Source organism: Strongylocentrotus purpuratus, unplaced genomic scaffold, assembly GCF_000002235.5.
Source record: "Strongylocentrotus purpuratus isolate Spur 01 unplaced genomic scaffold, Spur_5.0 spur5_scaffold_9, whole genome shotgun sequence".
Lineage (NCBI taxonomy): Eukaryota > Metazoa > Echinodermata > Echinoidea > Camarodonta > Strongylocentrotidae > Strongylocentrotus > Strongylocentrotus purpuratus.
Genome location: NW_022145615.1, coordinates 26725749 through 26777887, shown reverse-complemented (window position 1 = coordinate 26777887; position 52139 = coordinate 26725749). Strand labels below are relative to the sequence as shown.

Sequence of the window (52139 nt, the reverse complement as noted above, 5' to 3'; positions counted from 1 at the left end):
TCTGGGCAACTTGTTTTACAGAATGTCTGCTGATGGCCAGGCATTGACTCTGTGTTAAAGGATATGAGTTAATGTCCTTCTGGCTGTCAGGGTTAAGCAAGATGCACTTACTACAGGTGGTCGATTAGTGTTAATGTGTTTATATTATATGCAGTCCATTATTTGAGTTGGATTTTATGACTCATTGAATGGGTTGTGCCTGGATGTTGGAGATCAAGGTCACTTGTGAGTCAACTCAGACATGTAATACAACAGTATGAGTAATGCCCAACTCTTCCTGGTATTCATTAGTCATTTTCGGTTTGATATTCCTCCTAAATACAAAATTTGAGGGCAATTCTTAGCAATGTGTCCATATGATATGTCCTTTATTCCCATTGTTTTCATTAGGCTTCCATGAAAGAAAATTCAATTATTAATTTGTTGGTGGTACCAAAAAGAACCATTGGTAAAAAGTTGCATCAAGAAATGTTCATTTTTTGAATGAAATACATGACTGTTGTCATTATGTTGCCTGGCACAAATTGCTTGGGATCACCTATTCAATGTTTCATTCAATGTTTCATCTGCAGATATCCAGAAGGGTGTTAACTCAAATGAATTTGATAATTACAATGATAATCGTTGTTTACAGAACTTTCAACTGCTCAAACTTAAAGTGCTTTAATATACAAATCATACACAGCAGTGAGGGCATTAGTAAAAATTACCCACACATGGTACCTTTGGAACAGTCTAACACGCCCAAGGCGGTAGCCAAGGGTGTTTGGACTGTTTTGAAGGTACTGAATGTGGATAATGAATTGTATTATTTGTTTTATAAGATTATTGTTTATCTGTTTTATAAAATGATGTTTTATGACATGATTTTACTAATGACAGGTCATTAGAATTGGATAATGACCGGTCATTATCCAAATTACATGTTAGGCAAAATAAATGCCTGGTCATGTGTACGTTTTCAACCAATCGTTTCATTAGGATCAGCGTCATTATCTTATAAGATATGTTAATAACTCAATTAATTTCCCATTGGCTCAATCTGTACTGATGTAGTACTGGTATCATATGCATATTAGGTACCACTTAACACCCTTCTGGCTCTCAACAGGTGACATTATCTATTGAGAACCAGAAAGATGTTCACTCTGTGTTAAAGTATAGGAGTTATACTGCCCTACCCGCTCTCTGCAGTAGATATGTGTTTGTCAGTCTATCAAAGTTGTCAGAGGCCTGTTTTTATTCAGGAAACAACTTTCAATTCTCAACGCTCATACAGAAAGCAATGGCTGATAATTGAGTTGTCACGATTGATATTGCCTTGATAGAAGAAAGCTTTTCAAAAAGAAACTACTCAGGCATATATATCTTGTATCTCAAGCCATCTAGTTTTCCGTTGTCGTATCCGGGTTGCCTTAATCTTCTTTCCCACTACAAGGGAGTAGTCTTCATATAAAGACTGTCTTTTGATACTAAATTTATACAGACATTTCAAGAACACATGAGTGAAACCTCAACCAGCTTGATATGGGGTCGCTGTCATTAAGTAAAACATCGATGAGAAATTAGCTAGATTAATCTTTAAAACACAACAGGAACATTGAAAAGGTATAGTCTAGATAATGTAGACCCTTCTCATTGATGCTTATGAATTCAGATTTGTTCACGCTAGCTAGTGTTTATTGATCATTGAAGTGTGTGTTATAGGAAGATGAGATTATGATGTGATTCTATGCCAAACTGCCATTGAGAAGTATGTTAAAAAAGAACATACATGTGTGAACTGCGATGTATATGTTATGAGTACAAGTGCATGCACCGATAATAAAGCTTACAAACGAACAACAAACTCCCAAACTGAATTTAAAATTTGAAAAGGAAAGATTTGATTGAATTTAAGAAATGATAGTATACTCTACATGAAATGTGAAAACAAGGAAATCATTCATGACAATACATTACTGAACTGGCATTCAGATATGTGTAAATAAATATTTATTAGTTCACAGATACACGTAAACCAGCCATTGTAGTTTGTGATATATGGACACATCTTTGTGTGTCACCTCATCATTTCAAAAAGCTTCTATAGCTAGAAGGAAACCAAGTCCATGTGGCAAAAATGAAATAAAGGAAGAGCATGAAACTATTTGTGAAATGTGGTTTCTGGTATAACATTGGCTTTTGCGGTCTTATTTTTTTGGTATTGCTTTGATTTGCCATTGATTGATATTTATCCCTTTAATTGCCTTAACTTCTCCCCCTCTCCCCCTCGTGGAAGGGGTCCAGATTATTCTTTTTACAGTGTGTATGCATGAGCCTTATGTAAAAATTTCTTTTTGTAAATTAGGGTTGGGGGGGGGGGGGTCCAGAATTATATTGTTAGGGGCCTATTTATTCTGGGGCACCTGATAGTGTCAGTACTGGGTATAGCCATACTACATTGAAGCCTGGTTTACACATGGTGCTGTAATTGGCACAAAAATGGCTTAGGGACGTGCAAGCATGTGTAATGTGCTATACAAAAGCGTTTTATTAATACCATTATTAGTAGTATTAAAAACAAAACAAGACAAAAATGATAACACTGCGGCTCAATAAAATGATAAAAAGTGTGTTTTTTTCATTCCCACTTGCAATTCTCTTTACTTGAAAGAGGTTTATTTTGCCATATTTTTTTTTTCTTTTATGGATTTAAAAAATTGTTTTTTTTCTGTGCGCTAAAGGAAACATTGTATTAAACGCCTTATAAATATATTGATATTATTATGAATATTTGTTTTTGTTTTGTTTTGTAATGCTTTTTTTTGGGGGGGGGGGGGGGGGGGGTTGTTGAGGCGGTTTACAGTGTTATGTATGGACAATGCTTTAGAGTGTAAAATATAATTATGAACCATTAAAGAAATTCATCATTCTTCTCACAAATTGTTCACCATTCATTAATGACTTTTTTGCCCTTTTTTAGACATGCACCAAATGTTCATTCTAAGTACTATTACAATAAACCACAATTTCCTGTATTGTGGACGGGACAAAGTAAGTAATTGATCATCATTACGTTGTGTTTATCTATTTTTACTTTCACATCTATGTTTTTTGTCGGAATTCATGGAAATGATGCTATTAGTTCCCGTTGAGATGGCTAATTTTAACGCAGAGCCCTTGTAAGAAACCCACCACCTTTGTATTTGAGGAAATTGAATGTATGCAAAGAACAGAAATAGATTTTCCTTTTTTTCTTCATCCTGGTTTTGATAGTGTCCTAGATTGTGTGCTAATTGATTCAAATTGTTGTTTTGCCTATCTCGTCCACTTGAGGTATAACTGACGTGGCAGAACATGACAAAGTCACTGGAAAAGAAGGGGAGGAAATCAATTTTACAGACATAGTACTGGCTTGAATATGTTAACTAATTTATAGTGATGAATTGTCAATTTCTCCATTTTCTACAAATCCTATAACAAAATGGCACCAAAGAAATAGCTTTGAAATGGAAATAAGAAATTGAATTTGCAATAATATGATTCCTTTTTAACTCATTTAGTGACCAAATGGTGGTAATTTGTTCAAGATTAAATGGTTGATGTTTGGCATTCCATTAATCACCCAATCCAGTTCATCAGGGTTCTAAATTACAAATTATTCATTTAAGCCTCTTACGATCAGTCATTTGCCATTCTGTTTCGAGATGAGGTTCCATTATTGGCCTTATATTTACTCATTGCCCAAGTTGTGTTATTTCAGTTTCGGTGCTGTTTATGAACACTTCACAATCTCAAGTTAACCAATTTGTTTGCAGTCTAATAGTATACAGAGATATTAGTATGTGATAACTGACAGCTACTGTATCCGTATATTATCTGCCTTTACTATACATGTGAATTCATATAACAGCCTACATTTCTTGTCATGAAGGAAATATTGTGTGACATTATTTTATTATGGTATATGATTTTACAAATGTGTATTTTGTGTAATAATGATGTAACCATAGATTATTGTAAATATAAATATCACTTTTATGTGTGTAAACCCTACATGATTGGGTGTCTTTTGGTCATGTATCAAATACCGTACATTCTATGAATGAATAAATTGTCAGAAATCGAGTTTGCTTTGATTCCTTGTAATACTAGTGACATAAATCTGTGATGTCTGTAAGAACGGTGTATGCATGAAGAACCATGACTACAAAATCATCGCCTAATAGGGGACAAAAAAAATAGTGTGATACACACTTGTCCCCTATTGGGCGATGGTGTTGTTCGTGTGAAGGCGGGTAGTGTGAAATAATGTAGCTATGTTTTTATAGTGTCTTCATAGTTTTAGGAGGCACGAGTGACGTGATACCTTCACTGCACAACCCACAAAAATATGCCCCTTGCAAAGAATTGATTTTTGTACCTGTCAGAATCCCCCCCCCCAATTGAGTAATGTTACACCCCTTCCACCTTTTGTAAAATCTTTGATCCGCCCTGGTAGGTGCCTATAAAACTCTACTTAACAAGAAGGTGGTAAATATAGTGGGGTAAAGAGCTGTGGAAAAAGAAAGTGAAACGGGTGAAACAAGAAAGTATTAAAGTTGAGTAAGAAGGAAGGATAAGAAGTAAGATTTTAAAAAAGAAAAGAAAGCTGGGAAATGAGACGTGAATAGAACAAAAGAAGAAATGGATGACTGTGGGAGACACAAATGTGAAAGAGACAAATTTGTCATAAAAGTTCGAAATAATCAATAGCAAGGGACAGAGATAACGATTTAGTTTTACAGTAACGTGCAGTTTTACAAATAAAGGGGGAAGGTGTGGGGAGAACTAAAAAAATAAATATATATATTCGGAGAAAGATTCAAGGATGGGATCTTTTTTAAAGAAGAAAATTGAGAATATATTTTAATGATATTGGTTTTATGTTTTGGCAGGTCGCTCCATTTTTGGTATACCATCGGCATTAAAATTGAGGGATTAGTGAGGTGTTAGAAGGGGCGGGGGCGGGTGAGCAAGAACAAGGGTTCATCTTTGCTTCTCTTTCACCCCTCCTCCCCCTTCTCTCTCTCTATCTCTCTCTGTCTCCCTACACCTCCCACCTCTATCTCTTATCCCTTATATTCCATTTCTCTTTATTCCCTGTCATTCTTTCTTTTTCATGCACTTTTTCTTTTCCGAAAATGAACTTTCGGCGTCATTGTTGCCCCGTCATGATGTTCGGGAATCCTGTTATCAAATTACGATTATTTTGGGATCCTGATCATAATGATAATAATCAATGAAACAATGAAATTATTTGTTTTTTTCTCCATACTTAAAGGATGTGGTTAGAATTATTTCCATTGTGGCTTGGGTGATAGATTGATAGAAGTTCCTTTCCGCTGTATAAGGATTAGAGAGTTCGTAACCTTAAGAGAGTTCGTAACCTTAAGCTTCCTTCTTCTTTTTTTTTTTTTTTTTTTTTGGGGGGGGGGATTTTTTAGTGTCTTTGTCTTTGTTTTTTAACAGGTACCTCAACGCATTTCAACATGATTTGTAACTATTACAGCAAAACATGGTAGCAAGGCATGGTAAGAAATTGATGACTATTGCCCCTTTGCTTTAGAGGCAATAATAAATGAAGTAAAGAGCATTTCTATTTGTTATACAAAAATAATTAAATTCGGTACAATACGCGATGCGGCGTATTTCGATTGTTTTTAGTAAGGGAGGGGTTGATCAGAATCTAAACGAAATGGATTAGAAAAGTATAAAGTACATCGAGGGATTCGAGGCTAAAAAATGGCCCTTTTTTAATGGGGTGGGGTTCACACCCAACACTTCATCTCGTTATATAACATCGCCCATGCATGAAGTCTTTCGTCTATGTCTGATCGTCAACGAAACGGAGTTAAGTCAATTCCGTTTGTTGCTACGGCAGGCAGCCAGTGAAAACGAATTCGTTTAATCAAATTATGGAAATGCAAGCATCACTTTAAACAAACGGAACTTTGTTATTCCTGGCTCATTTTTTCTGATTGAGGTGTCATATGAAAGAGCAGAAAATGATCTTTCCGGCTAGAAATGTGAATTTTTCTTCGAAATTCAGATACCGCCCGCCAAATGACCTTTTGGTTTCCTTCTTTCTAATTGCTTTTAATCACTCATGCGTGAAATATGCATCATATGAGTTGCATCAAGAGAAAGAGGAGGATCTAAGCTTTAAAAATATGTGTCATTTATTAATTGTGATTAAGTTATGATGAAACATCGATAATTCTCGGTTTCGTTTTTGCTGGGGCGCACTGTATATATATATAAAAACCGCTTTCCTGAAAATGGATGTCCCTGATCTTCTCCAATAAAAACCACACACTAAACTGTTGTAGATTTACACATTCATTTCAGTATTTCAGAAATGTCGAGTTCAATCCAAAGACGTTTTGTAGGTAATGATGGTATGTAAGAAAACATTAAAATCCGGTATGATCAAGTGGTTTTACCCATTTAGGCCTACTTCCCCTCCAAGGGAATGTGATACAATGCTTGGAAAGAGAGAAATTGTTTGAGGTTTTGGAAACATGAAATAGAAACATTCTATCCCTCTTCATGTTCGGTCCATCATATCTTGATTTTGTAATATGCGGAAACATGTTTTTTCTAGACGATGTTAGGATGATTTTGTGCTTTTGTTGTTGTAATGTTCACTTTTCATTCGATATTTAACCAAAAATGACAAATGAATGCTTTCTCTGCAGTTGCCAGGAAGTGTCCCTGTATTATAGGCTAGCATATAACGTCACCTTTTTGTTGTTGATTTGTTTTTAACATCCCGTTGAGATAAATCACGGAGCAAAAAAAGAAAACCTGTTTTGATATACATGTAGTGTACAGAAGGCAATTATTATGTTTTCTCACAATTGGGGCATTTTCCACACCAGGCGAGGGAGGGGGAATAATTACCAGGTATCGGTGTACACATACACACACCCCAAAACACACGCACCCACCAACTACACACACACACACTACTACAAAAATATACTCACTTTTTAATATTTTTTTGGAATTTTGTTTTATTCCTCCAAGTGTGTAGTACAAACAAGAACATACAATTGAATGAAATAAATAAACGTTATACATAAACATAATAATATTAAACACAAACTTATTTGTAGTATATACAGTGCGTCCGAATATTATCGATGTTTAATCATAAATTAATCACAATTATGATTAATAAATGACTCATATTTGTAAAGCTTAGATCTTCCTCTTTGATCTGATGCAACTATTATGATGCATATTTCACACATGAGTGATTAAAAATCAATTTGAAGAAAGGGTACCAAAAAGTCATTTGGCGGGCGGTATCTGAATTTCAAAGAGAAAAACGCATTTCTAGTAAGTTCAGTTTCTGCCCTTTCATTACACCTCAATCAGGTTAAATGAGCTAGGAATAACAAAGTTCTGTTTGTTTAAAGTAATGCTTGCATTTCCATAATTTGATCAAACGAGTTCGTTTTCACTGGCTACCTGCCGTAGCAACAAACAGAGTTGACAAAAGACTTCCGTTTCGATGAAAATCAGCCATGTATAGCTGATACATTATTATTTTATTAAACAATCGAATATGTCAAATCTCCTATGAGATTCGATAATATGTGTCTTTAATAGTTTATTAGATATTCTATTGTTTTAATATGAACAGCTGTAAGGATCTGATGGTTCATGTGGTTACAAAACTAGACTTTTCAAAGTTGTATTTATCGATCGATAACTTACAACGCAGCTATAGAAAGCGATCGGTTGGAATGACAGTGCATGGGAAATTTGCGGGGAAAACCCATTTCGACTGCATAGTCTTAGTCTTAATCATAGTAGAGCTCGCTCTCTTTAGTCTTCTACTTAAGCCGTTGTTTTGTACGCGTGGTCATTCGATTTACACGATATTAATACGAAAACCACATTTAGTTTCGTGAACTTGAAAACACGAGTGCTTATAATTAGAAATGGAGCATGACTAGGCTACCATTTCAAACCGCAGTTTATTATAAGATCTAGAATGATGTGACGTCATTGTAAAACATGTTTAGATTCGTCCGGGGTTCGTCGACAACCGCAAAAGTGATGATGTCAAAATGGTCTATGATAATTACTTTTCATGATCGTTTGTAATTCGGGGTTTTTCCCTCCATCATTAAGTGAAAGTGACGTGTGTCGTGTGACGACTAGAGAGAACGCCACTCTTTCCATATAGGTATGATATAATCTGCACTGTGAATTGTTGTATCTTTTATTTATATTTTACCTGTTACCATTCTGTGTTTTGCTAGTATTTTCTTCGCACCTTCTCTAAACCCCCCCCCCCCCTCCCCCTTAACATAATTGTTTTCACTGCAATCATATTCATTCAATTATTTCTTTCTATATCATATTCTTTGTCAATTTAGTCTTTCTATTTTCTCCTCGTCCTTTTTCATTGCCTTTTTCTTTCCAAGCCCGTCTCTATTCTCTTCCTATCGTTTTTTCTTTCATTTCCCCACTCTCTCTCTCTCTCTCTCTCTCTCTCTCTCTCTCTCTCTCTACGGAGGCTTTGTGCCACCTAGTACCTTGGGGGTAACCTCGCTAGTCATAATGACCGCTATTCATAACACGAAAAGGGGGTCACTATTCACAAAGGCTTTTTAAGGACCGTTATTCACAATCTGAGGTGAGGGTCGCTATTCGTATAATTCATATTGAGGGTCACTACTCGTAAGGACCGCTATTCATGATACAAGAAGAGGATGAAACGCGACCCTATATAGCTCTTCTCGTATTATGATTATGGACCACTATGAATAACGACCCCGATTTTGTATTATGAATAGCGACCCTCTTCTTCGATTATGAATAGCGACCCTCTTCTTCGATTATGAATAGCGACCCTCTTCTTCGATTATGAATAGCGACCCTCTTCTTCGATTATGAATAGCGCCCGACCCCCCCCCCCCCCCCACTCAGTGTTATTTAGGGTACGCATAATGCTCGTTCCCTCTTTTTGAAAGCACCCCCTATCTGAGGACTGCCAACATTTCCGAACCCCCCTTTCGTGGGCTTTTCCTGCCTTGGAGACCCCCCTAAATCAGGAAAAATGCTCAATATACCCCCCTAAATTCGGAAAAATTTCTCAGGAGTCCAAAGAGATGAGAGAAAAAACGAAAAAACACCCCATTTTTAAAGAAATCTCCGGGTGAAAAGTCAAATACACCCCTCTTTTTACAATTTTCTGGCCGGACTTTGTCGCACGAAAAGTACCCCTTTACCGGACATTTTGGCAACACGCATGCGGTCATTCCGACCCCTGAGTGGGGGGGGGGGGGGGGGAATAGCGGTCCTTACGAGTATATAATGAACCTTATGAATAATGACCCTTTTCTCAAATTATGAAAAGTAGTCCTTATAATATTAATAGCGGTCCTTATGAAAAGCGAGCGTAGACCCCGTATAACTATATATTGACTTTTTTCAAAACGTTCAAGCTTACAGCCCGTAGTATGTGTTTATAAATTGTATGTGAATTGCATAAAATAATAATAATAATAATAATAATAGTGAACATTTATAATGCGCCATGTCTGTCAAAAATGACACTCCTGGCGCAGTTGTGTGGAAGTTGTATAATTGTGAGCAAGAATTCAAGAAAGAAAGTAAAATACACATAAGTTACAGTTTAACATACTTCAGGACATAATTTGCAATAATACAATAATACAATACAAAGCATATTACAGTAAATCAAGTTATATATAGTACAATGTAAGACATAATTAAACAAACTAATATGGTGAGAACATGAACGTTTTTAACAAAGACTTGAACTGTGAGTAGGAGTTCTCATTTCGGAGGTGAGGAGGGAGTGAGTTCCACAGTTCAGGGCCAGAAAAATGAATAGGATTGTATGACAGTTTGGGATATTCTCTCATATCGACTTTTGAATTTAATCCATATATTGACCGATTTATGTGAAAATGCAGTGTTTAAGTCGTACAAGTATTTTCGTTTCTGAATTTCTTTTTCGCCAGACGGAAGACTTTTATTTTTTTGCAACAAGGTGTTTTCATTTTTCAGAAAATGATAATAAATTGAATTGAACATCTCCTAAATAAATTGAATCTGAAAGGTTATTCCTTGGATAATGATTTGACCGTTTGTAGTATTGCGTGTAAAATTAGATGAAAACATAAAAATCATTGAAGACTAGTAACATTAGATTCATCTTCCCATAATTTCAAAAGGTTTGTATCATTGTTCGAAACGGTAGTGATTAAAATATGATTAATTTTGTTGTTGTTCTGTTATACCATAAAATAAGTTAATATTATTAACCTCCCAATTATGTCATAGTCATGCGAGGACCATGATATAAATGATATGCTTTGACATGCTTAATCGTATGCACATTTATCATACAGGTATGGGCCCCTGTCTTATAAAGAGTTGCGATTGGTCCAAATCAATCGCAAGTCCTCTCATCACTCGCAAGTTTGCAGTCTCCTATATCTTTTGTAAATAGTTGCGATTGATATCAATCGCAAATAAGTTGCGAATGATCGCCAATGTTTATGAGACGGGGGCCCATGCAGATGTATATAATTGCAATTAAAATAAGTTTTTGTTTCACACTTGCCCCACACATCGTTATATTTTCAAAACCAAACGGTTTAGATAATCAATTAAGCTGAATTGTCGCTATACGTATAGGGCATTTAGACAATAGTGATGATACGGTAATTGTTATAAATGCGGGTATAAGTGAGGAAGTGGAAAAGAATGGAATAAGAAATTTAGTGGAAGAAGATACATGTATGTAATAATAATAATAATAATGATAATAATAATAATAATAGGCCTGCTACATGTACTACTACTACTAATGATAATAACAATAATAGAATTAAATCTTAGTAATAATGTTAATAATAGAAGTGGAGTCTTGTAATATTGCGCTCATGTCTGGCCACTCCTTTATGATTAGCTTTAGCACGGCTGCTATTACAGCGCCCGAGCATTTAAAAATAAAGGAATTAATTATTCCTTCCAGGTACCTATTTACCTCACCTGCATGGGTGGAGTGTGGCAAATGTAAATAAAAGTCTTGCCAAGGGACATTAGTGCTGTGACAGGGGTTCGATTCCCGTACTTGTGGTTAATAATACGGAAAGTTATCCACTGGACCACAACCCAACACCTCTACATGTCAAATATCATTTGTGGAGGAAGCAGGAAGAAGGAAAAGAGGATGAAGAAAGGGAGAGAATTAAATAGAGAGGGTGAGAGAGGAGAGAGAGTGAGAGAGAGAGAGAGAGAGAGATAGAAGAGAGAGAGAGAGAGAGAGAGAGAGAGAGAGAGGGGGGGGGGGCGGACATAGGATAAAAGGCGACGAAAAAGAAAGGATGATGAGAAAAGTAGAAATATTAGATTGACAAAGAAGCTAAATAAAAGAAATAATAGAATGAATTGGTTGCTAAGAAAAAAGTTAATGGGGGAACTTAAAGGTATTACAAAGTTTTGGGAAATTTTGAAAATTGGCTGGATAGTGAATATTTACAATTTTGATATATTTGGATGCCCCTGTGGGTGTATTATAAGCACAAAAAAATAGCCCCTAAAACACTTCTGCTTTCGAGAAAAATTGATTAGAAAAATTTACCGGTACTCCCGGTAAATTTTGATAAATTTCAAATAGCGCGTACGGCCGTACAATGATAGCTGCGACCATGAAATTCTCAGAATATGTAGTTGTGATATATAATCTCCAAACGGGAATAGCTAATCGGCCGATTTCAGTCAATAAACATTGTTTTATAGCTTAATTAATATCTTGACCTTGAGAGGGAGCTATACAACATAAAGAGTTTATTATTTATAATTTCATAACTTTAGACTCGATTTCAACCGCCACAACGATCACTGAATGTTGTAGGATCGCATATGCTTCCAATATGTTCATTTGAACCGAATTCATGACCCCGGCCCATACCAAAACTTTGTAATACCTATAAGAGAAGGTGCGAAGGAAATATTTATACGAGCTGCAACAGGAATATTTATATTATAAATGGGGCCTACGGCTTATAACATGTAATTTGATTGAGTTAATAAGAATGAGAAAAACGGAGAAGAACTAAATGCACGAGACATATATTCTCTGAAGTTAAATGTCGTCAACAACACATTGCATGTTTGGCCCCGAAACATGTCATGTATATAGACAAATGAATGTAATCATATTGTTGCGATCAGTATCGCTTTCTCTTGTGGGATAATGAAGACGTCTGCACCGGACTTCAGTACAAGTTGTGGTTTCTTTATATTCTATCAAGCTCTAATTACGTCTAAAAATACCACACAGCTTGGCATAATTGTGAAAGTAACATTTTCGCCTTCCTGAGACAAGTTAGGGAATGAATTTAAATGTCAGTGTGTTCGCAGAGGCTTTGCGTGATTGCATAAAGAGTTTTGAAGATTTGTAATTAAATTGTATTAAAGGTCGGGTGACATCCAAATATAAGTTGATTCCTATTGATGTGCAGGGCTGCATACAACTCATATTTTGTTATCTAAACATCTAAATATATTTCATAGATTTTTAAACGTTTATAATAAAAAAATTAGTGAAGCTACCGCATGTCAGACAAATTAAGCAACTCCTATGTTGGTAGTGTATGGTCCATTGTAAACAGGTGGTCTGCTCTGGTGAAGCGTACATACCACTGTCCCTTGTTAGCTCACTAATGATTGACAGATGTCACAAGATGCATTAGATCTGGATCAATTTGTTTTAGGGTTGAGCTAAGCAGGTCTGAGAATATTGTTTTAAAAATATCAAAAATCTATGAAATATATTTAGATGATTGAATAACAAGATATGAGTTGTATGCAGCCCTGCAGATCAACAGGAATCGACTTATATTTGGATGTCACCCGACCTTAAATATGTTTAATATTTCCTGCAACACACATTAAAAACACAAAATGAACGGGGAAACAATACAAAACTACAAATATCTATTTTTCTTGGAAACAACAGCCTTGACATTTCTCCATTTATGTCCAACTCCATTCTTTCTCTCGTCATTTAAAAACATCTCCCGTATCTTGTTGTCTTACTTCTCAAAGTGGCAACCTAACAAACAGCAGCAACACAACCAACTAAAGTCTGTATGATATTCAGAGGTAAGAGATATGTTTAAGTAATTTGGACTCTTTTTTATTTTTGCTTATACATGTACTTTAATACTCTCAAGCACTGCCAAGTCAACATTTTTGGTTGACTCTTATGTCAATTGCTCTACTAAGATCAATGCTCCATTATACAAGCTTTGATAAGAAATTGTTATAGTTTATTATAGTCAAATTAAAGAGGCTTTTCAAACGTGCATCAAGAACTAGGCACAATGATTACAATTTTCAGTCATATCATTGGAGTTCAGTAATGAGTGTCTAAGTGTGTGAAGTATATGAAGTGTTGAGAAAATGAGAAATGATGGTAATGCCTTATAAGGGAGTTTACAGATAGCACATGGTACAAATGACCCAAAATATCCACAGATCTTTTACACATGGAGAAGTTACACTTTGAGCATATTAGAATAATAACTGCCAAAGTCCTAGATGTGCTTCATGAATACCTTTTGTTTGCCCTCTTGAAAAGAATACTTCCACCTGCGTATCATAGAATGTACCGTTGGTGCATAAATGAATAATGTTAGATAACTTTCATGAGCGCATATCCAGTATTCATCTCTGTGGGTTTTACCTTTTTGGTACAAATGACCTTTATCTGCCCATGCGTAGATTGTATCTGTAAACTCCCTTATTGTCAATGAATGAAATCAAATGTGTATTGTCCGAATTTTTTTAAATCAAATCCATTGCTTCATTAGTATTGTCTTACAATATGTAATTTATAACATCACTAATACTAATAACAATAACAAAAAGTCCAATTTAGCATAGCAGGGTACAAATGGCCAATATACGTTGAAACAAGTTACCTCCATTAGCCTATACTATTATATTACATAATACCTGTAGCTATTTCTCACGCACTTAATTAGCAATTTTATTTAGCAATTTTTGCATATTTACTGACCTTTGACCCACATACTCCAAAAATCAAACTTCGGTTGTATTTTGATACCATGTATCTTCATATCAAATTTCAATCAAATCTGTCAAACATTATTGATTGATTGATTGAGAGAGCATAAAGCTCCCATTTATTTCTTCCAATAATTAAAAAACAAACAAGTTAACAGTATGTCATGCATGATTTCATGTTTACATCAAGATAACAGAGTAATACATACATAAGAGCTAGTAATACAAATAAATGAAAGAAAAGGTTGTCCCAAAAAAAGCCTCAAGGGCTTGTAAGGAGGGGATCACCAGAGTAAACAAAAAAACAAACAAAACAAAACAAAAACAAAACAAAAAACAAACAAACAAAAACAAAAAGAAGAAGAAAAAAAGAATAGTTGTATACAAATGAATCATGAATAATGCTAATGACAGCCGGAGGGGTGTGGCCGTTGCGACGCCACACTCCAGCACTCTACAAAGCTGAGTGGCAAGGTAAATTGACATTATTTAATTTGATCATTTAGAGAGAAGGAATCTTTTCATTCGTTTTTTAAAAAGTGCATTGAATTGTGTGTTTTGAATGTCAGAAGGCAAGGAATTCCAGATAATGGGGCCAAGGTAACGAACTGATTTTGAAAGTATATTAGTTTCTGTTTTCTAGAGATGGAATTTGGCTGACTGTCGAGTAGAGTAAGCATGGACATTTTCGTTTAAACAAAACATTTGAATAAGATAAGGAGGGAGGCATTTGGTAAAAAACTTCTGCATCAAAGAAGCAATCGATAATTTGTTAGAGTCATACACATTTAATGTTGAAAAACGGCGGAATAAAGGTTAAGAAGGGGCTAGATAATGAGCATTGGCACAAATTTGAAGTGCTCTTTTTTTAAGACGATGTATTCGTGATAATTTAGATACATGTAATGAAGCCCATACCACATTGCAATACATAACATGAGGTAGAATAAAAGTATTATACATGGTAAATAGCAGTTTAGGTGGTAATATATATTTCACATTATTCATTATCCCACTAATTTTTGATATCTTACTACAAGTTACATTAATGTGAGAGTCCCATGTTAAAAATTCATCTAACTGTATGCCTAAGTATGTAAAAGTAGAACATTGTTTCAACTCAGACCCATTTAGTAAAAGTTTTACGTCAGAGTAGTCAGGTCTTTTATTTTGTTTATTCCTGAAAATTACTAAAGTTATCGAACGAAAACCAGTTTTGTTTTTTTTCGCATATTTAATGAACTATGACCTTTAACTTAGGCTGTGTTTTGATACCATGTACCTTCATATCAAATTTCATTAAAATCCGACGGACGGTTACTATATATACCCTCCGACTTCTTCGGCGAGGGGATTATAAAAATAAGAATAAGAATAATATAATAATAATAATAGTACATTTAAATAGCGCTAAAATACACATTTTGTAAGCACTGTACAATTAAGACAACTGCTAATTTTTGTATTAGTTTTCGTTGATATAAGACTCGAGTTGAGTTATGACTCCTAATCTAAATCAAATGAAAATCATCAAAAATTACATTTTGCACTGAGTTGCGACTAATTGGAAACTTGAGAAAATAAAAGAACAAGGGAAACGCTCTCTGCAGTCTCGCATGCATTACACAATTCGATATGATGAAAAATTGAGGTTGGGACATTATCTATAGGCAGGGTGGCCCATTAGCTGCCCCCCCTGAATCCTCTGAATATAATCAGCATTTTGAAGTGAATATTGGCTAAGAATCATCATCAGAAGAATTATTTACTATAATTTGCACCAAGATTGATAACTTTAATAGAATATGAACAAATAATAAAAATTGATTTATTAATTCTCATATTAAAGAGAAGATTCATTGATTTAAAAAACTAACTTTAATGTCATTATTGCAAAGGTTACACTTTGATTGGCCAAGGTTATCAAAAGCCAATGCTTAGACAACATTCAAAGTAATGAATATTAACAATTACAAAACGCTTAGATACAGCCCCGACATAGCACCTGAAAAGCTCTCCGGTCGCTGCTGAGATATGACGTCACATGTTGAACATGATGTGCACAAGCAGACGATGTCCCATGACATCTCACACAATTTCACTGCCTGTTTTGTCATCTTTTCTTCAGTTATTTCTCTTACTTCAATACCCTCAGGCGAAATGTTTAATCTATTGCCTCACTCTAAACCCCGTGCATGGTATTATTTGGATGAAAAATGCAAGGAAAAAAGAAGGAGAAGGAATCTGTCGCTTGTAAACAAAATAGGACGCCATTGTATTTTCAGCTGCATACACCGCGGCATGTTCGGCGTTTCAAGAGGGAACAAATGACGTCCATGCTATCATTACGGAGGTTTTTTAATTTGAAAGTGTGGTTTCTTTGATTGTTCATTACCCCCTATCCTGTGTATTTACAAACAAAAGAATTTAGTTTTCAGAATGGGGGTCATATCCCTTTTTGAATGATGTAAAATTCCATCACATTTATATACACTAAACTCATTATAATTTGAGAAGTAAAAGCATTGCAATTATGTTCATTCTTTATGGGGTGTCGTCTGCTTGGGCAGGGTTGGTTCATATTGTGACGGCATTAAAACATCGTTATTTTTCCGGCGAATCTCTCGCATATCCCAGATGCTATAGAGGTTGTTTTATTTGTATTTTTATAAATCACCCGATATGTAGTTGAACTAAAACTTGCACGATGGCCATCTGTTAGCTTACCAGTTTCTAGTAATACGCTATTTGCCATATTTGTGATTTTCTATGAATCCGCACTTTAAGTTGTGAAAACATAATCCAAGTCTACTGACCTAAAATTCCTTTGACCTTGACTTTGTCACCTATAAGACTAATCACTTGATTGATGATACTTGATAACCCCTATGTTCAAGTTTCATGGAATAGGAATGTATACTTTCAAAATTATGATAAAAATTCAAAATCGGAACCCTTTGTTCAGTTTTGATACTGATGCCACAACATAGTCCAAGTCTGTTGACCTGAAATGACCTTTGACCTTGACTTTGTGACTTGAAATTCTACTCACATGATCAAGGATACTTGATAAGCCTTTGATCCAAGTTTCATTGAATAAGAACTTATACTTTCAAAATTATACTAAAATCTCAAAAACTTAACCCGAGGTTAAGTTTTTGATGTTGACGCCACTGCCACCGGAAAAGCGGCGCCTATGTCTCGCTTTTTGCTACGCAGGCGAGACAAAAATAAAGGCGGGAAGGCAACATAGATGAAAGATAATTGCACCCCCTCACCCACACCCTATTTGAATACCATCTGTTTTGCATTTCATTAACCTATTACGATTGATGCTCCCCCCCCCCCCCCCCCCAGTGCCCTCTCAATGACAATGCTATGCCACTTAACAGATTCATACACAAATTCATACTAAGGTTAAGGCTACGGAATCAGTAATACATTATTAGCACCTTTTATTCACAATGATTGCCTAAAACAATTTAAATAGACTTTCTTCATTCAAAATGAAAGAAGAGATCATTTTGTCGGCCGGCTGGCAGAAGGGCATTAGCGCGCAAGTGTCTCGAAAACTACTTTTCAAATTATTCTCCTTTAAAGATTTAGATGCTGCTTGTAAGTATTGGCTTGCATGGCGATGTAGATATACAGTAGACTTGCAGGTGCACTATGTGAGAGAGAGAGAGAGGGAGGATTGAGGAGTCCTGAAAAGGACTCTGGGTAATCTATCTTGAGGGTTTGTAGTCCTGAAAAGGACTGTAGGTATAGTCTTAAAAAAGACTGTTGGTTATCTTTCTTAGCTTATAGTTCTAAGGAGAATTATAGCGCTTGGAGAGGATGAGTGGCGGGAGTGGCTCGATGTTTCGAACAGGTTGACTATTATGGTGCACCCGCAAGTCTAATGTATATTTAAAGATTTGTTTTATGATTAAAGTGCTTTCCGTCCCGAAAATTGGTTTAAAACTTTAAAGACTAATAGAAATCTTATGGTAGAAAACGTCCACAATTTTTTTTGGAAATAAGTCCGGTTTATAAAAGTTTGAGGTGATTTAGTGCTAACGCCCTTCTGCTGAACGTCTCATTTTTGACCTGAAATTGGAGCTAATGCTCTTCTGCTTGAATTGAGAAATAAAAAGCTAAATTATATCTCATTTCTTGATTTCAGTCATCATTTCACTTTTTTGGTACACATGTAATGTGCTTGGCTACTGCCGACAGGTTTAGTGATTGAATCCACTCGAAACCCTGCATCCTTGAGAAACTCTGTGGCTTTCTCTCGCCCCCAACATGTTCCTAACCCCACACTGCCCTCAAAGAACAGAGATATAGGCAGGCAATGGAATAAACTCATGGTATACAATCTAGAACGATAATCGTTCGAAGCATTCTCTGAGTGCTTTGTATTGCAGTCTGGATCTATCATCGAAAAGACACCATCTGGTTTGAGGATACGATTCAAAGCCAACAAAATCTTGTCAGCATGCGCAAGATCATGGATGACATCATTTGTGTAGATGTAATCAATCGTATTATTCCAATCTTCAGATATGCATGCTGCATCCTCACAGACAAACTCTACATTGGTAAGGCCCTTTTCCTTGGCCCGTTCTTTTCCATAGTTTATTGCCTCTTGTGAGAAATCCAGTCCTACAACAGTGCTGTTTGGATAGCTCTCTGCAAAAACAAGTGAGGCTGATCCTCTCCCGCAACCCAGATCCAATATTCGGATACCAGACTCTGAATGACACAAAAACAATGAAAGATCATCCAATATATATATAACAAAAGGCACTGTTGACATCACTTCCCCCCCCCCCCCCCCCCCACTCAAAGATAGCAAAAATCACTGATGCATTTCCAATTCTTCTTCATACATGTAGCCTACAATGGTTTAATGCAACAGGTGCTTTTGGCCAAAACAGCAGTTTCATAAATCAAACTTATAAAAGCTTTAAGGAGAATAGATTATAAAGAGTACTGTTGAAAGAAACTCACAACTACAATTTAGTCAGTGTCATTCAAAGTGGCTAAAATATAAATAAATGTAACATCTTCCCAATTTAGGTTCTGAATAATATAATAAATACTAACAACCTGAATTCTCATCCACTTAAATCATGAAGTCAGAAGAGAAGCTGGTCGGCTTCATATCTCAGACCACTGCACTACTGGTCTGACGTCACCACAATTCTGAGTCGACTTGGCTTTTCCTCCTACAAGGAAGCTTGCAATGCCCCAAATAATTTATGTTGAATGCTCATATCGCTATCCAGAACCCCAATTTGTATGATTTGACATTGAATATCCATATCTAATGTTATTGCACTTTCTTCCCAAATTAAATTGTAGTCAGAACATACAGTGTCGGTGGGCTTTACTTACTCATTTGTTCTTCTATTTGAGGCATAGACGGTATAAAATCTTGAACCATATGATTCAGAACCCATCTACTGCTAAACCTGGACATCATGGAATGAAAATCTGTGTATTCCGAGTATGAAAGTCCTGCAAAGACAAAAAGGAATTTTAGGTTTTCAGTTGAAGGATTTCCAGCGTATCAAGTTTTAAAATTCCAGGATTGTTATTTAAACATATTTTTAGTCAGTAACGACTTCCAATCCGATCATCAAGTAGTTATGCTGACACAAGGACAGCTGGTAATCCTAAATTATTTTCTTAAGGGGGCATGAGTGACCAATGCCATGTGACACAAATAATAATAATAATAATAATAATATTCTGTGTTTACCGGGTATATAGCGCTCAATACACCTATCCAACAATGTGCCTAAGCGCTTTACAGATATATTATTACCCCGGTCATCGAATTCAGGCTTACCCGCACACAATGTATGCACATTTCAAAAATTCCAACATCTTCTCATAGTCTTTGGTCATTTCATGCCCAGTGCAATAATAAGCATCATCGAGGGAACACAATTTACATTAAAAGTATAATTTCCTTTATTCTTGGTCTGATCCTCACAATAATAGGGTTTGATGCAATATCATCACATATATTCTAATCTTTGATGTAGTGAGAAGCGTATGGAATATAATACAGTGGACTTGCCCTCCTTTCGAGGGTTGAACAACACCTAGTATGAACAGCAAGTGTGATACATACTTGTGAGAGCCTTTGGTTTACTCAGGAATGTGCTCATAAAGACCACCTGTCTATAAAGATCACATTTCTTGTCTTTCTTGAGTGGACTTTATAAACAGGTTTCACTGTACAATGGACTTGCCCAGTAATATATACTTACCCCGCGGGCCATCTTTCTTGAGACAATCTAACAGCTTTTGGTAGACTCCACCGAAAATGGGTAACGCTGTGAGTACGGCTCCTAAATCACTGACACTGCTACCAGACTGGAAGAATGGTATACGATGAGGGGGAAGACTGTATTTCTCTGTCTCGGGGTTGATGTCGACGATGTCAGCTGCAACCATCACTCCAAGCCATTCTTTCACATATCTTAAAAGAAGAAAAAGTGGACTGTGTTTGCAAATCTTTGATAGATCATTCAGTAGTGTACTTTCGGAAGTACATGTATTCCAACATATTTGAATTGCAGTTTGTTTAATAATTTTCATCTCTTACATTTGATGTTATGTCAAGTATTTATACCTCAGTACACATTATATTGAAATTCAGAGGGGTCACGTTAAATATGGCCTGTGGTCTCAACATAATGCCAGGTTTTACTTTGGTGTATGTATTAGATTTGTGTTGTACAGATGTTGAAATCAAATTCATGTGAGCCGAGAAACTGCTCCTTGGCTACTGGCTAGTAGATAGTATGACTACGAGGCCTATTCCTCACAGTACAATAAAGACAGACATACCATACTTGAAAGTCAATTACCCGGAAGTCATAGTCATAAATTATGTCGGGGATCTGAGAAAGATCGATATCAAGATTCTCCCAAACTAAATGGGTTATATCAACAGAAAAATATGATATTGCATCATTTAAAGGAATACTTTACTACTTCAGCAGAAGGGATTAGACCACACAGCGAGCCATTGAGGTCACTGTGACAGGTGGCTATCTCATTAACTCAGCTCTCATTTAACATAAGAAAAAGAGGATCATGGGGGACCAACAGGCACCGATTGGGGAAGTATAGAGGGAGCAAGAGGCTACAAGTAGGACAGTGTGCCTTTAAGATTGCACAAATGTTGGAGTGTGCACATATATGTACATTTATTGAAAGGGGCTAGGGGGTAATATGTCTTTAAGTTTGACTAAAGCAACAAGGTCTACGGTATCTGCCAATTCTGGGCATTTTATGTCCCATTTATTACTAAAATAATAGACATTAAAAGAATCTTTGTTATCCTTTAAATTTGATCTGATCCACGTGATACATGGATTAGACTTATCATGTAAATAGGGTCACTAAGTTAGGTAATGGCAATATGATACCAAAGAAGAAGGAAAAAAAGAAGAAAATAAAACCCCTTAAACTTAACCCCTGGACCCAACACTGTACATGACCCTAAACCTATCCTAAAACCTAATCCTAACCCTATAGTTAGGATTACAATTGGGTATATAGTTATGTTAAGGGTTAGGTACAGTGTTTGGTTCTGGGTCGAGGCAAATATCGCAGAGAGAATGGTGGATCACACCTAGGGAGTGTCGTGGTCGAGTGGTTTAAGGCGCTTGACTGTAGATGCGGAGGTCGAGGGTTCGAATCCCGACACGGCACCAATATCCTTTGGCAAGATGTTTACCAGCACTTGCTACTCTCCACCCAGGGGGGTGTTTCATAAAGCTGTTCGTAAAGTTACGCATGACCTTACGAATGATTTGTATATGAATAGCCAAATGAGATGCTCAATCATTATTGATTATTATTTATTAAGTTGAACTGGGCAAATGTAGAATAACATTCTTATTATAACAACCATTTTTAATGCAAAGTATATTTTTTTCCATAGTTTAATTGAGGTTATTGGAAATATCAGAAAAAAATTTGGGCATCCTATCTGGCAATTCGTATACAAGTCGTTCATAAAGTCATGCGTAACTTTACAAACTCTTTATGAAACACCCCCCAGGTGTTAAAAATGGGTACCCGGTAGGATGAGAACGTTTATGTGGTTGGAGGAGCAAGTGTGCGCTTGTAAAATGGTGACTGGCTGGAATGCTCCCCAGGGAGTGGAAAATGTGCACACATTGTGTGCGGGTAAGCCTGAATCTGATGACCGGGGTAATAATATATATTTGTAAAGCGCTTAGGCACATCGTTGGATCGGTGTATTGAGCGCTATAGAAAAAACAGAAAAAACGGATCACCTTTCCTTGAGGCCAGCTGTATCAGCAATCTCCTTGACAGTCCTTTCCTCATCCTTCAGCTTTATAAGAGCTTCAAAGAGACCCGATTGAATTCCTAGAGACGTTGAAAGAGAGACAAACCCATGGATCACTAGGGTGCTGAATCTCTTCTCAAACTGCTCAGGAGTCTCTTTCTCCCCTGCTTCAGCCATAATTCTGAAAAGAAAGAGAACATAGTATATGACGATTATTGATGATAGGAATTGCATTGGATTCAAAGTGCTATAAAAACCAAAAAAATATAATGTATAGATTCTACTGGTACACAAAACTTTCCTGTATGGTCCAAATTCAAGCTCTAAAAACAGCCACTATTTACCACTGTGTGTGATTGACAATACTTTTGTTTCATCAGAGTTACTGGTCTAATGTTTTACAATTACACTACTGAAACAACCTTCTTAAAGCCAGAAATTTTAATGACAAGAAAATTCTGTCAACTGTTAACATTGGCTATTTTTCAGTGTTCTTGATTATAGAAATACTCCATTTTATTGTTCAAATAATGTACCTTCAAACAAGGGGGAAATAAGTATGATCTTCTACAAACTGGTGGGATGCTAATATGAATAAGCCCCCCACCCTTCTCCTTTCCTGACATGCCTGGAGGGCTGGATACCCTAATCCTCCTACCCCTAGGCTAAGTGAAACAGAAAGGCCTAGAACTAGAAATGCAAATATTACTAACGCTTGCCATTGTGCTTCCACAGATGTCTCTTAACTTTATGCATATGCAGCCACCTTTGCCCAGACATCAACCAATGACTTGTCCTACTTTTTGTTTTCATTTTGACTATTAATTTAGTTATACTAATATAAAAATATAACATCGTTTTCAAAATACCACCCCTAGCTGCCTATAGTCTACTAAACCAAATCTATACTTTATTTTGAGTAGTGCCCAAAGGGAAAAGGTGAATGATATTTTTATACATGACAAACAGAAGTTATCTGTTGCTATGTTCTTACTATTCATCAATGACATTTGTGACAATATCAACTCCACCATCTAGCTGTTCGCAGATGACTGTCTGTTACTCCGCACAATATCAACAGCAGAGATGGCACTATAAGCTCCAGTAAGCTAGACAGCTAGGCTTAAGGATTGGTCAAACCTCGGACACCAAAATGAAATTCTACCCTAAACAATGCCACACCATGAGAATCCACAGGAAAAGACACCAAATCACCCACACCTACACCCTGGGAGGTGAAGAATTGTGTGAAGTTTCCAGCCAAGCATACTTAGGAGATCAACTCCATGAATGACTCAGCTGGAAGCCACACATTGAGGCAGTGACATCAAAAGCGGGGAGAACCCTAGGCTTTCTGCAAAGAAACCTTGGGAAATGCCCATCCGAGATCATGAAGCTAGCTGACACTTCACTGATACCCCCACAGTTGGAATATGCTACTGTTGTGTGGGATCCCTACAAGCAGAACCCCATAGATCTTTTGGAGAAGGTTCAGAGGAGAGCTATCCGCTTTGTGTGTGGAAACTACCAACGTGAAGCCAGTGTCATCACCATGAGGATGAACCTTGACCTCCCTATAAACCCCAAGAAAGAAGATGACAAGCCCACCTAACAATGTTCCATAAAATAATTAACAAACAGATTTCCATAGTCCATACCGGACTACCTCCAATAACGAGAGAGGACAACCGGAGTCAAAAATATGTACTGCTTCATTAATCTCAGCTCCAACATGGACTCATCACACAGTTTCTAATTCCAAGAACCCTCATTGACTGGAATGGGTTACCTCAACAAACTTTCAAACTGCCATCCATAGAGCAGTTCAAGGTAGCCATCTATAAAGCCAAACTCAACAGAGCTTTCTTTTTTACTTGCACGAGTAGCACCTGTACATTAACTACTACCCTTAAGAGCACACATATTACGTGACGTCCACTGCCGGAAGCACCGCACAACCAACCCTCATTCAGATGCTGAACAGGCTTTGATGAGAAACGGCATAGACGTACGTCACAAAACGAAAGACACAATAATTACACAAAATTGTCAATTTGAGATTCACATCTACTGTTTCTGTAGTTATAGTCTTAAGACAGGGCTCGCTAAAAAATGAAATATGATACCGATATCAATATCATATTTCAATATCACCTACATTACGCCAAGACCCAATAATATAGCCGTTTATCTTGTGATCATACTACCGTCATATTTCAATTTTCAAACATTCATTCATGACTCTCTTTACTGGTCCAATTTTGTTCAAAACTTAATTTCGCCATTAGGCATTATAATTATAAATTAATATATTTCTCTTACTTTTTTGCTTTCATTCAAATGAACTTGTTGCAAGGTTTGGATTGCCCTTTGACTTTTGTTTTGGATTTGAGCAAGACTATGCTCATTCGTAATCGTGGTGCATGATACTCTAATACAATTTACTAGTTAAGTTTTTGGTAAACATGATGGTGCCACTTCAGTTCAAGTAAAAAATGCAGTTATCAGATTATCCTGCTTATGTGGTTAAACAATATCAATCATGTGTCAATAGACTAGGTAAGTAGAGAATCGCTGGATGTGACGCGTGACGTACACTACTTCTATAATTCTAGACTACTATACACAGTAAAAGTTGACTCCAGATCCAGATCCAGCGAGCTCCGAGTCCGACGGCGCGCGACGCGTCGGGCCGGGGTCGGAGCTCCCTGGAGCTGGAGTCTACTAACTAGAACCGTATCCGGGAACCGTATACAGTTTTAAACCTACCAATTTGATTCAGCTTCCAAGGCAATAGATTCTCTTCTCTGCAATTACAAATCTTTTGGGCTTTATTATTCAATTTGTTTTCAGATTCGATCTCTAGTAATAGCTCTAGCTCTGCACACACCGTATAATGTTCTCGGCGCGCGCTAGCTCGTAGACGGACACCACCCATAGAGCTATTCCAGGCGCTCGAATTTTCATTTTTAAAAATTGTAGTTTTCACAACAACTTGAACATTACAATTATAAAAATGTTTACAAAAACATTGAATGAGAAATAATTTCTCAATCAATCGAATCATGAACAAATTGAAACCCATTGTGGCAGTTTATTTATATATCTACCCGTCTTCTAATAACAATATACATGAAGTCTGGCATACGACTAAAACAAAGACAACGCCCCCATCTTATCAATACCCATCTTATATCTGGTTGAGTTGCGGCCATAGAGATATATACTACGCCTGTATATATCTCTATGGTTGCGGCCAAACGGCATACAAAAATTAAGATTTGTAAGAACCGACCACTCACTATTTTGGAGAATCTCAAGAATCAGCGTGATCGAGTTTTTCAAATAAAATACCAGTGCAAATCATTTGTTTATGGAGCCAGTAGTATAATTGGCACTGCATGAAACTCGACCGACTGAACTTTATAAATTGATAATTAAATTTTGAAATGTATCAAATACATGTATTTTAAGATACTTTGACGCGCATACTTTTAAGTTAATTTGTTTCTCGGTTTACACTCGCGTTGCAATCCACCTTAAAATTTGCCTACTTTAAAAAACTTGTTGAGTACTGTCATGATTGTGACACATCGCCCATCAAATGAAGTTACCCAGGCTATACCTATTTCACGATTGTGCAATCGGGTCTTTTTCTCGGTCTTCTTTTATTACATACGATATACTTCACCAATTAAGCTCCCTCTCGATCTCTCTCTCTGAAATCTTATTAAATGTCAAATGTATCAATTCCACTTGAAACATATCTCTTCCCGTTGCACTTTTCTACAAGTCCATAATTATGCCTACACTATATTAATAACATTTAGAGTAGATGATATATGGACTTCCTGTTAATTTCTATGGAATTCCCTCCCAAACTCATTACGTTGTATATCCAATATTCTGAACTAAAAACTCATCTCTGTAAATTAGCACATCAAATAGTATTTAAGGATAAGTAATGTTATAATTTTTCTTTTTGTAAGCACTTCATTGTTTTTTTTTTTTATATATTTCAAGTTCAAGTTCAAGTTTTATTTCAATTCAAGTCCATAAAAAACATATAAGATACAGATTATATACAATATAGAAAACACAAAATACACACAAAATGGAAACATGTCTACAAATATATCGGAATTATAAAAAGTTAAACAGCAATAGAAATGAATTGGGGAAACTGCAAATAAAACCATAAGGTTCTGTCGAGGCAGCTCCCTGTTATTAAAAGATACATATACAACTTCCAACAATTGGCTATAAAAATTATAACAATAACAAAACAGTGTACAAAACATAGGAGACGTATTAACATGCAAATATTATTATAGATTTAAAAACAGATGAAGTATTTTTTTAGTTTAGATTTAAAAGAGTTTAAGAAAGCAGTATCACGTATATCTTTGGGGAGGGAATTCCATATTTTCGGGCCAGTGTGTCTAAAAGTAAATAAGGAATTTGTTGATGAATATTTTTCAATAAAATAGTTATCAGGATTTCTAGTATTATAATTATGAACATATTTTTTACATTTCATCATAGTGGTAAGATTAATCGGCAGTTTATCAGTTTTATGTTTAAAAACCATGAGTGATATACAATATTGATTCAATTGAAAAATATTTAAAAACTGTAGTTGTTGAAATAATGGTATTGAATGGGCATTGAAATCAGACATAAGACATATTCTTACTATACGCTTTTGTAATATATGCAGTCGTTGTAATCTCGTTGGGTATATGTGTTGCCCCATACAACATTACAATACATTAAATACGGTAAAACCATTGTATTATACAATAAAATCAAAATATTTTGTGGCAAGATATGACGTAATTTGCTGATGACACCAATATTTCTTGAAATTTTGTTTGAAATGGTAAGTATATGAGCATTCCAAGTTAAATTTTGGTCAATAATTACACCTAAAAAGCTAGTTGATTGCACTCGTTTTATCGGAACATCATTCATCTTTATATTTAATACATTCAATGAATCAGCTGAAATAATTTTTTGCTTATAATGAAAATATATAAAATTTGATTTAGATGTATTCAAAGACAATTTATTACTATTGAACCATTGCGATACATGCTGCAGCTCATTATTTAAAGTTTGACATAAAATATTAATATCTTTATGAGAATAGAGGATATTGGTGTCATCAGCAAAAAGGACAAATTTCAAAATGTTTGAACAATAATTTAAATCATTTATGTACAATAAAAATAAAAGAGGACCTAAAATTGAGCCCTGAGGGACTCCACACGTGACTTGCATTGGGTCAGATAAAACATTGTTATATACAACTATTTGGTGTCGATTATTCAAATAATTTTTCAACCATGTGTAAGCAACACCTCTTATTCCATAGTAATTCAATTTATCTAACAAAATATTGTGATCTATAGAATCAAAGGCTTTGCTTAAATCTAAGAAAAGACCTACAGTGTGTAATTTATTACTTAAGGAAGATACTAAATAATCATGAACATCAATTAGAGCCATTTCAGTTGATACATTTTTCGTAAATCCATATTGGCAAGAATGTAATATTGTATTGTTTAATAAAAATGTATTCAAACGATTATATACAATTCGTTCTAAGATTTTTGAAAAAAAAGTTAAAACTGAGATTGGTCTGTAATTGCCTAAATTATGAACATCATCTTTTTTGTATATTGGGGTGACTCTCGCTATTTTCATATCAGATGGAATAATTCCTGTACTTAAAGACATATTAAAAATATGAATAAGAGGTTCTAAAATATAATCAATAACTTTCTTAATTACACATGGATTAAAATCATCTACTCCACAACTTTGAGTACTTTTTAATGATTGTACAATTGTATTTATTTCATTTGCATTAACAGGTTTTAGAAATAAAGATGTAGCACATGGTTGAGGCAGAAAATCTCTATAATTTACAATATTATTTACAGGAATAGTATTGCATATATTCAATCCAATATTAATAAAAAAATCATTAAAAGAATTTGCAATATCATGTGGATCATGAATATTTTGTCCATTTACTATAAAATATGAAGGCAAAGTTTTCCTAGATTTACCAAATATTTCATTTATTACAGACCATGTTTGTTTAATATTACCTTTAGTTTTCTTAAATCTATTTGCATAATATGCCTTGCGTGCCATTTTTAATAATTTATTTACCTTGTTGCGAGCTTTATGATACTTAAGTTTATTATTAGAAGAAGAATTCTTACAATATATTCTATACAACTTGTTTTTATTTTTGATTACATTCAATAATTCTTCGCTTAACCAAGGTTTCTTGCACTTATTCTTATTTTTTCTAGTAGAATACGTTAAGTTTTTATCATAATATACCATAAATCTATGTTTAAACCGACCATATAATACTTCTACATTACTGGGATACATAACCCCATTCCAATCCTCATTATTCAAATCCAACTTTAAACTATTTATAGTACGTTCATTGATTATACGTTTTTTAGGAATATTACACACATAATCTCTATAAATAATTTTCCCTGTTATTTGAAATATTGGTAGATGGTCGGATGCATCATTAAAAAATATTCCCAGGGTTATACATGAAAAAACATTGTTTGTAAATATATTGTCTATAAGAGTTGCACTACTTACAGAAATACGTGTGGGTTTAACAATTAGTGGCAAGAGTGATGAGGAATGTAACATGTCTAAAAAATCAGCACTATATTTATTTGAACATTTTAAAAGATCAATATTAAAATCACCCATAATATAAATTAATTTATTTTCTTTATTAAGTTTTTGTAAACATACATAAACTGCGTTAATAAAGCTTTCTACTCTTGATTGCGGTTTCCTATAAATTATTCCAACAATTATATTTTTTCCAATCTTATTCGTAATCTCAATAAAAAGACATTCATTACCATCGCATTGCAATAAAATATCATTTCTAATTTTAAAATTCAAAGAGTCCAAAACAAGAAAAGCCACTCCTCCTCCTCTACCACTAATACGATCAATATGAATGAATGAATATCCTTCTAAATGAAATAAAATGGGAGTATTACTTTGAATCCATGTCTCCGTGAAACCATAAATAGAAAAAGAGTAACTTAATGAATGAATAAATTCACTTATAGCTAAAAAATTCTTGGATAAACTTCTTGCATTGAAATGTATAATACTAAAATCAGAATCTAATTTTGGTAAAGACATAAATTCATCTTCCAAATAATAATTACTTTCAACAATATCGTCCTGTAAAAAATCATCGTCATCATTGTCACACGCTGGATCACATTCTAAAGAATGTTTAAATGTATTTTTAAATTTATTTATATCAATTTTATGTTCATGCAATGGTGTTGAAAAAATATTCTTAAATTCATCATCGCTCAAATCAGAAAATGGAAACACTGGGTTTAAGCATATGGGATACTGTGCGTCATGTGTATCATCCATGTAAAAGGAGAACATTAAATATGACCATGACAATCCGTCTACATAAAGACAAACAACAAAACATAGGGGTACAATAAATACAGAACATAACAATTAATATACTGTAATAACAAAGTATGTAACAAGTATTTTTGTTAAATGAGGGGAAAAAAATTAAATGAAAAGTTCACTCACTTAGTTCAGAATGTGCCTACCCTAACCAGACTTTAAAACTTCCGTAGGTCGTCTTTGCACAAGATCAAGTGTTTTTTGTTGTTTTTGTCAGTCATGAGAATACGCCCATCTCGTGTCCATGCTGCTTTTACTTTCTCAGAGGTTCGTACATGTGCAAGCAGGTCTTGATTTGCTTTCGTCAGATCTTCCTGGATGGACTTCCGCTTACCGGCGAGCTTCCGTCGTTTGGAGATTACTTCCTGGCGCTTTCTATATGATGTAAACTTCGCGATGATTGGGCGTTTTTGTTTTTGTTTTGTTTTTGTTTCATCTTCCTTTTATGATCGTGTTATACTTTAAATAATTATGTAAATTGTAAAATTGTAAAGCGCATTGAAATGTCAACAGACATGAAATGCGCTATACAAATTATTATTATTATTATCATATATTATTCCAAAACATTATAGTAAACATATTTTGCAGCCAACATCAAATTCTGTAGAACTTACAGAAATTAAGAATATGTCAAGTATATGTCTTACCTGTGTGATTTAAACATTAACGATGTCCTATATTATTCAAGGTATGCAAGCTAGGAAAACCGTTTACTTTCTAGCTAGGCTTCACTGTCAGAAACTGATGAGTGACTGACTGACTGACTTCCGTTTCTTTGGTAATAACGTACATAAAATGAGCTGTAACAGGTACATGAGCATTGGTCTGTACATCAATAACCAACTATTTGTAATGGCCAAACTTAAACTAGAATCTTTGCGCAGCACAAAGCGTACGATTATTCGGTACAAGGGCCTGAAAATCAGTCTATTTACTAAAAGGATTGCAATCCCTAAAGTCGATTCGAGCTAACGGTCGTTATTTTCCCACAAAAACACATTTCTAAGCCCTTTCCTTTTGAGGGAAGTTCTAAATTAGTATCATTTTTCAAATCCTGGATGAATTTTAATAACCTTTTCATTTTTTGACCCGCAAATGGGACATACCTTTAAAGAAGCATTCAGGGACCAAATAACTCGATATCATGAATGGTGTAAATCAAGAAAATACAAGAGATATTACACAGATACACATAAATGCATAACACATACTTTCAGTTTAATGCACATAACATTATCAAATACAATAAAAATAAATACCAAAATGACATTTTGGTAGCAATAATGCCACAGATAGTAAAATAAATTAAAAACAGAACTTGCATAACTATCGTTTAATTTCATGTTTAATGCCATTCAAATTACAGAAACAAAAGTAGAATCACATTATTATTCAGAATTATACTGTTGGAAAAAATGCTGTACTAAGCCTGAATTTGATCCGATATGTGATATGTAATTACAGGCCAGGGTCACGGTCCCATTACTATCTTGCTCTTAATGTAGACTAATTGTGATGATTCGTTCTTCATTGAACTAGAATTCTTAATCTCATATTCTTCAAGTGACTCTCATAATATATTTATTAACAGTATCATAACTACTCTGCACAAAGCACCTAGAGAGAAATGGTATTACCGCGACTTTAGCCCAGCTGCCCTAAAGGACTGTCAAAATATTTTTGTTTAACTTCCTACCAGATACCCATTTACTACACATGATTGGAGAGTGGCCAACTTTGTTAAATGTTTTCCTTAGGTCATTAATGACGAGACTGGAATTTCTGAAATGTGAACCATGTGATCCAAACTAAATCACGTATCCATGGGAACATGACATCTCTATGTACAATATGCGTGTAATATTCATGATACTAGTACTCTGTTCTGTCACTATTTTATACAGCATAATAAGAAACAATAGTCTTAATTAATAATGTTTCTGACCCTAAGGCCAAGTATCAAAAGTAACGAGTTTCTCGTCCGGACTTTTTAAAAAAATGGAGGCAGTGCCTTACTATTTTTCTTATTTTTTCTATTTTCTCCCAAGATGGCCGCTGTGCCAAGATATATTTATTTACATATTGTGCTATTTGAGTATACTGATGCAATGCAATGTGACAAAACAAATGATTTGTATAATTTTAGTCCACTTGCTAAGCAAGTTTAAAAAATCAGAAAGAGTGAAACATGTACAGTGTTCAGCTTGAATTAGCTATAGGAGCTATTTATACAAATTACAAAATGTTTTACATCACAGCATTTTTTCCCCTTTTTTTCTGAATAGTAAATACATGTAGTAAAAAAAAAGGAAGCGGGTGGGGTTTTTGTTATTTGGCCTAATATGTTGCTGTAATTTTAACACCATATAGGCGTAATGAGCAAAAACTTTTGGTGGGGGTCAAAACAAAATCCGCATCACCACCAAGTAGCACAATGCGGCGGCGGAGCGTCTACCAAAATAGGGGGGGGGGGGGACAAAAAAAAGGGTCACTTTCTGGAGAGAAAAAAAGGGGTACCTAAAAAGGGAAACATTAAAAAAAAACATAAACCATTTTTAGACATCGGCATATATACCCCTACAGCGTCATGATTGTGATTACACTACCAGGAATGATATCAGTATTTGTTTCTTTCTTTACGTGGTGCAAGATACTGCTTAGTTAAACTGAATACCTTGCAGTTGGGTGTGACGGTCTAAATATTAATTTTCGAGCGAGCGAAGCGAGCTGGCAAAAATAGAAGATCTGTGAGGTCCTTATATGGAAGACAAAAAACAAACCCAGATGAGTATTATGCACAATCTAAATGAGAAAGACTGAAAAGTTCTTTTATAAGTAACATAATTACACCATTTATAATTGCAAGTGAGTGTAGCGAGCGAGCTCTAGGGAAAATTAAAGAAAAGGGGGCTCTAATTAAGTCGCCTTGATGCATGTTATGGAGAAAGGAAAAGTATGCACTTATTAAAAGGGAAAAGGACAGTTATTAGAAAAGAAAAGGGGCACTTGTCCTATGTAAAAGAGGCTTCGGGGGGGGGGTATCTGAAAAAGTGGGGGCACAGTGCCCCCCCCCCCCCCCACCGGGAGTGCCGCATCTGGCATAATGGGCAAAAGTAAGAGAAAAAACCCAGGAAAATCATGTAATTTCAGCAACATTCGTAAATCACATGGTATCGAATTACAAATAAACCACGTTTGAATTTTATTTGGGAGTCAACTGCCCCCCCTCCCATATGTACGCCAGTGCTCAGGCATATCTTGTATCTCAAGCTTTCTAGTTTTCTGATGTCATATCCGGGTTGCTCTCATCTTCTCTCCTACTACAAGGGAGTCTTCATATACAGACTCTCTTTTGATATTGTACAGACATTTCAAGAACATTCGAATGAAACCACAACCAGCTTGATGTGTGGGCTCGCTGTCAAAACATTGATAAGAAATTAGCTAGATTAATCTTTAAAACAGATCAGGAACATTTAAAAGGTAGTCTAGTTAATCTGACTCTTCTCATTGATGTTATTATTCAGATTCAGATTTGTTCATTATAATCGTTGATTATGACGTGATTCTATATAGACCAAAAAGCTTTTGCCATTTAGAAGTATGTTACAAAAGAACATACATGTGTGATCCAATGTCTATGTTCTAAGTACAGGTATATGCAGGTTTCAGAAGGAAATGATTGGATACACTACGTGACATTTAAAAACAAGGAAATCATTTTTTCCCCTTACTGATTGTGCTTAGCTAGATTGCAGACACTTCCAGACATTACACTCTGTAATATGTGGAGATGGTTTTGAATGCTTCCCCATAACTGGTTTTATCCATACTGAAAGACTAATTACTCATATTAGCAATTTACTTCGTAATAGAGTTGACGTTTGATGCCAATGTAGAAAAGCATATCGAAATCGGTTGTTCAAAATGAGCATACCATGCGAGGATCCTGTTGCTAAAGAACCTGATGATACTGAACAACGCCAGATCGATTCTGCTCTGGGCCGTTTTACCTCTGTCAACGATGCAAATGAAGATGTGGTCCAATCGAAGAGCAGGCATGGGAAAATCTTGGAGCCAGAAAAGATATTTGATTTCATTGTTTGCAATCATGAGTCTAATAAAGAGCAAGCGAGCAGAATCAACGGGGAATTGGAGAAACTGGGCCTTCGAGGGTACATCTATGAAAGAGACATGATTGCGGGGCAGTATAAACTCACAGCTCATGAACAAACCATTCCGACCACCAAAAGTATTATACTTCTGATTTCAACGGAAGCTCTCACGTGTGACGATTTTAAGCGTAAAATGCACGCACCCAGTAACTTGAACGTAATTCCTATTTACATAGGCCTTTCCAAGGAGAAATATCCAAGACTTCTTCGACATCATTTTGGAATCCAGTATACGAATGATGCAAACTTCTGGTATCAAATTCACAAAGCGATCACAACAAGACCTATGAAAGACAGCGAAAGTTCCACGGAGGCAAACCGATCAAAACTTTTTAACAAAGAGCCCTTATCTCAGGCTTCGCCATTACCAAGAAAAAGCAAAAACCCGATCGAGAAATCTTCGCCTAGTTCGAAACAGAAGCCAGAGAAGAAGTGGTGGCCATTTCGCTCGAAGCAGAACGGGGAGAAAGAAATGCCGCTGTCTATTCAAATGCAAACGATCAGAACAAACGGGGAAGCTTTGGATGATGAAGCAAGCAATAATTATACCACATCATGATGACAAGACCTTTACCAAATCAACAACAGAGTGAACAGACCAGACAAAATAATACCCTACCCATAATGGCCAAGCATAAGTTGGTATGGAGATGCGACTCGGGTATTAGCCTTTAAGGTTTTCCATGATCTGGTGGTGCCTCATGTTATGTCTTTATCTCGACATTTTCGGGACATGATGTTGTTAAAATTCTGGAGAGAGATGTGTATTTTGTGTACTTTGTTATGTATAGCGCCTTGAGTAAGTTATTAGATAAGTGCGCTTTTTAAGTAATTATTATTATTAGTAGTAGTAGTAGTAGTATTAGCAAGGCCGACGTAAGGTATTCAGATTCCTCATTTTTGGGTATATTCCATTTGCAACACCCCAGCATTATCCTGTCCATGCAATATCCTACACATTCATGATTGTGTGAACCAATGTATATATTCTGAGTACAGGTAGGCTACATGCACAGATAATGAAGTTTACAAACAAACAACAAATTCCCAAACTGAATTTAAGGTTTGAAAAGGAAAGATTTTATTGAGTTTCAGAAATGATAGCAGACACGTACTACACGACATGTGAAAACAAGGAAATCATTCATGACAATACATTACTGAACTGACATTTAGATATGTGTAAATAATACTAATTAGTTCACATGTATAACCGTCCATGGTGGTTTGTGTCGAGTGATTGGTACACGATACAAGAAATGCATCACAGATTAGCATACACTAAATTCACTTTACATTTGATATAAATCATGGAATTAACTTAACTTAGAATATTTGCTAGGAATACATAAGCCTCTTTAGGTAAGTTGAAAGACATGTACATGAATAATATAAATCGATTACAAATAAATTTCAATAACATCGAAATTATAATTGTATAGTTACAGTCGCAGTACAGATATGAGTTGTCATATATGAAGTGTAACAGGTCAGAATTGAACTGTTTTGTGGTGTGATGAGTCTTTTCACCACAAAACAGTTCAATTCTGTTTTCACCACAAAACAGTTCAATTCTGACCTGTTACACAAGTACATGTAGATACAAAGAGAAACTTGAACACAGCTCTACCCACCAGGGCCCGAGCAGTCTTATAAGTTATATCTGACTATCTACTAATGATTGTTAACAAGTTTTCTAGAATAAGAAGTTTATAGTATTGCATGATATATATGAGTACTAGTAGCATTGTAACACAGCTACAGTCTACAGAAGAAGAAAAATATGGAGTCTTGACAATGCTAATAATACTAATCATAATAGTAACAATACTAATGATGATAATAATAATACTGATAATCATACTAATAATTAAAAATGAAAAAATATATCATTTATATGGCAGAAAAATAGATTCCTGTATCTCGGCCATCACTTCACTTTTTTTGTACACATGTAATGTGCTTGGCTACTGCCAACGGGTTTAGTGATTGAATTCACTTGAAACCCTGCATCCTTGAGAAACTCTGTGGCTTTCTCTCGCCCCCAACATGTTCCTAACCCCACACTGCCCTCAAAGAACAGAGATATAGCCAGACAATGGAATAGACTCATGGTATACAACATAGAACAATACTCATTTGAAGCATTCTCTGAGTGCTTGGTATTGCAGTCTATATCTATCATGGAAAAGACACCATCTGGTTTGAGGATACGGTTCAAGGCCAACAAAACCTTGTCAGCATGCGCAAGATCATGGATGACATTAAATGTGTAGATGTAATCAATCGTATTGTTCCAATCATCAGGTATGCATGCTGCATCCTCACGGATAAACTCTACGTTGGTAAGGCCTTTTTCCTTGGCCCGTTCTTTTCCATAGTTTATTGCCTCTTGTGAGAAATCCAGTCCTACAACAGTGCTGTTTGGATAGCTCTCTGCAAAAGCAAGTGAGGCCAATCCTCTCCCGCAACCCAGATCCAATATTCGGATACCAGACTCTGAATGACACAAAAACAATGAAAGATCATCTAATATATAACAAAAGGCACTGTTGACATTACTCCCCCCCCAAAAAAAAAAACAAAAAAAAAAATCAAAAAAAAAAAAATCAAAAAAAAAATCACTGATCTAGTGATGCATTTTCATTTCTTCATCATACATGTAGCATACAATGAATTAATGCAATAGGTGCGTTTGGCCCAAAACCTTTGTTTCATAATTCAAACTTATACAAGCTGTAAGTATAGATTCCAAACTTAGTACAATTACCTGATTTTGTTTTCTTTTTCTATTGATCCTTATAGCCTATAACCATACTGTCACCAATCTATGCACACCCATTTTGTAGCATACTAAGCTCAAGTGAAACCTTAACTTGATTCTATTCTTTAACCTTTGGAAATAAACTGTTAAGCCTCTTGACGCTGTTATAGGATTAGGTAGAAGAATGGAGTGTGAAGTATTAAAAATATATCAGAAGTATCTAAGTAAATAAAATTCTAGTCTGAACATACAATGTCATTTAATTTAATTTGTTTTTAAAATCAGTGTGACTTACTCATTCGTTCTTCTATTTGAGGCATGGATGGTATAAAATCTTGGACCAGATGTTGCAGAACCCATATACTGCTATGATTGGACATCACAGTATGAAAATCTGTGTATTCTGAGTATGACAGTCCTGCAAAGACAAAAATGTGCAATTCTAGTGGTTAATTCCCAGCAAATCGGGTTAACAAAATTCCTGGATTGTTTTCCCTGATGGAGTTTCAAAATTCCAGGATTATTATTTAAACATATTCAGAAACTACTTCCACTCAAATCATCCAGTAGGATGCTGTTTAGACGCAAGGGGGGGGGGCTTAAGTGACCCATGCCATGTGACACAAAACTAAGATCTTAGGTCCTTGGAACCTTTCATGTGGACAAATCACTGTAGCTAATATTAACCTTAAAGATAAAGACCAGTACGTCATGCGATTGCATTGTGAAAGAAACGTTGTGGAATCGATCAGAAAAGGTTGATCATCTAGCATATACGTATTGGTGTGTACTGCAAGGTTCTGGAATCATCAAAATGATAAGAAAAAATGGCCCAGTCTTGATAAAGTAACAAGCACTGTACCGGTACACAGAAAGATGTATATGAGACTACACAAATTGGGTCCGATTTTCAACGAAAATATCATGGGTCCGTCTTTTCGAAATTTCGAAATTTTTCAGGTGTTTGCATGAGGGTTGAACAACACGTTATGAACAGCGTCATACATACTTATGAGAGCCTTACTAACTAATGCGCTTACAAAGACCACCTGTGAAAACAGATCATGTTTTTGTCTTCCTTGAGTGGACTTTATCAACAGGTTTCACTATACCATGGGCTTGCCCGGTAATAGGCCTATATTTACCCTGTGGGCCATCTTTCTTGAGACAATCTAACAGCTTTTTGTAGACTGCACCATACATGGTTAAGTCTGTGAGTGTGACTGCTAAATTACTATCACTACTACCAGACTGGAAGAACGTTATACGATGAGGGGGGAGACTGTATTTCTCTGTCTCGGGGTTGATGTCGACGATGTCAGCTGCAACCATCACTCCAAGCCATTCTTTCACATACCTTAAATGAAGAAAAAGTGGACTCTGTTTGCAAATCGTAAATAAATCATTCAGTGTACTTTTGAAAAAACATTATATTGCAACATATTTTGAATGCCTTTTGTTTAATAAATTCCATCTCTTACATTTGATGGTATGTCACAAGTATTTATAGTTTATACAGTATACAAAATAGAATTGTACGCATATTTTTTCCTTCACACCCAGACTTGACATATTGTTAAACATGGTTGTTGTTATTTTGCAGTGGCGGATCCAGGGGGGGGGGGGGGGGGGACGTGCCCCCCCCCCCTGGATCCGCCACTGCAAAAATATGTTAAAATCAGCCCTATATTCGCCCAAAATGTACGGAAAAACAGGGACGTGCCCCCCCCCCCTCCCCCCCCCCGGCCAAAAAAAAAATATTAAAAAATTTATTTAAAAAAAAAAAAAAAAAAAAAAAAAAATATGCCAATGGCTGACCTAAAAGGGTGACCTTACCCCCCCCCCCCACAACGGAGAAAAATGTCAAATTTAAAGATTTTGTGACCCCCCCCCCAAAAAAAAAAAAAAACAACAAAAAACAAACAAACAAACAAAAAAACAAAAAACAAAAACAAAAACAAAACAAAACAAAACAAAACAAAAAAACAAAACTCTCGCCAGAGAGAATGTTGGATGGATCACACCTTCATCACTACCTTTCCTTCAGGCCAGCTGTATCAGCAATCTCCTTGACAGTCCTCTCCACATCCTTCAGCTTTATAAGAGCTTCAAAGAGACCCGATTGAATTCCTAGAGAGGTTGAAAGGGAGACAAACCCATGGATCACTAGGGTGCTGAATCTCTTCTCAAACTGATCATGAGTCTCTTTCTCTCCTGCTTCAGCCATACTTCTGAAAAGAAAGAGAAGTACAAAGTGTATGATGATTATTGATGATAGGAATCACATTGGATTCAAAGGGCTATAAACCCCCCCAAAAAAAATCTAATGGTACACAAAATATTCCATAGTATGGTCCAAATTCAGATTCAAGCTCTAAAAACAGCCACTATTTACAACTGTGTCCGACTGAAAATAGTTTTGTGTCATCAGAGTTACTGGTTTTACAATTATACTACTGAAACAACCTTCTTAAAGCCAGAAATGTTAATGACGAGAAAATTCTGTCACCTGTTATCATTGGCTGTTTTTCAGTGTTCTTGATTATAGATATACTCTATTTGTATTGCTCAGATGATGCACCTTCAAACAAGGGGAAAAGAAGTATGATCTTCTGTATAAATAAGCCCCCCCCCCCCCTCCTTCTCCTTTCCTGACATGCCTGGAGGGCTGGATATCCTAATCCTCCTACCCCTAGGCTAAGTGAAACTTAAAGGCCTAGAAATATCAACAGCAGATGACACTACCAAGCTCCAGGAAGACCTAAACAGATAGGCTTAAGGTCTGGTCAAACCTCAGGCAGATGAAATTCAACCCTAAACAATGCCACACCATGAGAATCCACAGGAAAAGACATCCTTGGAGTTGAAGAATTGTTTGAAGTTTCCAGCGAAGCATACTTAGGAACGACTCAGCTGGAAGCCACACATTGAGGCAGTGATGTCAAACTGGCGCATAGCCGGGGGGGGGGGGGGGGGGGGGGGGGGGGGGGGGGGGGCGAGGGGGCGATTGATATCAATATCATAAAAATATTATCACCAAGTTACAAGTATAGTTTGGATTGCCCTTTGACTTGAGTAGGTGCTCATTCGAAGTGGATGCTTGTTAAGTTTTTGGTAAACATGTTGTAACTGCAGTTCAAGTAAAAAATAATACAGTTACTTAGTTAAACAATATCAATAGAAGGCGTCGGTGTCGGAGCTCCCTGGAGTTACATACGTATCACTACAGCTTGTATAAGTAGTAGTAGTACTATAGTAGACTAGATCTACTCATACTATTACAGTTTTAAACTTACCAATTTGATTCAGCTTCCAAGGCAATAGCTTCACTTCTCTAGAGCTGTATGATTTGTTTTCAGATTCGGTATCTACTATAGCTCAGCTCGCGCTCGTCATTGGCCTCGATCGAACTACTACAAAGCAGGGAGGTGTTTTAAACTCTCATAAAAATATCCCTGTACAAAGGTGGATTGGCATATACGTTTACGTTACTACCAGGTGAGTGGTTAACACCAGATTATCTATAGTTCCATGCGCTCCTATTTTCATTTGCCAAAATTGTAGTATTCACACTAACTTGAACATAACAATTATAAAAAAATGTTTACAAAAACATTGAATGCAAAATAATTTCTCAATTAATAGAATCAATTGAATTATGAAAAATTGAAACAAATTGTGGCAGTTTATTTATATATCTACCCGTCTTTTGACAAGAATATACATAAAGTCTGGCATACGACTAAATCAAAAGAAACGCCCCCTTCTTAGCCATACATCAGTATAAGAGCTCTGGAATAATGAGTTATTTTTTCTCGAGGGAAAGTTCGTAAATAGGCCTACCCTGTTTTTAATTTTGGTGCTATTACAATTGATGTTGTTGTTATCTTAGAACCACTTTCAACCGCTTCTGGGGGCTCCGCCCCCTGGACCCAACACCAAATTGCGTCCTGCCAGTGTCACAAATAAGGTATACAATTTATTGCCCAAAACCCAAATTGCCCAAATGCTCATCTGACGACAATAATTACCCAAAACCCCTGAGCTTCAGGGGCTCCGCCCCCTGTCCCCATGCCAATTCGTGACCTGCCAGTGTCACAAATAAGGTATAAAATCATGCTCATCTGACAGTAATTTATTACCCACAACCCCTGAGCTTCCGGGGGCTCCGCCCCCTGGACTCCACGCCAATTCCTGACCTGCCTGTGTCACAAATTGATATAAAACTATGCTCATCTGACCGTTATTTATTGCTCCCTGGACCCCACACCAATTCGTGACCTGCCAGTGTCACAAATAAGGTATAAAATATGCACATCTGACGATAATTTAATGTATAAAGCTCCTGAGCTTCTGGGGGCTACGCCCCCTGGACCCAACACCAATTTGTGTCCTGCCAGTGTCACAAATAAGGTATAAAATCATTTTGGTGCTATTACATTATTGATGTTGTTGTTATCTTAGAACCACTTTCAATGATAATGGTTCTCTCAATATGGCTATAAACAAACAGGTTAATCAAGCCAGGAGAGTATGGGGTTTTCAGAACTTAGACTGTATTAAAATATGTGATAGAAAATTCCTTAAAAGCTTGCTTAAACTTAACCGTGGCACTGCAAACTGTATGCTTTATGGCGAAGTTGGTAGATTTGTTTTAGCTAGTAAAGTGGAGAAACGTATCAATTTTGGGGGCGAGGATTAGTCAGGGTAAAACATGTAAGCTTTCATACATTATTTATAGTCTGTTACGTAAGCTACATGAAAGTTGTGATTTTGAATCAAGGTGGATTGTGAAATTTAAAAGTATCCTAGACAAGAGTGGAATGTCAAACTTGTGGGTCGAGGACTCCCCCTTGAACCTTGGTTGGGTTAAGTCAAGTTTAAAGATATCGTTTATGCTTTAATTATAGGCTTTTTAAACAGGAAGGTAGTTTGGAGAACTATTTGTTGAAATTGGACGTAGGTCATGGCAGTGGCGGGTCTAGGGGGCCGGGGGTGGGGCCGTCCCCCCCCCCCCCTGGCAGAAAAAAGAAGGGGAAAAAAGAAGGGAAAAAAGGGGGGGAAGGAAAAAAAAGAAGGAAATAAAAGGGAAAAGATATCAAAGGTATCAAAATATGCTCATCTGACCGTAATTAAATGCCTAAAACCCCTTGACTTCCGGTGGCTCTGCCCCCTGGACCCCACCTAGGGCCCTATTGCGGACGGCTGGATGCTAATCTGACCGCAATGTAATGCTTAAAACCCCTGAGCTTCTGAGGTCTCGGCCCCTGGAGCTCACGCTAAATAGTGTCCTGCCAGTGTCACAAAATACTAATAAGGTAACAAAATATGTTCATCTGACCGTAATTAAATGCCTAAAACCCCTAAGTTTCCGGGGCTCCACCCCCTCGATCCCACCAGGGACCCTAAGGCGGGCCCTGCATGCTTGTCTGACCGTTATAAAATTCCTAAAACCCCTGAGCTTCTGGGGGCTCCGCCCCCTGGCCCCCACGCAATTTAGTTACCTGCCAGTGTCGCAAATAAGGTATAAAATTATGCTCTTCTGACGATAAATTATTGATGTATAATCCTCTGAGCTTCTTGGGGCTCCGCCCCCTGGACCCAACACCAATTTGTGTCCTGCCAGTGTCACAAATAAGGTATAAAATCATGCTCATCTAACAGTAATTTATTGACCAAAACCCCTGAGCTTCCGGGGCTACGCCCCCTGTCCCCACGCCAATTCGTGACCTGCCAGTGTCACAAATAAGGTATAAAATTATGATCATCTGACAGTTATGTATTACCCACAACCCCTGAGCTTCCGGGGGCTCCGCCCCCTGGACCCCACGCCAATTCCTGTCCTGCCAGTGTCACAAATTGATATAAAACTATGCTCATCTGACCGTATTTTATTGCCCCCTGGACTCCACACCAATTCGTGACCTGCCAGTGTCACAAATAAGGTATAAAATATGTACATCTGACGATAATTTAATGTATAAAACCCCTGAGCTTCTGAGGGCTCCGCCCCCTGGACCCAACACCAATTTGTGTCCTGCCAGTGTCACAAATACTGTATGAAAAAAAATTCTGACCGTTATTTTTTGCCCAAAACCCCTGCTCATCTGATGATAATTTAATGTATAAAACCCCTGAGCTTCTGGGGGCTCCGCCCCCTGGACCCAACACCAAATTGCGTCCTGCCAGTGTCACAAATAAGGTATAGGCCTACAATTTATTTCCCAAAACCCAAATTGCCCAAATGCTCATCTGACGACAATAATTGCCCAAAACCCCTGAGCTTCAGGGGCTCCGCCCCCTGTCCCCACGCCAATTCGTGACCTGCCAGTGTCACAAATAAGGTATTAAATCATGCTCATCTGACAGTAATTTATTACCCACAACCCCTGAGCTTCCGGGGGCTCCGCCCCCTGGACCCCACGCCAATCGGCGTGATCTAGCTTTCCCAAATACGGCCAGGGCTAATTATTGGTCTACCATAAGATTACGAAACTCAACCAAAACTTTCTAAATTGATGAATTGTATATTTTGATTGTATATCATTTAATTAAAATTCTGCCATTTCTTTGACGTGTATACTTTTAATCTGTTTCTCTTGCACATTCGCGCTGCAACACTCACAATTCAACTTAAAATTTGCCAACTTTAAAAACTTGTTGAAATGTATAGTACTGTCATGATTAAGACATATCGCCCATCACATGAAGTTACCCAGCTAGCTACCTATATTTCACGATTGTGCAATCGGGTCTTTTTTCGGTCTTCTTCTTTTTTTATATACATACGATATACTATTATACTTCACCAAGCTCCCTCTAGATAATTATTTCTCTGAAATCTGATTAAATATCCATTTGAAACATTTCTCATTTCCCGTTGCAATTTTCTACCAGTCCATAGGCCTACATAGCCACGATATAAGGACTTCCTCTTAATGTTATCAAGTTGTACAGCATTTATGTACAAGCGCGTAGCCAGGATTTCCTTTTAGGGGGCGGCAGTGAGCACGCAAAGCGTGCGAATCACTTACAGAGCGCGCGTAGGGGGTTGGTGCAGGGAGGGGGGGGGGGGGGAGTTTCATCAAACTATAAGAGAAAGAAGACGATTCGTTGGACCGTTCTCGACTCTTAATCCTTTTTTTAATTAAGTTCCCCTTCCTCCGCGCGTAGCGCGGAAGCTCTGAAGTTTCATGAGATTATTATAGAAAGAAGACGATTCGTTGTACCATTCTCGATCGACTCTTAATCCTTGTCTGAATTCAGTTCCCCCCCCCCCCTCTCTCTCTCTCCCGCGCGAAGCGCGGAAGCTTTGACGTTTCATAAATTATTAGAGAAAGAAGACGATTTGTTGTACCGTTCTCGACTCTTAATCCTTATCTGAATTCAGTTCCCCCTCCCCTCCCGCGCAAAGCGTGGAAGCTTTGACGTTTCATTAATTCATTATAAGAAAGAAGACGATTCGTTGTACCGTTCTCGACTCTTAATCCTTTTTCTTCCTACGTCTAGCTCTTCCTTTCTTCTTTTTTTCTCTCTCTTTTTTTTTTTTTGGCTGGCGTTTTAGGGGGGGGCGATAAATAATGCAAGCTATAGGAAACCCGTTTACTTTCTAGATCTTCACTTTCAGACACTGTACGTTGAGTGAGTGACTGACTTATTTTTTTCTTTGGTAATAACAAGTTCAAGTTCAGTTTCAAGAACATGCATAACATGAGCCTTGTCTACATCAAATAACCTACTACTTGTAATGGCCAAAATTAAACTGATTGAATCTTCGTGCAGCACAAAACACTTCCATTCGGTACAAGGCCGGTCTGCTAAATCAGACTTTTTACCAAAAGGATTGCAATCCCTATAAGTCGATTCGACAACTTACGGTCGTTATTTTCCCACAAAAAGACTTTTCCAAGCCCTTTCTTTTTTAGGAAAGTTCTAAATTTAGTATCATCTTTCAAATACCGATGACATTTTAATAACCATAGTGCCCTTTGGTAAGGCATTAATCCTCATTACCAGGTCCATCGCGGAGAGGACCTAAATCCGTCGGTCTTCTGGTTGCTAATTACTAACGAGCATTAATTTTATGCTTTTAGCAGTCAGGTAAAATAACCACCAGTTAACTACAACTACTATTCTTTGGCCTGCAAAATGATGGGACATAGTACCTTTAAAGGAATATTTTTGGACCAAATAACTCGATATCAATAATAGGAGAAATCGACCCAACACCAATTTGTGTCCTGCCAGTGTCACAAATAAGGTATAAAATCATGCTCATCTAACAGTAATTTATTGACCAAAACCCCTGAGCTTCCGGGGCTACGCCCCCTGTCCCCACGCCAATTCGTGACCTGCCAGTGTCACAAATAAGGTATAAAATTATGATCATCTGACAGTTATGTATTACCCACAACCCCTGAGCTTCCGGGGGCTCCGCCCCCTGGACCCCACGCCAATTCCTGTCCTGCCAGTGTCACAAATTGATATAAAACTATGCTCATCTGACCGTATTTTATTGCCCCCTGGACTCCACACCAATTCGTGACCTGCCAGTGTCACAAATAAGGTATAAAATATGTACATCTGACGATAATTTAATGTATAAAACCCCTGAGCTTCTGAGGGCTCCGCCCCCTGGACCCAACACCAATTTGTGTCCTGCCAGTGTCACAAATACTGTATGAAAAAAAATTCTGACCGTTATTTTTTGCCCAAAACCCCTGCTCATCTGATGATAATTTAATGTATAAAACCCCTGAGCTTCTGGGGGCTCCGCCCCCTGGACCCAACACCAAATTGCGTCCTGCCAGTGTCACAAATAAGGTATAGGCCTACAATTTATTTCCCAAAACCCAAATTGCCCAAATGCTCATCTGACGACAATAATTGCCCAAAACCCCTGAGCTTCAGGGGCTCCGCCCCCTGTCCCCACGCCAATTCGTGACCTGCCAGTGTCACAAATAAGGTATTAAATCATGCTCATCTGACAGTAATTTATTACCCACAACCCCTGAGCTTCCGGGGGCTCCGCCCCCTGGACCCCACGCCAATCGGCGTGATCTAGCTTTCCCAAATACGGCCAGGGCTAATTATTGGTCTACCATAAGATTACGAAACTCAACCAAAACTTTCTAAATTGATGAATTGTATATTTTGATTGTATATCATTTAATTAAAATTCTGCCATTTCTTTGACGTGTATACTTTTAATCTGTTTCTCTTGCACATTCGCGCTGCAACACTCACAATTCAACTTAAAATTTGCCAACTTTAAAAACTTGTTGAAATGTATAGTACTGTCATGATTAAGACATATCGCCCATCACATGAAGTTACCCAGCTAGCTACCTATATTTCACGATTGTGCAATCGGGTCTTTTTTCGGTCTTCTTCTTTTTTTATATACATACGATATACTATTATACTTCACCAAGCTCCCTCTAGATAATTATTTCTCTGAAATCTGATTAAATATCCATTTGAAACATTTCTCATTTCCCGTTGCAATTTTCTACCAGTCCATAGGCCTACATAGCCACGATATAAGGACTTCCTCTTAATGTTATCAAGTTGTACAGCATTTATGTACAAGCGCGTAGCCAGGATTTCCTTTTAGGGGGCGGCAGTGAGCACGCAAAGCGTGCGAATCACTTACAGAGCGCGCGTAGGGGGTTGGTGCAGGGAGGGGGGGGGGGGAGTTTCATCAAACTATAAGAGAAAGAAGACGATTCGTTGGACCGTTCTCGACTCTTAATCCTTTTTTTAATTAAGTTCCCCTTCCTCCGCGCGTAGCGCGGAAGCTCTGAAGTTTCATGAGATTATTATAGAAAGAAGACGATTCGTTGTACCATTCTCGATCGACTCTTAATCCTTGTCTGAATTCAGTTCCCCCCCCCCCCTCTCTCTCTCCCGCGCGAAGCGCGGAAGCTTTGACGTTTCATAAATTATTAGAGAAAGAAGACGATTTGTTGTACCGTTCTCGACTCTTAATCCTTATCTGAATTCAGTTCCCCCTCCCCTCCCGCGCAAAGCGTGGAAGCTTTGACGTTTCATTAATTCATTATAAGAAAGAAGACGATTCGTTGTACCGTTCTCGACTCTTAATCCTTTTTCTTCCTACGTCTAGCTCTTCCTTTCTTCTTTTTTTCTCTCTCTTTTTTTTTTTTTTTGGCTGGCGTTTTAGGGGGGGGCGATAAATAATGCAAGCTATAGGAAACCCGTTTACTTTCTAGATCTTCACTTTCAGACACTGTACGTTGAGTGAGTGACTGACTTATTTTTTTCTTTGGTAATAACAAGTTCAAGTTCAGTTTCAAGAACATGCATAACATGAGCCTTGTCTACATCAAATAACCTACTACTTGTAATGGCCAAAATTAAACTGATTGAATCTTCGTGCAGCACAAAACACTTCCATTCGGTACAAGGCCGGTCTGCTAAATCAGACTTTTTACCAAAAGGATTGCAATCCCTATAAGTCGATTCGACAACTTACGGTCGTTATTTTCCCACAAAAAGACTTTTCCAAGCCCTTTCTTTTTTAGGAAAGTTCTAAATTTAGTATCATCTTTCAAATACCGATGACATTTTAATAACCATAGTGCCCTTTGGTAAGGCATTAATCCTCATTACCAGGTCCATCGCGGAGAGGACCTAAATCCGTCGGTCTTCTGGTTGCTAATTACTAACGAGCATTAATTTTATGCTTTTAGCAGTCAGGTAAAATAACCACCAGTTAACTACAACTACTATTCTTTGGCCTGCAAAATGATGGGACATAGTACCTTTAAAGGAATATTTTTGGACCAAATAACTCGATATCAATAATAGGAGAAATCGAGAAAATACAAGAGATGTCACACAAATCTACATATAGCACATATTTTCAGTTTAATGCACATAACATTACTATATCAAATCAATACAATACAATACAAAATAAATACCAAAATTATATTTTGGTAGCAGTAACTTAATGCCACAGATAGTAAAATAAATATTAAAAAAACAGAACATGCATAATTTGTATCGTTTAATTTCTAGTTTAATGCAATTTAAATTACAGATACAAAATTAAAATCACATTATTATTCAGAATTATTATATATAGTACTGTTGGAAAATATGCTGTATTAAGCATACATTTGATCCAATTGTGTGAAATTACAGGCCAGGGTCACGGTCCCATTAGTCACATCTTGCTCATTGAGCTAGAATTCTTAATCTCATATTCTTCAAGTGACTCTCATAATATATTTATTAACAATAACATAGCTAATCTGCACAAAGCACCTAGAGAGGAAGCCCATCTGCTCTAAATTAAGGGCTGTCATAAACATTGAAATATTTACTTCCTAGTATACCAGATACCCACAAAAGTGGAGAGTGGTCAACTTTGTTAAATGTTTTGCTAAGTTCATTAATGTCGACACTGGAACTCATGAAATGTGAACAATGTGATCTAAATTAATCACGTATCCATGGGAATATGACATCTCTATGTACAATATACGTGCAATATTCATGATACTACTACTAGTACTCTGTTTTGTCACTATTTTATACAACATATAATAAGAAACAATGGTCGAATGTCTCTGACCCTAAGGCCACGTAACAAAGCGTAACGAGTTTCTTGTCTGGACTAAAACAATAATGGAGGCAGCGCTTTACTATTTACTATTTTTTCTATTTTCTCCCAAGATGGCCACCGTATGATAAATATGGATTGTCAAGGTATATTTAAATAATTTATTGACATATATTGAGCTATTTGAGTATACTGATTCAATGTTACAAAACAAATGGTTTGTATAATTTTAGTCCACTTGCTAAGCAAGTTCAAAATCAGAAACAGTGAAACATGTACAATGTGTTCAGCTTAAATTAGCAATAGGAGCTACTCAAACAAAATGTACTACATCATAGCCCTTTTTTTTTTTCTTCTTCTTCTGAATAGTAAATACATGTAGTTAAAAAAAAGGGGGCGGCGGACAAAAAGGAGGCGGTGGGGACGACAGTTTTTGTTATTTGGCCTAATATATTGTTGTAATTTACTAATTTTAACACCCTATAGGCGTAATGAGCAAAAACTTGTTGGGGGCCAGAAGAAAATCCCAGCTTTTCAGCAGTCCCCTCCATGACCAACCTGTTTTATATGCCTATTGTACACTGTGGACCAATTACAAATATACTGTTTCATTGTTTTACTATGTACAATGCAATCCCATGTACTTTATTTATTTTGTTGGAAATGGAAATAAACGAAATGAAATGAAATGAAAAAAAAAAAATCCGCATCATCACGATGCGGCGGGAGAGCGTCTTCCAAAATAGGGGGGGGGGGGTGCAACAACAAAAAAGGGTCACTTTCTGGAAAAAAGGGGCACCTAAAAAGGGAAACCTTAACAATAACATAAACCATCTTTTAGATATCGGATACCCTTACATAGTCATGATTGTGATTACACTACCAGGGAAAATATCAATATGTGTTTCTTTCTTTACACGGTACATGTACAATATACTGCTTAATTAAACTTATACTTTGCAGTTGGGTGTGATGGTCTGAATATTAATTTTCGAACGAGCGAAGCGATCGAGCAAAACTTTTAAAGATTTGTGAGGTCCCAGTGCGAAAAAAATTACATCTTTTAAAGAATTAAGACAAAAAACAAACCCAGATGAGTATTAAGTACAATCTAATGAAGAAAGACTGAAAAGTTCTTTTATAAGTAACATAATCGTACCATCTATAAATGCAAGCGAGTGTAGCGAGCGAGCTCTATCGAAAAAATAAAGAAAAAGGGGCTCTAAGTCGCCTTGAATTAGGGGTGCATGTTATGTAGAAAGGAAAAGTAGGCACTTGTCCTATGTAAAAAAAAAAATTAAAAAAAGAAGCTTTTTCAGGGGGTATCTGAAAGAGTAGGGGCACCGGGAGTGCCGCCTTTGGCATAATGGGCAAAAGTACTTGAAAAAAAAAACCGGAAAATCATGTAATTTCAGCAATATTCATAAATCACTGGTATCGAATTACAAATAAACCACATTTGATTTTATTTGGGGTCAACTGCCCCCCCCCCCCATGTGTACGCCAGTGCTCACTCACGCTCAGAACACATGAGTGAAACCTCAACCAACTTGATGTGGGGTCGCTGTTATTAAGTAACACACTGATTAGAAATTAGCTAGATTAATCTTTAAAACAGAACAGGAACATTGAAAAGGTATAGTCTAGCTAATGTAGACTCTTCTCATTGATGCTTCAGATTTGTTCATATAGCTAGTGTTTATTGATCGTTAATATAGACCAAACTGCCATTCAAGCTTTGCCATTGAGAAGTGTTACAAAAGAACATGTGTGATCCAATGTCTGACAGTAGGCCTACGTACATGCACCGATATAAGTAAGCTTACAAATAAACAAAAAACATCAAAACGGAATTCAAGGTTTGAAAACAATTTATAGTATACACTACGTGACATTTGAAAACAAGGAAATAATTTTTCCCCCGATTGTGCTTAGAGCATACACCATCAGACATTACACTCTGTTATGTGGAGATGGTTTTGAATGCTTCTCCAGTCATAACTGGTTTTATCCATACTGAAAGACTGTGTAATTACTCATAATTATTAGTAATTTACTTCGTAATAGAGTCGGACTTTGATGCCAATGTAGAAAAGCATATCGAAATCGGTTGTTCAAAATGAGCATACCATGCGAGGATCCTGTTGCTAAAGAACCTGATGATACTGAACAACGCCAGATCGATTCTGCTCTGGGCCGTTTTACCTCTGTCAACGATGCAAATGAAGACGTGGTCCAATCGAAGAGCAGGCATGGGAAAATCTTGGAGCCAGAAAAGATATTTGATTTCTTTGTTTGCAATCATGAGTCTAATAAAGAGCAAGCGAGCAGAATCAACGGGGAAATGGAGAAACTCGGCCTGCGAGGGTATATCTATGAAAGAGACATGATTGCGGGGCAGTATAAACTCCCAGCTTATGAACAAACCATTCCGACCACCAAAAGTATTATACTTCTGATTTCAACGGAAGCTCTCACGTGTGACGATTTTAAGCGTAAAATGCACGCACCCAGTAACTTGAACGTAATTCCTATTTACATAGGCCTTTCCAAGGAGAAATATCCAAGACTTCTTCGACATCATTTTGGAATCCAGTATACGAATGATGCAAACTTCTGGTATCAAATTCACAAAGCGATCACAACAAGACCTATGAAAGACAGCGAAAGTTCCACGGAGGTAAACCGATCAAAACTTTTTAACAAAGAGCCCTTATCTCAGGCTTCGCCATTACCAAGAAAAAGCAAAAACCCGATCAAGAATTCTTCGCCTAGTTCAAAACAGAAGCCAGAGAAGAAGTGGTGGCCTTTTCGCTCGAAGCAGAACGGGGAGAAGGAAATTCCGCTGTCTATTCAAATGCAAACGATCAGAACAAAAGGGGAAGCTTTGGATGATGAAGCAAGCAATAGGTAATTATACTACAAGTCATGATGACAAGACCTTTACCAAATCAACAACAGAGTGAACAGACCAGACAAAATAATACCCTACCCATAATGGCCAAGCATAGGTTGGTATGGAGATGCGACTCGGTATTAGCCTTTAAGGTTTTCCATGATCTGGTGGTGCCTCATGTTATGTCTTTATCTCGACATTTTCGGGACATGATGTTGTTAAAATTCTGGAGAGAGATGTGTATTTTGTGTACTTTGTTATGTATAGCGCCTTGAGTATAAGTTATAAGATAAGTGCGCTTTATAAGTATTCATTATTATTATTGGCAAGGCCGACGTAAGGTATTTAGATTCCTCTTTGTTGGTATATTCCATTTGCAACACCCCAGGATTATCCTGTCCATGCAGTATCATACACATATGTGTGAACCAATGTATATACTCTGAGTACAGGTAGGCTACATGCACCGATAATTAAGTTTACAAACAAACAACAAATTCCCAAAACTGAATTTAAGGTTTGAAAAGGAAAGATTTTATTGAGTTTCAGAAATGATAGCAGACACGTACTACACGACATGTGAGAACAAGGAAATCATTCATGACAATACATTAATGAACTGACATTCAGATATGTGTAAAATACTAATTAGTTCACAGATACATGTATAACCGTCCATGATGGTTTGTGTCGAGTGATTGGTACACGATACATGAAATGCATCACAGATTAGCATACACTAAATTCATTTCATATTTGATATAAATCATGGA

The 52139-nt window shown here is 36.7% G+C and overlaps 2 protein-coding genes across 2 annotated transcripts; both read right to left on the bottom strand.

Moving 5' to 3' along the window:
- Positions 1–18112: 18112 nt before the first annotated feature.
- LOC115920616 (demethylmenaquinone methyltransferase-like) lies at positions 18113–25358 on the bottom strand. The gene is made up of 5 exons (XM_030976794.1): positions 25205–25358; positions 22422–22616; positions 20379–20590; positions 19495–19617; positions 18113–18849 (listed from the first exon to the last, which is right to left on the bottom strand). The coding sequence occupies exons 2-5, from the start codon at positions 22610–22612 to the stop codon at positions 18281–18283; spliced, it is 1095 nt and encodes a 364-aa protein (XP_030832654.1). The 5' UTR covers positions 22613–22616; positions 25205–25358; the 3' UTR covers positions 18113–18280.
- Positions 25359–35961: 10603 nt separating this feature from the next.
- Positions 35962–40304, bottom strand: LOC105443044 (demethylmenaquinone methyltransferase-like). The gene is made up of 5 exons (XM_030976795.1): positions 40177–40304; positions 38917–39111; positions 38026–38237; positions 37176–37298; positions 35962–36615 (listed from the first exon to the last, which is right to left on the bottom strand). The coding sequence occupies exons 2-5, from the start codon at positions 39105–39107 to the stop codon at positions 36047–36049; spliced, it is 1095 nt and encodes a 364-aa protein (XP_030832655.1). The 5' UTR covers positions 39108–39111; positions 40177–40304; the 3' UTR covers positions 35962–36046.
- Between the last annotated feature and the right edge of the window lie 11835 nt (positions 40305–52139).

Coding starts and splice junctions, on each gene's coding strand:
- LOC105443044 (XM_030976795.1), bottom strand. CDS start 39,107: ATGGCTGAAGCAGGAGAGAAAGAGACTCATGATCAGTTTGAGAAGAGA. Junction 37,299..38,025: donor CAAGAAAGATGGCCCACAGG/GTAAATATAGGC, acceptor TTGTCTTTGCAG/GACTGTCATACTCAGAATAC. Junction 36,616..37,175: donor TCAAATAGAAGAACGAATGA/GTAAGTCACACT, acceptor TGTGTCATTCAG/AGTCTGGTATCCGAATATTG.
- LOC115920616 (XM_030976794.1), bottom strand. CDS start 22,612: ATGGCTGAAGCAGGGGAGAAAGAGACTCCTGAGCAGTTTGAGAAGAGA. Junction 20,591..22,421: donor ACAGCTGGCCTCAAGGAAAG/GTGATCCGTTTT, acceptor TCTTCTTTTAAG/ATATGTGAAAGAATGGCTTG. Junction 18,850..19,494: donor TCAAATAGAAGAACAAATGA/GTAAGTAAAGCC, acceptor TGTGTCATTCAG/AGTCTGGTATCCGAATATTG.